Source organism: Cimex lectularius, unplaced genomic scaffold (assembly GCF_000648675.2).
Source record: "Cimex lectularius strain Harlan isolate CLEC.00 unplaced genomic scaffold, Clec_2.1 scaffold193, whole genome shotgun sequence".
Lineage (NCBI taxonomy): Eukaryota > Metazoa > Arthropoda > Insecta > Hemiptera > Cimicidae > Cimex > Cimex lectularius.
The window spans coordinates 506,068-578,156 of record NW_019392759.1 but is presented as its reverse complement, the minus strand read 5'-3'; the positions used below and the strand labels follow the sequence as shown (position 1 = coordinate 578,156).

The window sequence follows — 72,089 nt, the reverse complement described above, 5'->3', positions numbered from 1 at the left end:
TAAAATTCGGTTCGAGGTTGAATTAATAAACTATTTATTACAGTCGGGGAGAATTAGTTTATAATGGAAACAGTTGTCCATGAATATTAAGAAGTGGAGCACCACTCAGTGCAAAACGATGTGGATTCTCCTTTTAACGCCCTTTTAATAACATTAATAAATAAACATTCAAAGTCTTGCGGGTTCCCATATTAATTTTTTATAATAAACTGCACAAAAATGAATAGGGGCATTGCCAATTTTGTAGTATTTACTTTCCCTAGTATTATAAATTGCATTAAAATTTATTAGTAATTAATATTACTACTTTTTAATTTTTTACTGAAAGAAAATTTAATTAAGAGATTTCGAAAAATAACAAAATAAAAGGTTTTAATTCCATAATTTTGTTTGTTGGGCACAATAAATTTTAAAAAATATACCATATTTAAAAAAATACCGTGTATAATGTCCTCTGTTAGCTAAAACCTCTGTGCACCTGTTACGGATACTGTTAATAAGGTTGTCTCTAATTTCATTAGGAATTTCACTCCATAGATGCTGCAACGCTACACTCAATTGTTGCAGATCAACTGGCTGCGGATGGTGATCGAAAAGCGTTCTCTGCAGCGTATCCCACATGTGTTCAATGGGATTGAGGTCTGAAGACAATGGGAGAAAGGGCAGATGGGAAATTCCCACGTCTTCTACACATTGATGTACAACTCTGCCATTATGAGGTCTGGCGTTGTATGTATATATCGGTTAATTTAATAAACTTAATCGAATAAGAATAAAGTACAAATATCCCTACTCATTTTTGAGCAGATTAAATTGAATATCACTACGAGCAGCCGACAGTGTTTTGTCGTCGTAAATATTTTTATGTTTCAATTTCCCGTGAGATGTCAAAACGTTAGATGGTGATCCTTCATGTCGAATTGGACTAAATAAACCCTAGTGTCCAATTATAAATTGTTAATTGTTGTTTGTCAATTGTAATCGAGTTATGTAACTTTTCAGGTTATTTGAACCTTTCACAATATTATTCCATAGTCGCTCGTATCTCATAAATTATTAATCCTACATTTACTCATTAATCTTACGTTTACACCAATGGAGCGGTGAAAATCCTACGATTAATTCTTTTTATTCAACCTTAAGCAAGCAAAATACAAAATAACTGAAAATATAAACTTTTCGGAGTTGCTAAAGTTCGTGTCTAAAGTTTAGGAAAGATTTCTCAATTCTGTAAATACTGACAGATATGACGCTTATAGAAAAGTTGCCCGTCCTAATGAGCTGTAAACACATGTACCTTATTCCCCAAAGGTTAGTTGCAACCAACGTCAAATTCACGTTTGTTTGCTAAAATTTGTTTTTTGATTAAAAACGGTTTAAAAAAAACTTTTAATGAAAAATATTAAAATTACTACAAAATAAAAAAAGAATCTTTGTCACGAAACTAAATATAAGAAAAACAAAAAGCTTTAAAAAATTCAAATAAATGCTCAAAATGTCCACCCTTTTTGGTTGCATTTGCAACGAGGATTACTTCAACCTTACCAAGAAAGAGCATTAGAGACCTTAGAAATTAATTGTTGATTGTGCATAAGCACACCGAATACAAAATGCTGCAGTAAAATATGACGGGATACGATGCCAGACTTTTTTTTAAGAAGGTGGAATTTTGAATTTAATTTAAGTTTTTTTAAATTTTTTTCTCATGTTCACTTTTGCACCGTTTAGTCTTTTTTATTTTAATTTCTATTATTTTCATTAGAAGTTCCAAAATCGTAATGACTGTTTTATTTAAACAGTTTGTAACCTAAAAATTAATTTCTTAGATACTAAACGTTGATTTTACGTTAGAGAAAACGTGACCAATGAGAAATTAATTATACGTTTTCGCAGCTTATTAGTAGAAGCAACTTTTCTGTAAGCGCCATATTTTTCAATACTTACAGGACCAAGAAAATCTTACTTAAATTTTAGACAAGAACTTTGGAAACGCGTAAAACTTTATCTTCTAGGTGGTTTTGTATTTTGTTTGCTTAAGGTTACAAGAAAACAAGTGATTATCATAGCATTTCTAAAGTTCTGTCCAGTGATGTAATCCCATTTACACTACGATTAATATTTGACGAGATATGGGATTTATTTGCGTACGATTGAAGTAACGCGAAAAGTGAAGTATCTGGAATAAAAGTACGATTCAGACTTTAGATAATAGGTACTTTTTAATCCAATTTCCATGTAGGATTATTTATGGAGTATTGATCTCTGTTCACGGGGCACCTGTATATAAAAGATCAGCGATAAAGTTAATGTGAAAGAAAGAAAAAACATACAGTTCCTTGCTGAAGTTATTTTGTATGAAGTTATGGTGAGGAATAGGATATATTCTTTTATCAGGACTTCGAAATTATTTCTATTAATTTAAACAGTTAGCAAATAAAGAACGCTGTTTACAACCGTAGGACTTTTAAAAGGTATTTTACATTAATTTTTTGCATGATTAGTCGCAAGAAAATGAAAGTTTATTGTAGCAATAGAATCGTGAGGAAGTTGGGACCTTAAAAGCATGTAAAAGGGCGGAATTCACCCGGCTGTGATCATGCTATGCATTTAATAGGATTTGAGGCGAATCCTTTCCTATTAACTGCTTCTTGAGAACAAAGCATCGAATACCGTCAATTTACTTGATCAATTTTAATCCCATCTTGTTTCCAACCCAAACTAAATCAGTTTACATTTATTGGAAATAAATGTAATAATCGTGGTTGAAATATTATTTATTTGATATATTAAATAAAGATCAATTGGCACATAAAAACGTTTTATAAGCAATGTTCCAATATTTAGTATTTGTACCATAGAAGTATGTTAAACTGCGTCCAGTACCACCGCTCCCGTACCTGATGGCCTTCCTTAACTCCATCCATCGCCTTGCTTACTCCATAATCTTACCTTTCATTCTCATAACAACCTTCCCCAACACTAACCTTTTCCGTTGTCCCATGGTCTAGGGGTGGCGTCCTAGGGAGTGGAAGTTGACCCGGTTCACCTCTAGTGGCAGCCCCACAAATCGGCTAGCATCAGGGTGGATAGCTTCTCCCTGGCATAAAATTAACAAGTCCCAAAAAATTCAATAACAAACGATGTCCGGTAGGGGAAATGCCGATGACGTCAAGGGCACAGATCACCCTCGGCTTATCGTTATTCCCGCAGGCCACATTGGAGTTGATGGTGATAGCAGCACCACCCAGCGTATGGATACTGCTAGGAATGGAAATGGAAATACGGAATTAGTAAGGACACTGCAGCCATTTGAGCCGGAGTCAAAAAAATAAATAAGAAGAAGAATACAAAAAATCGGAAGCGACAGCGAAAGTCAGATGACAAAGAACAAGAATTTCACGTGATATTGGACCATGGAGAAAAAAGATGTTGATTTCAAAAACGATTCCCCAATCCAGATCTGTCATTTAGTCAACAAACAGATGAGCAAAGTAAAGAATCGAAAGAAATTTTCATCTTGAATTCAGAGTAGCAAGCTAATGGTCATGGAGACTAAACACCTCTTAAACCCCTGTTAAAACAAAATACGCGCGAAAGAAGAGAAAAATAAGGAACACGCGCAGAGGGCCGGCGATGACCTCAGCTGTTTGTCGGGCCATAAACTTCCCACTTTATTATTATTATTAAGAAATGTTACACAAGAGAAAAACTCATTTCTTCATCTCATTTTTCAGTAGTCAATACTTTGTTTTTGTTAAATTTAATACATTGATTTGGAAGAAGGCTATTCATTAGAATTCAACTTAATAGTCCTTGAGTATTACTTTAATTAATATTTACAATTGTATAAAATTGTGTCAATTTCATTCTTTGACCAAGCTATAACAAAATTGCATCAGCTTGCTTATTAAGTCCGTAAGGGAATTTTAACATGACAAATCAGTCTTGTTGCCCCTGAATTTATCGTCAGTTGGTTTTGTGAGAAGTGTGTAGTCGTTAATGAAATTGTTTCATATTGAGCGGACGAAGCTGTCTATGTTGCCCCAGTATTTCGCTTTGATCCAATTACAAATGTTATCTTAATAACCTCCATTTATCACGTCAAGCTTTTCAATGATCAATTTTATTTCCCTGGCTTTGTTACACCTCCGTTTTTATCCAAAATGAAATGACGAAACGTGCAGTGTATCCGACCCGTCAGAGTTTTTAGTACGACAAGGCACAACACGATCCCAAAAGCACGACTAGGGTTTTAACCGGCAAGTTAAATTTACAAAACTGAGACAGGAAAGTGGAAAACGGCATTCAAGCACCTATTAAGCCGCCCCCCTCATCCCATGGGAGAGAACGGCACTTTTCATTGCATTAAGGCGGAGGCACGGCCCAGAAATGGATAGCGGCAAGGGAGGATCGTGCCTACGTGAGTACTTCGGGCTTTAGTCTGACCACTCCCTCACTAATGGCCTTTTAACGTCTCAATATCATTAGCCGACCGGAAGGAGTAGTAATGGACCCATACGGGACATTTACTGCATTTGAAAAAATCGATTGAACCAAAGGAGCCCACAAATTCATTTTTTCGATTTATGTTTTCTTGTTGTTGCTTACAAGAAATAATGGACTTAGCTTGTATAAATGCAACTAACTAAGCCCGAATGTACACACACGCGGTTTAGACATCACTCAAACGTGTTTTAGCTTACACCATCTTCAGTGAAGGGTCTATGAGCAAGTTCCTCACTGAACATGGCACAAATCTTAAATAAACATTCTTAAATAAACGTTGTTCATTAACTTGTTAGATGTCCAACAAGAAAATTGAGACTTGTTTAAAATAATATTTTCTTTTGTTTTGTTTATTAATCTTGGTAAAAGTTAGTCTTTCATTTTCTGTTGTGTAAATTTATTAAAATAAATACTTATAAAAATAAAATTTAAATTTCTTTGGTTTTTTAATTGCGTCTTGTTCTTTAAATTTGAATCTGGTCCAAAATGCCCATTTTATTGTTCTTGATTAATTAAAGATAATATTTAAAAAAAAGTATCTGACAAATTTAAAAAACATTATATTCAGAACGATCAAGGGATATCTATTCGGACCTGGATATTAAAAATCTAGGTTGGTATCCCTTCTCTTGGAGCAATTACAATTTAATTGTGACACAGTAATACAACACACCTAAAACTGAAAATTGCGAAAATCCGAAATGCGTCTGACATACCAAAATAAATCGTTAACGACAAAATTACAGGTTATCACCTTGCTGACCACACGAAGAGATCTCACAGTTTCACATGTGTTCACCCACACGTAGACCAAAAACCGCCACCAAAGGACTAACATTTTTTTTTAATAAAGAAACATTTCTATGAAATGTTCAAAATTAAATAATATAATGATGTGTTTCATTGATAGAACGAAATCCCCACTCCGTACACGAGAAAACAGAAGAAATTGCCCGAGAAAAACGTTCCGCCCCGTTAATAAACTTTTCTTGGTTTATCTTTTCCTCATTTTTATGCGTCGAGGGAAAAAGGGAATAATCTGAAGGAGTTCCTCTTGTGATTGCTCCCACAAAACCCCTTGAGAGATGACTTGTATTTTCTTTTCGAAATGAAATCAAAATGGATTTGACTCGAATGGTTTTCCCTTTTTAAAAATTTCAATACTCCTCCGCCTTCGTATTAGTTGGTAAATAATACATGATGCGGTGGAACCTTCTAAATAAAACCAGGCATAAAGAAGAGATAAAGAGGACAATGGGGAAAAAATTTTCTTCTCAAAGAGCAGAAGTACGTGGGATGTTGGTGTTCGTATTATATTACTGTCTCGCCAAACGTAAAATTTATTTTGGAATGGAAGTTGTATGTGGTTTCAATTAAAATTATTTTAAATGGGACCGAAAATTCTATTGTTTAAATAATTTTTCATTGAATGGAGATGATGAACGAAACGTACTCATTACCGGCGGAGAAATGTTTGCTACATTACCTAAGAAATATGTCTTGTTATGTCACAAAAATAATAAGTCTATTTCAGCCCTTGTCCCTCGTAGTTTATTATCCTTTCTCAGGTACTGTACAAAAATATATTTTTGTACGGAATACGTTTTCATCCTTAGAAACGTCTATCTGAGATTGTAAAAGAAAAGTGCATTATTAGTGATTATAATAATTCAATGCTTAACTCTTTACTACATTTAACAAAAATATTTCATTGAACAGATAAAGCATTTCTGAAGGTCTAAAAAATAACAAACAATTGATTCCTTTATTTATATATATACTTTGGTCGTTAACGATCTTGGTCTGCTTATCCTCGCTAGATTGGTCTAGCAAATTAGTTTCGGCATTTTGTCATCATCAGTGTCTCACAACCTTATAAAAGAGAATCGACGGGTTCATCACATAGTTTTACATTTGTTCAACGACTTACAGAACAACAGCCATCACCAAAAGGCTATCCTAACTTTTTATATATTAATATTTTATCTTTAACAGATTATATAAAAAATATAAGAAAAAAGAACCGACGATCTCAAAGGCCGACTGGAACAATAAATAAACCAGACATTATATACCAAATGCTCAGACAAACAAAGATAATGCTAACACATCACCTCTCATGAACCTATGAGCGAGGCTTGACTTCACAGAAATCACACAGACCCAACACTAAAGATGGTGAAATGTCGAAAAGCGTCTGTCAGACAATCTCCATGAGGATGGGCAGACCAAAATGATCAGTAAGACTAAATTACATGTTCATCACCCCCAAGCTATGATTGTATGTGTTCAACTATTTGGTAAGGATTTTAGACGAAAGAACCATTAGCTAGTCTGTGAAATCTGAAGCGGACGAATGAGCTATGAAAAACGTTGGCATTTTAGACAAATTTAGTTAGCTCTGTTGCCACCTCTTCTATCACTATCCCTATCCCAAGTAAGCTATATGTTTTTTAACTGTTCACCGTGTAATTATTGTTTAAAGTCACCTTATATGACACTAAATCGAAAGAAAATTAACATTAACGAATTAAAACCTGTGACACTTCTTCGCCTAGAGAATGCGACCCTTCCTAAAATATTCCTTGTAATTACTTATATACAATTTTTTTCTTTACGTTTAATATTTTTACGATGAAAAAGAATTATTTATTCAATTAAAACGATTTTGCTAAGTAGTTCTAATGTGACGACACCATATGATGTTTTATGAGTATCTGTTTGCGACGTGATTTTTAATAGTTAATTTTTTTCTTTGGTAAAACTCGATTCTTTTATCATGCTGTTAATCGAATAGTGTCTGAATCTAGAAGAGAGAAATTTTTTGTAAAATTTCCCTACGCCGTTCCATATAGGGACAAGGGGCCATTGAAAAGAGTCCATTAGGAGATAGCTGGAGATACAAGGAAAGTAATTGCTACCCTGTTTTTTCCCCTGGTTTTGTGTGATTAAGTAAGAGTACCTAGGCGAGGGGGGTCTGATCTGGCTGTTCACTTAGGAGTATCGTATGCATTAGCGATCCAACTTGTGGAATAATTCGTTCATCCCTCTTGTTTCTCTCCAATGCTTTCTAAATTGCTCAGCCAACATTACCATTCATTCGAAATGTTAATTGATTACCAAAGAGCCAGTTATAAAATCCACGTTTTCTAACTTTGAGACTAATTTAATCACCGAGTTTGCAAATAAACGAAAGAAAACTATTTGTCGAAGTCGATTTTTTGATTATCATCTGTCTAAACAAGAGTTTTTTTAATTTCAAACTTTCTCCAATTCCAAGTGTTTTCCTTACCGATAATGAACCTCTGATTTAAATCTGCTTCCACTGAATTTGAATGAAATAATTATTAGGGATGACGAACGTAGATTTTCAACTCGGGGAATTACGAAAATTATGGCCGTTGGGTATATTCCAAATTATACTTCCATTGATTCAACTTACCGGGAGTATTTCAATTATTATATTTCCGTTTTTGCTTTTCCAATTTTTTTTATTCCTATGCAGCCTTCCATGAAAGGTCGACATGTGACATAAATTGTGAAAAGCCGTCATCATTGTGCACCAGTCGAAATTTGATATAAAAATTCAGACGCAGATATGTTGTTGGTATTTCTTTGAAGCTGTTTAACGATTGGTGAAGCACAATTCCATTCCGTTTGACTTGAATGACATTTGTACCAAATAAGGAATGATTGCCTACCTACTTGATACTGACATTAACTTTTGTTAGCGTAATTATTTTGATTATGGTTTAAACGATTTTAAGCAGACCCTTTGTGAAAATAGAAAACAGCCTGAACGAAACATGTCGGTGAATATTACTAATTACTATAATTTGTGCTATTTTCCTACTGTTTTTATATTAATACAGTAAGTATTAATTATAGTAGAGAGAGAGAGAGAGAGAGAGAGAGAGAGAGTGAGAGAGAGAGAGAGAGAGAGACAGACAGACAGACAGACAGAGAGACAGAGAGAGAGAGTAACATAAAGGGAAATATAGAAGAGAATAATATTACACGAAAGACGGACAGAAAAATAGATTTAATTAGGTAAAGAAAGACAGGAAGAGTGAGAAAAAAACGAAGATGGTAGATATATAAAAATACAGCGAGAAAGAGAGATATTAGACAGGCAGATCGATATATGTACAGGTATATTGAAAAAAAAAAAAAACCGATGCAGTGAATGAAGAGAGAGAGAGAATGAAAGTCTGTATGCGAGAAAGAATTACCTTTCTTTTTAATATTAGTTACGTATTAAAATGTAACAGGTTTTCGTGACTTGTTTTCCATGAGAGAAAAAAGTTTTTAAAACTTATACTCACTGATGTGCTCTTATTTTTCCAACAGAAAAATGATATACGATAATATTCTCCCCCACAACCGTTCCAAATAAAAGGCTACTGTATTTATTTGTATTTTTCCCCCAAATGCAAATTTTTTATAAATTGTACAATACAAATATAGTTATTCAGATATCGTGAGATGCGGTCGGGGGGCTGCCTTTGTCACGATATCTGAATAACTATCGATTAACGGTCACTAATCTCTACACAATACAAATATATATTTTCATGTTGAAGATTTAGATATAAAACCTCAGCATATAGATTTTTTTCCGGATCACCAACAAAATCTTCAGTAATGTCCTTTCAGAATAAATCCAATCTATATGTTATTATTGTCTGAAGTACTCTGGTCGCCTTAGTGGCCAAGTGATTAGGGTGCCCGACTCGTATTTGCCACGCTAGCCTCGGTTCGAATCCGAGCATAGCCCATGGTTTTTAATTAAACATCACATATGAAATATATATAGAAAAATGGGGTGGCCATCCACCTACACCTGTGCGTATGACATTTGTTATCACCCCCGGCCTCCCGGGATACGAAGGATCGAATCATTGAAGCGTATAGCTTTCGAGGACGCTGAGTCTACGCTGTCGGAGTCCCTCGAATATGTACGGGGTGGTGGATAGGAACGGTGAAATGCAACTTATACCTATCCCATTCCAGCTGCCTTTTGCCTACTCGTGGCGCCAACGTTAGGGTCTCTTAGGAGACTGAACAAAAAGAGGACCGCAGCCTTCTCGTTCGATGAAGGAGAGATGTAGAATATTCGATTGGGGCGGTAGTTTCTGGGTGGATCAAGCGAATCCTGAAAAGAAGAGCTTGTGAAATCTGGGACGCCTGTGCCCGCAGTTCGGAGGGGTGGTTGTCCCTTGGAGGATCTCGTCGTAGAGATGCCGTAGAAGAGGGGTAGATCATTCTTTCGAAGTTAACTCGGAATAGTGAAAGGGGCGGTTGGCTTTCGGGGTGGAACGAGCGTAACCTGAAAAGGTGAGCCTGCGAAGCTCTGGGGAAAAAATTGCAGCAGGCCGCAGAAAAGGGATATGTTTAGTGTCGTTCGTAGCAACTACGAGGTGCCCTTACTAGGATGCTTGTTCGAAGAAACGGCAAGAGGCCTAGAGGGCGGAGATAGAACCTAGAATGAGTGGTTGGCCTCCGGGGCGGAGCGGTCGTATCCTGAAAAGTGAGCTTGCTAGGCTTTGCGGACTACAGTCACCGCAGCTTGGCGAGATGGTTGCCTCTTGGAGGATCTCGATGATATGCCTCAGAAAAGGGGGGGATCATTCTCGCTGAATTAAAATGTGGAGAAGAGTAACATTGAACAAGGAGGTGGGATGCCTGTGAGGGCAAGCGCATCTCGCAAAATTCCCTTTTTTCTCAATCCAATTCCTGGGATTGTGCAGCGGGTGCTCCTAGGAGACTCCAGCAGACCCTTCCCAACCCTTGGTTGCAAAGGGGATTTCCAGACACAAAATAATGGTGCAGCCTTGAGAACGTGATGCACTCTTTTAGTACAAACTGCATGAGTTTCCTGGCGCGCATGATCGCCTTAAGCATCATCTGCATGCATTAGAACGATAGGACCAAGGAAGCGTACAGCGTGCGAGGATGCCAAGACTACGCCTAGTCCCTCGAGAAGCGTTAAGGGAGTTGTTGGCTTAAGAGCTGACCTCGGACGGCGGGTGCTGCATCAGAGGCACACCCGGATTAGGGTACCACATCCTATATACTTATATATACGGACGGGGAAGGGTGCATAACCATTTGAACTGCGGAGCAGCGAATTTCGTTCCAAGTTCAAGCCCAGCTGCATGGGTAAGGCCTCGCAGTGGCCTAGTGGTGAGACCCCTAGCGGGTACCTAGAGAAGAGGGTGTGTTTCATTCGAGGCCGTGGTCCGGAGCCGTTGCGAATGACGTCCGAATAACCCCTAACCTCAAGGGAATAGGAATGATCGGACTGCCGAAGCGTAGGAGGAGGCTAAGGCTTGGATATCCCTTTACGCGCGGCACACGGTTGAGTGTACAATGAAAGAAAGAAGCTCGGAAGAGGCAAGCGGGAGAAGTCGACATGTCGGCAGCATGCTGTAGGATGATGTGGTTTCTACACGGAAGAAGCAGATTTTCCGTGCGCGGAGGTGAGTCGCTCCTAACTTGAGAATCTAAACATGTGATAACGCCTATGTGCCAGGTGCACACGCTAAAGAACCTCAATGTTAACAGACTTTGCGACCTCAGTGGGGAACATATCGTAAATGGTTTGACCCCTCGTGCGCGACCCCCAACGAGTTGTTGGACGTTAAACCCTCCTGTATCGCAGCAATTACTTACTTTACTTGGGTTACTTACTGTACTTCATTCAATTGAATGAAGATGAAGAAAATATAATAAAAATATCATCGGATAAATTTATTAACAGAAAATTGCTGTTTTACAGGAATAATTAAAATAATTCGAAAAAATAACATGAACCTGTGAACTCTATTATTCTTGATCATGTATCTTAGAAATCGATCATAAGATCGTTGTTGACATAGGTTCTAATATGAATAATCCCGTTTTCCAGCAGTTGTCTCATCCTTGAATTTTCTAAAATCCTAATGAGTTATGTACTATTCTAAGTTTAACGTTTAACGTTTTGACTGACTAACTACTTTTAAGTTATTCTGCAGACAGACAAGACTAAAAAAATGGTACTTATGTATACAAAAATATATCACATAAATGGAAAATATGTTAAAAGATAACAACATTTATAAAAAAAGTTAAACAGGATCCTACAATAAAACTACAGGCAAGGTGCAACAATATGGCGAAAGCACTGCTTAATTTGACAGATCAATTTTGGGGAAAAAACACAGGGAGATTACCAAGATATGTGCTATATATAAGGTTAAAAACTCAAAAGAATTGAAGGATTTTTAAAACATAAAAATTCAAAAAAGATCATATTTTAATTAGTGTAGACATAGAATCGATGTTCACTTCAATTCTACTTAACGAACCCATATAAACTATAAAAGAAAACATGGAACAATTAAAACATTACACAAGACTACAAAATAATAACTTTTTTGAAATCATACAACTATATATTCGAGGCATATTTCATTTTGAAGAAGGTAATATAGAAACAATAAATGGCTTACCGATGGGAGGTAGCTACTCCCCAGAATATATATGTATACATAAGAAATTATTGCCTTGTACACGGTTTCTTAGACCCAACTCTCATAAAAACACCCCTAAAACCCGATTTTTTTTTCGAACTATTAATTTTTTCGAGCTATTCGAGAAATGTCAAAATTTGTTAGGCTCCATTTTGGAAAAGTACGTAATAGCTCTTTTGCTTTCTTTGACAATGGGTATAATTTACAACCACCGTTTTTCTTTGGAGGCTGAATTATCCGTTTAGTTTTGCTTCTTCGGACCATGTTCATTTCTTAGACGGTCCACTCAAACTGATTAAAATATTCAAAAATGATAGTTTTATATGTTTACATTTTTCATCTCGACCCAACTATTGCGTGTGAAATCGAACCCGAGCCATTTTTTTGGGGGGCTTTTCCTTTATTTTTTCTTAATGCCTTTTTCCACCAGGTAAGTATCTGGATATTTTATTAACTGCAATTCTTCTTGATAAAACCCTCCTGCTATTCCCTGGCCTATCGAATCCATCAAGATAAAGTCACAGGATTTGTTCTTTAAACTTCACATATCTTGAAGATCTCTGCGGACCAACAGGGGGTATAACCTTTACTAAATTCTGCTTTGTATTTCGATATCCTAACATGATCCCCAATTTTGAATTTTATCTTTTAAAAAGAAAATATTTTCTAATAAATTGGTTTCCATTTTACCGGATTTTACAGCTGCCGGTGCCATCCCTATAGTACGGTGTTTCTTATTGTTGTATTCATTGAGCAGCGATTTCAGCAATGGTAACCATTCGTAAGATCCTTGGAGGCTAAATCTTTTCCAAATATTGTTTTTAAGGTTCTAATCGTTCGTTCTACTATGGATGCTTTCACATTACTGTAGGTAGAATAATGATTTATACGGAATTTCTTAAACAGAGAATTTGTTTTTTTATTGTAAAATTCTTTACCTCGATCGGTTTGCAAATTTTGTGGTACACGACTGCAAGATTTTTCTGAACGCGTCGTTTATTGATTTGCCAGAGTTCCTTTGTACTTCCACCGACCAAACATATTTTCAAAAACAATCAATCAGGACCTATATACATTTATTTTGTTTACTGTAAAGTAAACCATTCCTTTCAATATTACTTTACGCATTTGAAATATTTTCTGGCGGGTCGGTGAATTTCTCCTGCGATTTGTCGTTTTACCTCTGACATGTTTGTTATATGGATACTAATGAGGAAATGCGTATATCACCATGATGTAGGTGTTTTATACTATTATTCGAGCATCTCGACGTTTATTTTCAATAAATTCCATTTCCGATTTAATATTCTGGTCTCGAGAGGTCAATAAAAAATTTAACCTTTCTCTTACGTGAATAATAATCGACCACCCCGAAACGACGTTTGGTTTTGGAATATTAGGCAGTACTGGTTTTGGCATCTGAGGGTGGTATTTGAACATAGAGGAAATCACAGCCCATTTCGGATACGAACGGATGACATTTATATCTCCGCTGCTACTATAACGTTTTCTGTGAGCGTTTGTATGTTGCAGTATATTTGTATATTGTTTTCTATCGTTGTCATCCACAAGCGTCAAATTCGGATTTTGCATGAATATCAAATCCAAGATACCCGGTGTAGCAATGTACCTTTCTTCAAGGCAGAATATCTAATTTATTATTTTCAGTCGTGACTATAATGTCACCCGTTGTAAATTGTTTTCCATCGTAACGTACCCCGTAAGTTTGATCCAAGCTTCCTAGGTTATTATTTAAAAATTTCATAATGTACTTCGATGTAATCTCCCAACTTTGTCCAGAACTCGAAAGCCATGTTTATTCTTTCAAGAGTTCTAACTTTTTCGCTTACTTGCTAGAGTATAGGCTTAGACGGAGGAAACTCAAACAGGTCTGGTTCAGAAAACATCGGTTGCCGTTGCTCATCGTCGTCATCGTTTACAACGTTTCCGGATGAAATGCTTTTGTGTTCAGTTTGTTGTTCTTCCTTACACGATTGGAACAAATCTTTGTCTTGTAACTGAGATCTAAATACGTCCAACACACTTTGAGCTGATACAGGTCTCTGTTCGAGAGGAATCGGTATGTACAATCGTTTCGGTCTCTTCGGGCGATGGGAGTCTTCTGCTTCTTGCTTTACTTGGTGGGGTTGTTCGGTCCAAGCTTCTTTTATGGCGTTAACACTAGGTTTATATTTACCTTTGTGATATTCATCATTTTCCTCCTTCAACCGATTAAGAGCGTTATATTTTTGCGTAATATTCTCTCTTATTACTGCTATTTTACGAGTCTAACATCGGGATGTTGCTTCTTCCATTGTTGAAAAATGAATGATTTCGACTATTAATTTCAAAGCAATGTATAAATATCCAAACCTTTCCGGTAACGCCCATCTTTCAAGGGGGAATCTTTGTTAATCACAACAAACTCGTAATTGTTATCGTCAGATTACTTTAAAGAAATATTGGAAAATCTTTTAAATGAGAAGTCTGAGTTTACATGATCTTCATATAGCCTTCTTATATTTGATAAATAAGTAAATTTACATTACCTCTTATCAAATGTTTTGGGCCCTCGATTAACTTTGACATAGGTAGAAAGAATCTGTACCACTATGCAGCCCCATGCAAAATTAAGACCTAACGCGATCCTGTATATCATAAGCTATATATACAGGGTGAATTGCTACTCGTGCTACAAACTTCTCCAGTAGATTCTTCACCCTAAAATGAACAAAAAAGTTCATATTGTCCATGGTCCGATTCTCAACCATTTCAGAGTAATTTCGCTTTTTATCGATTTTGAAAGATATCACGTCCTGGCGTCGGAAAATCGTGATATCTTTTAATCTAAACATTTCTCTTAAAATCTATAAGCACCGTTGAAATCCCCGTTAATTTTTAGAGAGAATCAAAATCATAATTCCATTGAAATTTTTTAATTTAATTTAATGCCCATTTAGTATGTAATGCTTAAGAAGTTTACAAACAGCTAGAAGGTCAAGGAAGAAAGACCCAAACGTTTTGCCACCTTCATCTTCTTATTGAAAAATTAACGGGGATTTCAACGGTGCTTATAGATTTTAAGAGAAATGTTTAGATTAAAAGATATCACGATTTTCCGACGCCAGGACGTGATATCTTTCAAAATCGATAAAAAGCGAAATTACTCTGAAATGGTTGAGAATCGGACCATGGTCAATATGAACTTTTTTGTTCATTTTAGGGTCAAGAATCTACTGGTGAAGTTTGTAGCACGAGTAGCAAGTCACTCTCAAACATTAGCAATCCTTGAACCACCATTTTTTCTCTTTTTGTCATCAACATCTTGGTCTCACAACCACTAAATAAGAAAATGACGAGTGCGTTGGAAGCGTTATTAAATCAGGTAGTTTTCCTCAAATTTGCTGCCTTCTGAGACTAAAATTAGAAACTCTGGATTACTTTATACACTTTCCGATTTACACAATTTTCCACTCTTTTTGTAGTTCTGGCTGAAATAAAACACAAAAAATTAGCCCAAACATTTTGCCACCGTCATCTTCTTATTGAAAAATTAACGGGAATTTCAACGGTGCTATTAGATTTTCAGAGAAATGTTTAGATTAAAAGATATCACGATTTTCCGACGCCAGGACGTGATATCTTTCAAAATCGATAAAAAGCGAAATTACTCTGAAATGGTTGAGAATCGGACCATGGACAATATGAACTTTTTTGTTCATTTTAGGGTGAAGAATCTACTGGAGAAGTTTGTAGCACGAGTAGCAATTCACCCTGTATAATCGAATATGAAAATGGAATTTGAAGGTACATCTCAAGGTTCGGGGACAACTTCAATATTTTTGAACAGATAAAAACTAATTTAATTTAATTTCGAAAATACTTCTTTAATTTGAGAGTATTTTGCCTGATGCAGCGATTTACTAAATATAAAAACATTCTGAAATTTTAAACCGTTTGAATGATATAATAAATTAAGCATTCAATTTATTTCCCGCAATTTTATGCTCCACATATTAAACATGTTACTATCAGGGAAAAGTACTCCATGCTTCCGCACTCTTCAGAAAAGCAGGATTTCTTCTACATCTTCTAATCCCAGAGTTACGTGTTGCTTTACTAAAGGCATCTTTTAGACTTGTCAAAACTCATACCATCAATCCATTTTATACTTTTCTGATGCTATGATTTTTAAGAGTCATTTCAACATGAATTATAGAGTATTTCCCCCGAATGGGCTCATTAGAGAGGTTCGAACAGAAAGAACAAAAGCATTATTTTGAACAAATTTATATTAACAAAATCCGATAAATTCAGATCGTCGACACAATAAAAGAAGAACATAAAAGTTTTTTTTTCAATTCCCTAATTAAAATGCCCCATTTAATTTAATTTCTGTGCCCACATATAATGCCCACATGAATAGATATTCCGCCATCCCTAATTATTCGCTTGTCATCATACAAGTATATTTTATTGACCTCTACACTGTATACACCATTTAACTTTGATCCGATCATGTTTACTTTTGTCCTTGTTATTTCACAGGATTGCAAACACTCAACAAAATTATTATATTTTAAATCGTGATGGATAACGTTTTGGCGAAAACCTTTCATTTTCTTCGTCTCTGGTAGACTCTGATTCGGATGATATATTTTTAATGCATACAGTTTTGCTCCTAATCCAGCAAATCCCAAATTGTCCGCCTACTTCGTCTTTAAATTTCCCCATGACTTTTTTATTTAGTAAACAAAAACATTCATCGGTATAAGGGTAATTGGATGTATCTATATGTTCATGTAACGCTCGAAGATCTTGATAAAAGTCATTAGTTTTGATAAAATATATAAAAGAGTCAGTGTCCATATACATGAGCCGAAGCGTTTCAGGGCCATATTTCGGTAGCATAATATTATAATGAAAGGAGTACATAAACGTTTTGGAAATATCTAAAATTTTCAACCCAATGTAAATTGGTTTATTAAATTTGATTTCTTTTTTTCTTCTGTGAATTGCTACGAAATTTTCCGTAAAAATTGTTCTGTCTAAAAATAATTTTCGCCATTAATTTTTCACACTGTTTATAACATGATACCAACTGTATTTTGATACGTTTTCCAATTAATATTTTCCATCGTTTTCCCATAAACTGCATTATTGTACATTTTATACTGATAGATTAAACCCTCATCGACAGCACCCCTCCTAAGACGTGCATTGAATTGAATGTAGCTCTCAAGCCAACGCGATTGTTTAAAGCGAAGAGCCCTATTTATTTTAATTAATTGTATTCCATGTTTTAACGCTTGTTTTAGAGCAACAAAATGGACAATGTAATTTTGTTTATCATTTAAATTTATAATTAATTTTTTATTTCCGTTGGTCATTTTTTGCGATTGAGGAAGAAAAGGTAAATCGTTGTGAAGGTCATGTAAAAGTATAGGATATTTGATATCAACATCTAAAATTTAGCTATATTCGCCCTCATCTTCCGTTTCTTAAATTAATAATTTTTCTGGATACCCGTATGGATTGTTCCAATCTAAGAACGTAAGGAACGATTGGCCACGATTTGGTTCAACATTTGGGAGGTATTTATTGTTAGATACAGCATATCGATGACTTGCTTGATAAATTTCCCCTCGAATTCCATTTTTGATCATGAATAATTGGTCATGAAATAAGTTCTAATTTAACCCCTGTAAACTTTAACATTGCATCCCATGGGCCGGAGTGGTAAAATGGATCCGATTTATGCGTATTTAATATTGTGTCTCTAAATGTTTCCAATGCATCCTCTAATAAATCAATGTCGGTTTTTAACTAAATATTACTATATCTGCCTATATTTTTACATTGAAAATGATTCCAAATTTTCTAAGCCCGTTGATTCTCTTCATGATTAATCTTGGTTGCCGTGTATTCACTATCGAACTTATCAATGGGCGATAACTTGGTTTCATTTAATTTTTCCAAACTCATGATATATTCGTAGAGAAAAATTCCTTTCTTCCTTACTAATCCAAGCGCAGAACACTTAGGAAAAAGTCATAGGCTTTTACTCTTGTAAACGTTTTACCAAATTAGATAACGACAAAGGTAAAATACGATTAGAGTCTAAGAACCTAATTTTTATATGCTTATTTATTGTCTTCGCGAATGAAATATATTTTTCCTCGCTATGGGGTATAACGTCAATCCGCTTTTCAACATAAGTTTATTTTTTTTATTATAAAATGACTATCATAACCGCTAAGATTGTGAATGATCCCCGGATTTGGGATTGAATTTGGTATAACTGCTCTGAAATTACAAATTTTTAGCGCAATACCCTTGAAAAGTCCCGTTATGTGATTGTGATTATTGACTGATACGTCAGTTGTTTTAATTTGTTTTCCGCAAACGCAACAAACTTTGTAATTTTGAGCGGCGAGCAGTTCCACATAAGTAGGGAATATCTCAGAGTTCTGATTTTTGTAAATGTTTCCTACTTTAACCGCCAAATCAACGTATGTGATAAAAATTTCATCGGCAATTAGACCTCTGTGTAAATATGGATTATATGGTAAATCATTACTGCCATTTTTTACTTCTTCCGAAGTTTTCAAATATACACAAAAGTTCATTAGTTGACTCCACAAACGCGTATATACATAATTCGGATTCGGTTGACAATCAGATATTGGCTTGAGAATACATCCGAAATCGGCGTATACAACATATGGAAGTCTGTAAAACGTTTCTACATTTTTTAATTCAACAAATTCTGTGTTTTGTTGAAGTATGACTCTAGCGGAAGCGTGAAGAAAACAAAGTTTTTTATGGTTATTGAATTTTTCCTTACTTGGGCAGCGATGAAAACAGCGTTTACAAATAAATATTTTCGATTTATGGTTGGAAATTTGAGCGGAAACCAACCTTTCGAAAGCGGTTATAATTACATAATGATTTGTTCCTTCATTATTAGAAATTTCTAACAGATCTATGATCTTCCCATTCTTTGTCAGCAATTTTTATTGGATATACTCCAGATTTCTCATTGATTCCTAATATATTTATGTTAATATGATTGATTTCCTCAAGGAATGATACATCATTGATGTCGATAGGTTTTTCTAGTTACTAACTCTTTGAGGGTTTTCACGAACTAATTTCGCTAAGATGGCATATTTAAAACAGCGAATCCGACTTTTCTCGTTTATGCATGCGTTTCTGTTATTTAATTTTTTCGGCAAAGGCTATTGCAACGGAAGGGGTTGAATTTATTAATTTTAAGTCTCAAGCCGTCTATCGCTTCCAAAAACCACCCACTTTTTCATTTCGGCATCACCCATTCCTTTATTTAGTTTTTTTGAATGCTGCTGTGAGGAAAGAATCTAAATCACTCGTCCGACGAATACATTGCTTACCCCTCTCCACGCCCACCTTTACATCAACTATTACAGAATTTTTTTGAATTTCATTTTCTATCTACATATTTTGACCATTAAAATTAAAGAAAAAATAAATAAGCAAAATTTACCTTTGGCGAAATGTAATTTTGGAGAAGGAATGAGCAAAAAATGATTATAGGAACGATATACCAATGTTGTAATGAAATCTGATGTTTAGATAGTTTCAGAAAACTCTCATAAAGAAGACGAAAAATAAAATACGCTTTATTTCAATATGATATATTCCCAAGCCCAAATATTTAAAAAATAAAAATAGTTCATTAAAACCGCTTTTGAACTATTCCGTATTTATTTTTTAATTTAAAACGTCTATAAAAAATACAATTATTATGTTAAAAAGAAACTCCTCCTTATTTCTCCTAAGGCCAAATCTTCCCATTCAAGCATATTCTCTTTCAACGAGAAAAGACATGACGTCTAAACTTTCCAAGCAGACGCCTGCCCTTGTCAAAATATTCTCCCCGCGAGATTGAGCGCGCTCCGAGTCAAAGGGAAGCGATTCCCCGCGAAATTATCCCGATTCCAATGGTGAAGTGAGAAAATTCGAGATTAATCACAGAGGGGGTTACTATTTTACCGTACCCTGTAAAACGGACACGGTTTTACCGTTCGCACTCAATTATCTAATGCGTTATCAAGCCTAGCTCGGCGATTTTAGCCTAAGTGAAATTTGATATCGGCCAGCAGCGGTGATCTACACTGGCTGCTTCGAGATCTTAATAAACGATTCTTGCCGTATCGGCTTTGCAACATAATTCCACTGGCAAATAACACCGTCGTAAACTTCCACGTTAAACTGCCTCTTAGTTTCGCTCCGACCATGCAAAATATAATGGACTTCACACCTCTAATCCTCTTGTTTTATGTGTCCAACATGTAACTGACACACAACCTGTGTAATCAGAAAACCATTATTGATCAATACATTACATGCACGTAGAATTTACGTTAAACGCATGAATGTAATAATATAACATTTAACTTGTGGGTTGTTGCTTAGTTCAACTTAAACTAACAATTAAGTTTAATTGTAAGTGTGTTTCAGTTGTAAAAATGAAAAACAAATTATAATGTTCAATTTAAAAATTAAAGTTTTATTTTGGAATTCTATCATTAAGAGACAGAAATGGGTAAAAAAATAAAGAGAGAGATTGACAGAGCTAGAGAAAGAAGGAGAGAGAGGAAAGAGAGAGCAGAGTGAAATGGCGAGAGTGCGAGTAGAGAGAATGAGAGGGGGCGTCGCGTCGGTGGCTGTAACGATTTAGGCGTTGACACAGCGCTCATCACTGTTAGCTAAAGGTCCCGGGTTCGAATCCATCGGCCCTGCGTTCCAACCCTACATACTAGTTGAAATACCATCGAAAAAAATATTCAGAGAGAATGAGAGAGAGAGAGAGAGGGGGAGAGCAGAAATAGATAGATAGATAGATAGATAGAGGTAGAGATAGAGATAGATAGAGATAGAGAGAGAGAGAGAGAGAGAGAGAGAGAGAGAGCAGAGAGAAAGAGGGAAAGAGAGAAAGCGTGAGAGTGTTACTAAAAAAGGAAGATATAGAGACAGACAGAAAAAGGAAAAAAAGAGAAATATCAGTTAAATAAAAATATAGTTATTGAGGGAAATAAAGAAAGAAAGAGAGATATAGTGTGATTGATGGAGGGGTATAAAAAAAATATTGGGAAAGAGTGGTACATGCAATATAAAAAAAGAAAGACTGATAGAAAAATGTAGTTATTACGTAAAGTTACGTAAAGCAAATAGACAGGGAGGGTAACAAAAGGTAGATATAAAGTGTGGAAAATAAGAGAGACAAATAGAGAGAGGAAGTAAATAGTAAGGATAAATAAAAATATAATTATTACAAGAAAAGAAATATAAAAAGAAAGAGATAGATGTAATATATGAGTTTGTATTGAATTTCTATATACAAAATTGGTAAGTAAGTGCATTAATATTAATAATAATAATAATAATATTAATATGGCATTGCTTCTAATTAGGCTTATAGCAGGAATCAGAGAAATGCGCTGTTTATGGCGGCATTTAGATTACAGTTGAGAGTTTAATTTATATTAAATCCGTCTTTGATAGACGTAGATTTGTCCAATTTATCAAATTTATCCATTAGAATCTACAACGTGAACAATTGAATTTTACTTTAAACCCTGTTTTTGCCGACAATATAAATCGAGAGGGCTTTCTCAATATATTGTTAACTAACTCTTTTACGATTAATTAAACACCAATATTCAACCAATTATCTATTATTTACACCAGCTATTAAAATATAGTTCAACAAGAGAGACCTTTTATTTTTACAAAAAACATACTTATTTTAATGTAAACCACATTAAACGAGATCTGAAGTTAATGAGTTTTAATGTTAAAAATTTAATTATGATGATTTTATATAAACAATTTACCAAAACACCGAAAAAGTATTTAGTGATAGATTAAAACGTAACTAATAATTTATTACTTGGTATTCTTAACTCCTTTAGTTATACACTCCTCTGGCCTCGCGGAGGGCCTTGTCTCCTAGCCATTGAGTAAAAAAGCAATCGGATTTCATCTTGAGAATCAGAAACCCATTCTTCAACAAGAGCGATTTGGTATGATGAGCGCCTCTCGCCAATGATTGGGGTACGAACCTGAATCCCATATATGGCTGTCCAACAAGTTCAACAGGCGACGCTTCGTGCCCTGGGGAGGGTGGCGAAGCATCTCATATGGGATAACGTCACACCCGCAGCTTGAATCCCGGGTACACGCCAACTCTCTTCCATGGTGAGCCGCATTTTTTACGCTTTACTGTGCCGCCACTGAAATCAATCTCGGTTCGTTTCACCTCGGTTTTCGTTTGACGAAGGAACACATAGTGAGTTGCATTGGCACTTCTATCCTCTCGGCAATCGCCTGGATGTTCGTATTTATTACCTCTTGTACCGGCATGTTTTCTGTTATTAAAATGACTACCCTCCGTCAACTCGACCTGCGGATCCAGTTACACCACTCTAGAGAATGTCTTGAATCCCCTCAGTTCAAGGCGCGCCCCCAGGCGGATTCTGGTCTCCTGGAGGAGTATTGGGTCCGCACATCTTCCCAACCAAGAGCTGTAGCATATTTATTTTATTGCTTATACTATTGCAGTTCTATTGAGAATGGACTCCATTTCTAATTAGCCTTTAGCTTCTGCTTTCGCAAGTTCGGTTTGGGTCGACCTTCCTGACACTGATTTTTCCTCCGAACGTGAGGATACGGGACAACCGATGGGGTTTCGGACCCACACATAGTTTCTATGTCCGTTACCTAGTTAAGGCGTGACGAACTCGTCGGCGTTGTAGTTACCGCTCTTTCGAGAGGACTGGACAGTTGGCATCGAGTCGTATGACTGCCACCGCAGTTCACACAAGAGGACGGGTAGTAAGAGCAACCCGATTCGTTTTTCCCCCTTTCCTTTTTTCTTCTTTTTCCCCTCTTGTTTTCCCTTCTTCTCTGCCAGTAACACAGGAAACGCAGGCGCGCAGTTATCTCATTTCTCATTTATGTTATGCCTTTCAGCGAATTGGAGAACCTCTCTTCCGTTTCCCAGGCACAGGATGAATCCGTCATCTTCCACCATTTTTTATCTTCGGGTTCTGAGGCCCTAAGCTCCTTCCCTGTGTATTGGTGGTGGTGTTCCAACAGAAGGCCTGGCCATCCCTCGACCTGTAATTGTGTATAAAAGCCTGATCAACCTCATCAGCCAGGGGGGAGGGGGGCACCATGTCCCTCCTCTTGCAACCACCTAGTGTGAAGTATGCCGCATTTGTGTCCGTACTGGGGCGCCATTTCGATTACGTAAGACTTTGAGTTCGCCTCGAGAACCTCCCTAGGACTACTGTTGTATAAAGTTTGTGTGTTACGTACGTAGATGCAGTTTATTCTCGTGCCCAGGAAGGGATAAATTGTTCTTTATTAGATGTTGAACGTTGTATAATCAGAAGTTTTATAATTTTTAGGTACATATTTTAAAATAGTTATGGCTTAAAAATTAATGTACAGATTGTGAGAAAAAACTATTCAAAAACCAAAATTTTCCCCTACACTTCAGATCAAATTAAAACTACTGAATTTAGATTCTGTTAGCCATAAATGTTTGACAGACGATTCCAAAAACAAATCTTAAATTTTATTTAAATTGGTTAAATGTGTTAAATCCTTGGAAAATAAACAGTTTTGGAGGCTTTTTCCTCCACGAGGGGAGGTCTTGCCTAACCTTAAACCTGAAGAAGAATCGTGGCTCGAGTGGAAACGTTCTGATAAATAAAATAGACTCTTGTATAGTGAAATAAATAATACTACCTCCAGTATTAATTTGTAAATGTCTCCTTTATTTTGCACAGTAACAAATAATTAACCAGTGAGATGAAAGTAGTGAAATATCAAAATATGGAAGGTTTTGTATTAGACAGTAATAAATTCTCAACACAAATGGTTTTTACAATGAAAATTATATAAACTCATAACGTTAAATTATTACAGTTCAATATTTCTCAAATTAATTTAACTTTATGTTTAGCCAATAATAGACTAATAAACTGTCTAATTTTTAAAAGTACAAAATTGACAATAAATTAGTCAAAACGTTATGAAAATTGTTATTAGGATCTTACGTTTGCCATGGTTTATTTTAGACAATTAATATTTAATTAACAACATGTGAGACTCCAGCAGCCTGCGAAGATAAGCTTCATACAGTTCTTTTATTTACACGCAATTTGGATTAACTTGAGACTAAATCGCTAATTCGATTCCAAAGAAAGACTAAATTATTTAATAAAATAAGTAATTTTGGTAGTCATTGATGCTTTTCAATTGCAGACAGCCTAGCAAGGGAAAATATTCAGAAAAACAACACGACCTAGTTTGATTTTTAAAAAATGCAAACCAACTAACTTCGGCCTGCGTTTTCTGTTCATTAACATCTGAAGGTAAAGTTATTGTTTTCTTAGGCCTAGGCAATCACAGTAGAGTCCTTTCTAAATCAAATTCTCCAGGAGGAAGAGTCGGAATAACATTCATCGTAATGAGCCTGTAGCAATTGCTGGGAAATGGAAATCCGCTCGTCGCCTTTGCAAGTAGAATCTGTAATATTATTCTTTTTATTTATCCCCATTGCTTTTACAATAAATAAGACTCTAAAATTTAAATCAATAATGACGCGAATAAAATTAATACAACATTTAAATTGTTTATTACGCCAAAAATACCAAAGCCTCTTACTTTAGCTCAATAAATAAATAAAGAAAAAAATAAACAAAACCAAATTAATCTATTGTTAGAATTTCAAAAAATACAGACATACTAAATAAAGACGATTTTAATGCACTAAAAGTGGGTTTAATAATATAATTGAAACATTACAAACGCAATTTAACAAGAAAAACCCTCTTTAGCGCAGGCAAGAACCAAGCACCAAATAACAGGTTCTACCATGCAAGATCAAAAACGTACAATTTCACTCACTCTTAATAAAACATCTAAGAATCTAGATTTCCTAAATTTTAAAATAGCTTTAAGAGACGCAAGTTTACAGGAGGATGATTTAAATGAATCTTATAGAATATTGTGTAGTTTAAAAGCGTATACGGCAATTGAAAAATCCAAGATATTTGCAGATAAACAGGTTAAAAAATGTCATTTAGATTTTAGCAATACATCGCAAATTATAAATAATAGGGAACATGCGGTCATCCACAGATGACACAGAAGATGATAGCCAATTATATCGATGATGCTTCACCACCTTTTTCAAAAAATCGTTGCATCCCACTATAGCAGATAAAGTCAATAGTCTACCTTTCTTTAAACTATACCAGTCTAAACTATACTAGTGACAGAGTTGGCCCCTATTGAGCAAAAGGACTTTTTAAAAAACTAAATTTTTTAAATAAATTTTGCAAAGGGAGAATCGGACGCAAATACAGCAAATTTTATCTATAACGCCTTAGCTTTTCAAAATATTAACTTCCAGTCTTTTGCAGATGCAATAATGCTATATGGCATGCCTAACGGACAGTTTGCAAGACTGCGAATTGAAACACTATTCCTCAGAGAGAATACGAAAATGTAACGTAGATAATCAAATTTTACTATGCAAATTATATAATGAGAATGACGAATTAAACAATGTAAAATCAGTAATAGGAGCTCTACATCGTAAATACTTAGTTTACCTTAGCCAGAATAATCTAACGTCTTACAAACAGCTATTCTGCATAAAGCGGAACCTAGGATGTGTTTCCAAATCAACTCCCGATAAGATATCCAATGTGTCATTTTGAGTATATTTTCCAAATATGTTCGTCTGTGTTTTAATTAAATAGATATATTTTTGAAACAATTCGTTTCTGTAATGTGACCGCAATAATTTTTTGAAATTAAATAAGTTTCAGTCCGTAGGTCGACGAGTTGTTTAATTAGTTCGCCACGACTGATGAAATGTCCTGTATGTGATTGGTCAGTAATGCAGTCAGTACCCGATTCCCTTGTTTAATTGCCGTTCGCAATTCGCACAATGTCATCAAACAGCTCTGGACTGCATAAATTGACGTCGTATAATCCCCCCATGAAAAACTTAATTCCAATTATTAACCACGGATTCTCGGTTTTGAGAATTGGAATTTCCTTGCCCAAGTCGTTTAGGTAGTGTATTTTTGGTTGTTTGGTACCGAATTCGAATGGCGTGTCTGCGTTTTCGACCAGTCCCGTGCGTGATAATTTAGTTTCCCTCAGAAAATCCAGTAGAATGATTGGCTCCTCTTCAGGAGTAAATTTTGATTATGTACCTGTAAGTTGTCAATAATCTGTGATGTGTATGAATGTAAAATTCATAAAGATTGTTCTCTGTAGACCCTGAACAAGACGAAATATATCGTAGAAAGCTCGGCGTTGGCACAATAGCACTATTTGTTTTTTTGACCACAACCCTAATCCACGAGTCTATTATTGAGTAAAGACTGGTCAATCGCATAGATGATACAATTCTCTTCAGGAGATCTTTTTATTTGCTTTTAGCAATTCTTAGTATACTAAATCTCAATTTGAGGCTCTATTTCATGTAACGGAACATATTTTGACACAAGTTGCCTAGTAAGGTCGTTTATGTTTTGTAGCTAACTTCAAGCATCTGTTCACTTTGTCCACTCATAGCAACGTCCTACTAATTGTAGGTATTTTGATTTTAAATATGTTCAACAGAAACATGGGGTTGTTATTAAAAATGAAAGGTGAACTTATGAGGTTTAAATGCTGTAAAATTAAAATTAATTTGCGATACGCGGTTAAATGGTCGTATACACTGAGAGGCAAAAAAGTGGCCACCCTTAATGTTTTTAATTATATCTTAGACAATCCTACACTGAATACGTTACACAATATTTGTTCCGATGTAAAGGCTTAGAGAAACGTTTTATTCTAAGCAAATTAGAATAAAACACAGATAATATCTCCCCTTGTACACATTTTGTAAATAAATCATTCAATAGTCAATCTCTTCTTTGTTGGTTTTTCTGTAAAGTTTCTTTCTAACGATCCGGTGGTTTCTACCATTTTTCAGTTTCACATTTGTTTGAGTGGTGGTTTTAAGTAATACGTATTCGGCGAGAATCATAGCGTTGTTGTAAGATGGAAGAAGTAAAACATATGTGGCCAGGGAGCTTAACATTCCAAGAACAACTGTCCAAAGGGTCTTCCATCGCTACCAAGATTGGAGTTACTCAAGAAGGCATGGATCAGGTCGCCATCGTGGCAGATCAGAGAGAGATGATCGTGTTATTGTGTCGAATGTAGTCCGTAATCGACATTCTACCGCTGTTGAGATCAAGCAACGACTTCAAGCAGTTAGAAATGTTAACGCCAATTTATGCAATGTAAGGGGAAGACTTTCAGAAGCAGGATTGTGCGAGAAGGCCTGCTACAGGTCCTGGACTTCCGACATTGCATGGAACAGCTCGGTTAAGCTTTGCGAAAAATCACATTGATTGGTCTGAGCAAAATTGGATGACAGTCTTGTTTTCGGATAAGTCAAGGTTTTATATGAAGTCTTCTTACGGCCAAGAGAGGTGCGGAGAAGAACAGGAGAGCGACTTATCCCCTCAGCATTTTCACTCCGGGGACGGTATGGTTGAGCTGGCATTTCTATAGAAGGTCGCACAAACTTGATCTTCATCGGTTATATTTTAACTCATGACAATGCAAGGTCTACACAGCTTGGATCGTTTGTGACCACTTGGAATGGGCTTCAATTCAATGTTTATAGCGGCCAGCATGTAGTCCCGACTTAAACCCTATCTTACACTTTTGGGACGAGTAGTAATAAAGGGTAAAAGTCGCCCAGTGATGCAGGAGAATTTGTAGGAATTAAGAATGGCGCTGTTGGAGGAGTATGAAAATATTCCACAGCACTTCATTAAAAACCTCATAAAATCGATGCCACGTATAATCCAAGCGGTGATCAACGCAAGAGGAGGAAATAATCCCTACTGAATTGAATATTATCTTCTTTGTTTCCGAAGCAACATTTTTGGGAAAATTATTTTAGGCAGTTTAATATTTTATTTAGCTATATTTTTCTTTAAAAATATCCAGTAAACAACGAAAAATAAAAAAATTATTATGTGCAAGTATTTACTAAAACAAACCAAAGTTTGCCACTTTTTGCCTCTCAGTGTACATTTTATTGAATTCCAATTATTATATACAATATTCTCTATATAGACAACACGATGACATCATTTGTTTTTTCAAATTTTGAACTCCCGGCAATGTAATCAATATGGAAAATATGATTAGCCTTGGTTGTTCACACCCCTTCATAAACAAACATAAAACGATTGGATCTAAGTTACGATAGCACAAGTGGTTAGAAAAGCGGCGTATTTAGCCGAAGATCGTGGGTTCCCATCGCGCTCGTGGCATTAACTTTTTCACCTCAAACAAGACCATAAATAAACAGTATATTTAATTGAAATAAAACAGTTTATTCAAATCGTTATAATGATTTTTGAGAAAAATGCGCAAATATAGAGGTTTATCATGTTTGCTCTTGATAATTTGCCTGTATTATTTTTTCTAATAAGAAATTCCTCTAAATAATTTTTTATCAAAATTGTATTCATTCCTTGTAGAAATCTATTTGATAATTACAATATTTGAAAATTTTAATTATTAAGATATTTATATAACTACTGTGAATTCCGTTATTTTGCCTCTCCTGAAAGATCTCGTATTCACGCTTAAATGTACACTTATTCTTAACAATGTCAAACCGTTTTGATGATAAACTGTAGGTATTATTAATCAATCAATGCAAAAGAAATTATGAACATAATGTACAGTTACTGAGAAAAAATTATGTTCTTTAGAAACGTTTTGTCAGTCGTAACTGTTTGCACAAATTCGAACATATGTGATATTTTATTTATTTATTTTTATTTTGAAAAAAGTTGTAAGACATTCTGCCCTGAGGAGATTCTATCAAATTTGCATTTAGCTTTTTTACCTTCAAAATGTTTATTTAACAATGCCCTTGAAGAAATTGTCGAGCCTAGATGTTTATAACTTTCCACTAGTTCTATCATTTTGTTGTCACCATGTCACCACCATTTCTCATTATTTGCCAAGTTACCTCCTTCTTAATGGCCAGCATGCATTTAATTATATTGGGAGGAGTAATGGTTAGTAAGTTTAATATATTAGTTTGTCTTTATTTTTACATTCCTTGACCGTATGAGCTACACTACATTTTAGTAACGGGTGATTTCATTATATCAATAATTTTTTTTTTAAATACTGTAATTAGCATAATTTAGTTATAGCTGAAATATTTTGATAAAATGTTTCCTCTGCCCATAAAAAGTTATTATTGAAAAACCATTAGGTGTCTTCCTAGATTATTTTGGTATTATTAGAAATTATTGCATTAAGAAATAATCTGTAAGTGATAGAAGATTGTAAATATTTTCAATGTAGACATTCTAGGTCATATTCCATAAAATGGAGATTTTATATTTAACCACAGTCTGCACAATTCGAAAATATTCCCGATGTTCGGTGCCATTTATGACCCTCCAGGCATTTGGACGAAACACATTTAAGCGGATGGAACGTTGGGAAATTGCGGTGAAATATTAAAGAGAATGTGCGCATTTTTTTCATCCTCCGATGAGATGGACTAACTCAAAATCTGCATTATTGATTAGCAGAACGTTTCTCAGTCTGTCAAACCCGGATCACCTGTTTTTTAACTGCTAGTATTCATTAGAACTTTTAATGAATATAAAAATTATATAATGAAATGTCTTATTGAAGAATCTGTAAACTCACAAAATAAGTTTTTATATATAAATACCTTTTATCATCCCGTGAAACCGAAGAGCGTTGAAGGTTTAGCGTAATGGTCGCCGTGATCAGTTATCCTAAACGATTACTAAAATTATAAGACCTGTTAATCAATATTAATTAATCCGTACTACATATGAAATTAGTCGTATTGAATAAATCACCAAACAAGTAACAAGAGCCCGTGATGCAAACAGCCCTACTTGGATAGTAGCCAATTTTGTATTCCCCCTTCATTTTTTGTCACTTTATTCTTGGAGATTCCACGTCAATCTGTTCTCTAGGTATAGACCTAAATATTTGACTGAAGGTACCAGCTTTTTGATGATAAACAGTGGGAAGACTGTTTTTTTAGTGTGGACGGAGTACACTAACTGTACTTTTTCTTTCATTCAGTCTTGCCCTCCATTTTGTAGAGCAGTATTTGAAATCTCAAGGTGTCTTTGGATATTGGAAATCCTCAGAAGTATCATCCGCGTAGATGGTAATGATGGTGTAGGATGTATATGAAAATCAGCAGTATAAAAGTTATACATGATGAGACCTAGAATGTTCCCTGGTGGGACGCCGGCTATTATTGGTCGAATATCCAAGTACTCGCTCTGAAGCAGCGGTCAGTTAAATAGGATTTTAGGATAAGGTAGTAAGGAGTGGGTGCGTACCGTTTAATTTTAAGCATTATGCTTCGGTACCAGACATTACATTATTAAATAATTGAATAGATGATATCCACGTTTAAAACCTGTCCATGTAGAAGGTTTGGTGTGATGTTCGCCTTGATCAGTTCAACTAATATAATTTACATACACTTGTTAAGAAATAAACAGGTGAAATCAATTAATAATTTTATAATCTCATGGAATGCATATTGTGCTTATAAATAAGAACGAGCCGGGTGTTGAATGATTAGTGTGTCGATCGTGTTTTGGAACAACTTTATCAACCTCAGCCCAGCCAGCCAGCAATAATAGCGTCATTATAGCATGCTTCTGGATTTTACTTTAATATATCTTATTATAAAATAACATAGAGTAGTGAAATATTCCTTTTGTGTTCCATCTTCTGATTAAGGAATTGAAATTATATAATCTTTCAGTGATTGTGCTTATTACTAATTTGGCAATAAGTAAACAACGTCATAAATGTGATGGTCACAAAAGTTCGTTTAAAATAATTACGTTTTAACATTGACATGCATTTGTGCCGGAAACACGACTGTTTTTTGCATTACTATTTTAAAAGATGAGCATGGATTGCGTTAGAGTTAGAGTCCGGATTAGGATCGGGTTAGGGACGGTAGGTACAAATCCATGATGCAAGGTTTCACCGTAAAACGCAAAAAATATGGGAGTGCTAAGTGCGAGTATTATTTATGGGGATGCATATTTTTTTGACGTTTGCTGTGTAGTACCTTAATTTTTGTAGTATTAACTCACTTTAGGAGTTTCTCTTATTCTACGTTCGCTTTTCCTATCGGTCTCCCTCTCTCTCTTTCCGTCGGTTTCTGTTTCTATTTCTCACACGCACTGTCGCTCGCCCCTCCATCTCTCTATATCTTATTCCTCTTTCTCTCTCTTTCCCTCACACCCTCTCTCTCTCCCCTCTCCTTCTAACCCCTCCCTCCCCCTCTCTCACACTCTCTCGCTCTCTCTCTCTCTCGCNTTTTTATGCGCTTAAATTTATTAGAACTACTACCGAAATTCTCCTTTGATTCGTCCAAATGTTAAAAACCTATATTTTAGCTTAAAAAAATTAAAGGTATTGCAAATACTCATTAGAGAGAGAGAGAGAGAGAGAGAGAGAGAGAGAGAGAGAGAAAGAGAGAGAGTCATTACAAGTCTTTTACGATTGACTATTTTGTCCTCACAAATAAGTTAATTAATAATTAAAATTTAAAATATTTTCTTTGGAGGTACGACAACGTCCTGCATTTTATTATGTGATCAAACAATTTTATAATTACAAAAGTAGCCAATTATTGGTAAACATCTTGAAAAATTCCTTCGTTAGCAAATACTACCAATTCTCGAATCTTCCAGTATCATCCCCGAAAATCAGTTTGAATTTAGCCGTCGCCATACCACTATTAAACTGTAGTATCTTGTTAGGCAGCATCCTCCCTTTTGTAGCAGGAATGCTGCTGGGGGGATTTTCTCGATGTCTAACAGGCTTTCGAAAGAGTCTGCATCCTCAAGAGCATACTACCCTCCACACGCTTCCTCATCCTTAAATCCTGCCTGATCATCATGCAGTTTAGATTATCCGATCCTCTCACTTTGCACCAAGCACGTCCCTCAGTACTGCGTACTCTGTTATCGTAAGTGCAGTACGAATTGCTGATATCCATTGCCAATCCGTCATTATTATCACGTATTATTATCATAACAGGCATCTAAAACGTAGTGAAACAAACCACAAAGTACATATATAAAGGACTACTAGGCAATAGATCTAAACTTCTCCCTCGACAACAAATTACTCACATACAACTCACTGTTGAAATAAATATGGACAAGTGGCCCAGAACTATGGGGTTCAACCAACCCTTCCTACACCCGCAGAAGTACATAGCTTGTGATCTATTGTAACGCCTCTGGCTATATTTAACTATTGTTATTGAAACGTAACCGAAGGTGGGTTGTCGCTATGCTAAAAATACTATGAGATTGATATCGTTTAACGATCTTTTACAATCGTATATCATTCAAAATACATCTAATAATGTATTAATCTCAACGTAAGGAATTTGGATAGGAAAACTATTTTATATTATATCGAAGTGAAAAATTCAAAAAGAAAGGATGTTAAACTTTATGAAGATATAGAGTGCAAACCACACTAAAGTGCCCTAGGGGAGACAGCTTTCCTCGGCAGCTTCGTGTTTGGATGTTGGCGAAGTTTGGTTTGACAGGATGCTCGAGTTTCCTAAATCCCCAGATTCTTTTTTAATTCAAAACGTGTGCAATTGCCGAAATCAAAAACTGATTTTATTTATTATTTTTTATTTCGCCGACAAACTGTTAACTGCTGGGTAAATTAATTATACAAGTTGTGCAAGTTAAATTTTTGATAAGAATAAATAACCATTTCTAATAGCATAATTTATATTTTTATAAGCAAGCTGTCATTCAGGTGTTTATAGGTAGATTTAATTCAGTTTTATTTTTAAATTCAGATAGATTTAGGATATTTTTATAATGAATGTATTACGTATTATTATTTTAGATAATGCATTATGTACTATGTTACATGCAAATTTTACAACTTTGAATACAAAGGTTTTATATTTTATCTGGCCTGTCCATTCATAGACAGGTAATTTATATCTTATTTTTAATATCAAATCGATTTATTGTACTATATTTTAATCACGATAAAGTCTTGGTTGAGATAAAAACGATAATGTCACGAACGGGATTCGAATCTACTACGTTGGAAGTCACGATAGCTCAAGTAGTTAGATCAGCAGCTAATTGAGCCGAAGATCGTGGGTTCTAATCCTTACTCGTGACCCTAACTTTTTCATCTCCACCGAGACTTTAGATAAAAAGCATAATTAATTGAAAGAATTACATTTAATTTTACTTAGCAATGAGAGGGAACCAATATGATTGTTTAAAGGGGTCTTTTTTTAATTGTTTTTATTAAATTGGATTTGTTCTCCATCGTTTGGGGTAAAGGATTTGCAATTTTCAGCGTCAGGAGGGCTTAAAACGTCTTTTAAAAGCTTTGGACAAACATTTAATTTGTTTCTAGCTTTTTTCTGCATCGTTTTATTTAAAAGGTTTACTACAATTTTGATCTGCTTCGGCAAACAGGTGTTGCGCAACTTCATAATTCTTTTGGCGGTCGTTTAATTTATGAGTAACTTTCGAGCTTTTTCACAATTCCAATTGGCATAAGGTGATCAGCGACCGTCGATTTGCTAACTGAAAAATTCTCAGCAAGTTCTCGAACAGTTGTTCTGGAATGTTCTTCGACCAAAGCTCGCAAACCGTCATCATCAAGGGAAGAAATCCTTCCACAACGTTCTTTGTCTTCAAGGCTAAAGTCTTTCTCTCAAAATTTGTTAAACCATCTCTGAACGGGGTTCTCACTCACACTGCCATCGCCCCAGGCTCATTAATGTTTCTGGTCGTTTGGACACCGTTACGACTGAGTTTAAACTCTTAAAAAAGAAATACCCGAACATCACGCGTTGACTGAATTATTCCCAAGAAACGAATTGCTACTGAGGTAAAGAAACATGTTTGTTTGGAATAGGATTAAAACGTGTTGTCATTCGTACAAAAGAATAATCCTTGAACCGTAAACAGTTATATTATGTATATTACTATTAGATAAAGGGGTTATTGAAAGACATGAAAACGTGCATTATTTTCTGGATACACCAATAGTTCTGTTTTTCGGGACCAGTGGTCGCGTTTGCCACGCTAGCGGTTCTGGATTCGAATCCCGGCGGAGCCCGTGGCTTTTTAATTCATTATAGTATGAATAGTGTATTGCAAAGTATTTTGACTCATCGTCCGCAACACACAACGAGTAGTTGGAAGTTAAGTCCTGACAGGATTTACTTTACTTTTTACTAGTTCTCTTTTTCAAAAATGTCCATTCATTAAATAGTGATATTTGAGAAATGTTTTGCCCACAAAACATCTCATTACATAACAGTTAATGTGATGTTCGTATCTCTTCATGAATAATCGATTTCTAAAAGAAAAATATCATTATACGCATTTTGAGAGATCAAAAATTAATGCCTTTTTACAGTTGCTTGTAATTAAAATGGTTCATTTCATCAAATGCTCTTTCCAACTCGATTAACGGCATGGGCATGGGTCAATGAAAGAAGAAGGAAAAACATCATTGCGCGCGCTTTTCTATCAAAGCCGTAAATCTTTTGAAGAATGTCATAATGAAATTTCTTATACGACGGTATGAATTTATCAATAAAACAGACATTAATTACAAACCATACAATAAACAATGATGATGAGGTTTTAGTATGTTGAAAGTATTGACATTTTGATTAACCATAAAAGATTATACTTTATATCAATGTCTAACCTTTGCCTATATACTGTTGTTTTTTATTTGGGGGGGGGGGATTTCAACAAGCTTTTCTGACATTCATTATTTGTTCTAACCATCCGCTTCGTAAATATTTACTGACGATTGAAATTTAACCGTGTTACATTCGTAGATGCTTTAGATAAATCCCATTCAGAGAATCCAGATACAAAACTTGCAATACTTGAAAAAAGAGGCAGTGTTTTTTTAATAGCCCATAATTTCACCGAGTTAATAGTCTGCGGTGTTACGTGGAGCAGGTGACCAAAAATCTTTTCTTAATTGTTCTTTTTCTACAAACGATTCATAAGAACGTATTAAGGGTTAGGATGTGCTTTTCAGGGCTTGGATTACGTCACGACAAAATAGGATATATTTGGGAAAACAATACAATGGAGAAGAGAAAAAAGGAAAAATACATGTCCTCTCTTCAATGGTGTAGAACTTATTGTGAGATTTCCTCTTAGGGTCTGTTGAGTGGTTGGTCGTTTCTGATCATTTTGACCGCCCTATCCTCTCTGTTATTGCCAGCAAGACACGTTTAAGCTTTCCGAACAGATCAACAAGCACAACTAAATATAACATGTTAAGTAAACTGACTTTTTTCAAGTTTATGCCATAAAATACACAGACGCTTGACTTAAGCTGCGATGCGATATCGTCCGAGTAGAAGCTGAATTCGCAATGAAATCTAGGAAAGAGTTATCATTGACATTGCACCGATTTGTTACACTGTCCTGAGCAGTGCGATTTCAAGCGATGAAGTTCCTGTAATCGTAAATCATTTTATGTTGAATGCGATCTGGACGAACCAGAGTTCGCCGTTCAAAAAAATCGGTAGAAAATCAACACGTCAATATACCATGTACCTCAAATTTGTAAATCAGACACCTTTCCCTGAAGAATTCAGTCACGTCTCCAGCAAAGTTAAACGATAACTGCGTTATATATACTAAAAAGACGTGTTAAAAATTCAAAATTCATCAACAATCTTGGATTTTTTACAGAATCATGAAAGTATGTTCAGACCTGAAAACTTTAAAGAATTCACTAACAGACTTTGTGGAATAAGCATTGAAATGTGTGGCAAGGAGCAAGAAATTTTCGAAAATTCTTCAAATACTACAATATATAATAGGTGATTTAGGCTTCAAAAATAAAACAAAATACCTTTGTTAGTCGTTTATTAAAGTTTGTTTTGTTACAGGTAAAATTAAAGAAATGTCTTTCAGGTCAAAGATTTTGAATTGCCAATAAATGTTCCATACGTACAAATAGTAGCTTTTGATGGCCAAAATTATAGATGATTATCTTAATAATTTTTATAACAAAGAACATTTGTTAACAACGAAAAAAATGTTGCAGCTACAACTAACTGAATACGGTTCACTTTGGGTTTAATGCTAACTGTAAACGTTCAGGTTTCATTCACTTAATATCTACAATTTTGTGTTAATACAATAAAATACGTTCAAAAACAAAAAACCGGACAAGCGTATTTTATTGTTTATTTAAAACTACATGTATTTTTATCGTTACATTAATTACAATTTACTTATGTTAATGCAAACCAAATTAATGAGGATCAGAAATTCATGAGTTTTAATAAAAATTATTTAATTATGATGGTTTGAAAGAAAATTCACTAAAAGACCGGAAAATTATTTAGTAATAGGTTAAAATTTAACTAACAATTTATTACCATGTTTTGCTCTTATGAACATGTATTACCTGCCTTAAATCTCCTAGGCATCGAGTAAATGAGTGATCGGATTTCGTCATGTGAGACAGAATCCCATTCTTTAACAAAAGTGGTTTGATGCTGTTCAACGCTTGCTGGAGGCAGCGAACGATTTCTAACCTGTCTCTTTATCATGTCGAGAAGGTGCTGGCCAATTTTCATTGTGGTAATTCCTGCATTCTCCAAGAAATGGTGACAACTCGAGCTACATGCGGTTGAGCATTATCGCGCATTTACACGAAGTCGTCCCCATTAAATTGAGCGAATAGGACCAGAACTTCCAGAATAGGTTTATCAATGTACATTAGTCCAGTCAAAGATCCCTCTGTACGGCAATAAGTTCGGTAGGGGCATGGACGATGATTCCACTCCATACCATAACTGACTGCCTTTGAAAAGGCTGTGATTCACGCATGGCACATGAAGCAAAGTGTTCTCCATTCACGGTTCTGGTCAAGAATACAACCCCCTCCCATTTTTCAACTGTCCAAGCGAGATGTAGGCGAAACAGTCGCCTCTCTTCTCGATGCCTCTCCAGAAGTAGAGAACCTGAAACGGGACACCTAAAGACTAGGGTATTCACGAAGCAGCTTTCGGATGGCTGTTTTATAGAGCTCGTCCTTACATTTCGGACCATTTGGAGTTGACTGCCTATCAATGAAACCGTTAAACGATGGTTCCGAAGTGGAATAAAACGATTGTGCTTCGCGGTTGCCCACTACCGTCTCTAAACTGCATCGGACGCTACATTCGGCGTTGGCCCACAGCATCTGCCGGAGCGAAAACTTCTCCCCTTAAAACCATGCTTTTAAGAAAAAAAAGATTTGTTTAAGGTTTTACTTAAATTTATTGTTTCATCAAAGAAGGCATTTAAAAAAAAACCTATTAACTCCCTCGAAAAGTACCTCTGGAAAGGATAAAGTAAAATTGTTTTTCTTTATTTTTATTTAAAGAGTGTAAAAGGATTAGTAACTTTCTATAAAGGTTTAACGCCATTTTAAGTCAACTATTAATTTTTATTATGTAAAATACAAGTGTTTTTGTCTTTGCGTGTGTAACATGAACAAGTTTTAACTTTAATTTCATTTACCCATTTAATCCATTACGGAATTTTGATCTGCTCTTTATTAAATTAAACTGAACCAATAAAACGACTCCTTTTTTTTAAATACGCTTATTTTACTGATTGAATATTGATGTCTAAAGGATGGAAATAATCTTACTCTCTGTCTATTTATCCCTCTATTTCTTTCTCTTTCTCCCTCACTCTCTTTCCCTCAAGACATCTGTTTTATTATTTATATGGAATATCTTTATTTCACACAAGTAAAGTGTGACTGGAGAGAGGTTATGTTTGTTCTAACCAAGATTACATTATTAACACTGCGTGTAGGTCTTCTCTCTCGCTTTCTTTCACTCTCTCCATTACCCACACTATCTCTCTCTCTCCCCTCTCTCAATCCCTCACATTTTCTCCCTCCCTCACTCTCTCTCTCTCTCTCTCTCTCTCTCTCTCTCTCTCTCTCCGTTGCTATCTATCTATTTTTCAAGCTGAAAGTGCAATAATCGAAATTATGGTTGTGGGCAATGTCTAGAATTCGTACAAAAACATTTATGGAATAATGTCTATATATAACCATAACATCGGTGTTATTATAAAGGTTACCGTGATATACATAGTTACTCCCTCTAAATCCATAAATTAAAACGCTTAGTTGACTTGAAATAAATTATGATGTCCAAATAACTAACCGAATCATGTATGTTAGGAAATAGAATACAAAACTAGCAAGATTTTATAATCAACCAAACATCGCGCAAAAATCGCGCCACAACAACGAGAAATCTCCATACTTCTTCCATACTGCAGCAGGGCAACGCAAAAACAATTGCAAAGGAAAAGACAAATAAATGATAAAAGAGTGAGGTTATGTGTTTGTACATAAAAGTGTAACTCTACTTGAAATAATTTCCAAAGATCTGTTACAACTTAAATTGTTAATCATGTGGATGGAAAAATTTATCGAGCCAATAAAAAATAATAATAATAAACAGAAAAAATCAGCGGCGTCGCTTCGATACTTAGGACGTATCACGTACGCTTTATATTATTCGTTTTTACTGAAAAGCCGTCAGGCAGGGAATCTTATGATACAAGCTTCTTGTCGGATTCGTACCGAGCGTTTCGATCATTTTTTCCATCATACATCAATGTTATCAACAATTTTACATTAATGAAATACGTGTTAAACTAAATGTGCAGTGTTGGACTCGACCGAGCCCTAGTTCAATAATTTTATCTCCCGTCACAAAAGAAATATGGGGTCATTCATTGTCATGGGGGACATGCCACTAATGAAGGCCGTTGTACCTTGATTGCCCTACATATTTGGCTTATGTTCAAACCGTATTTTATTTCATTTTTATTTTTTATTTAATCCGTAAAGAGTGATCGGCCAATAAGATACTTAATTCACTTATTACAAAACATGCAAGAAAATGATCGTGTCTCTGTGTATACTGATTTATTTAATATTCTACCTCATTTATCATAAATTCACACAATTGCAATTGAATAAAATGCAGTGATTCAGTACATTATTCATTATAGAAATTTAAATACGATAATGGTAATCTCATTTATCGAAGCTGTTTTAAGTTAAGCCAATATAAAGATACAATTGTAAGAATCTAAAGGAACAATACAAATTTTCTTAGATAAGTTTTCAGCATTAACGATATCTTCAGAATTCGCGATAACGGGCTTACGCAATCTTAAAAAAAGCAAAATGCAATTTGTTCCGCCGCTTTTATCACCTGTCAAAAACTATTTAAGTCAGCAACCCCCCATTAAGAAGTTAATTTGCATCTCAGAACCATTCGACTCGAAATCATCGAAAGAAGAAAGCGACATGTTGTTTGTGAGTTTATTTTCCATTTGATAAGTAGTTAGTGTGTGATTGAAGGAATCATAAGAGAAATTCTGCCAATAATATATGTATAAGTTAAGCATGAATGATGATTCTTCTATTTGTCGTGTTTTTCTGTTCATTGTCTAAGAATGTTTAAAATTGTTGGCACATATAAAAAATTATCAAACGACTAATTTTTAAAATATATTTTCAATGTAATCGCTAGGATCTTTTGAAATCCCACAGCTTGTAATAATTTGCCCTTAATACCTAAATTGACCACCCATCATGTTAAAGCGGAGGAAATAGGCTAATTGGAGGGTCTTATTTCGAGTGGGCACCTTTTAACCTTCCCATTAGTCCCACCCCAGCCCCTTAAGAATGTCCTTAATTTTTATATATAAGATTGAGCATTTGTGTATTCAGTTGCACATACATATATATATATTCAATTTTTATAAAAGCAACACTATTATCGGCGAAACGGCAAACATCCTTAAAGATGGGAAACTTCAATAATATTACAATTTAGCTTAATAACGCAAATATAGTATAATAAAATAAAACATGTGCATACTTGTTCCAAAAGTTTATTTTTTCATATATTTTTTTTTTCTTGGGTATCTTCTTCCTTGTGTAACCTATTCCAAAAAATAAACAAATCAACATTTTCAATTATTTCGATAGCAAACCAGCGTGATGAATTTTCTCCCATAATATCACGATTGTCAACTATCAATCTTGTTTAGACCTTACTCGCAAAAGAAGGGTAATGTTCACCGGATTAAATGTAGGTAATGCGAGGTTGACACGCTGACACTTACTTTTGGGCCAAAGTCCACGTATGTGTCCGACATGTAGAGAAATTTTGCTCGATGTGTCCCACCGAATTTAAGGGTGCAATTCCTTGGCTCCATATAGAGAACGCTTAGGAATGCCACCTGACATGAGAATTGTGCTTGTGCGCAGCAGAGTATCTGGGTCCTCTGACGATTCTTGGAGGAAACAGTGTTGTTTTTTCTATATACACTGCCCGTCAAAAAAAACCGACACCCGGTTTTGGAACGAAAAAATGGCCAACTTTCGAAATGTATGTTTTCTCAGCCTTTGACTTGAACTCGGTCCCATTTCTTAGAAGATTTTACGCTGAAGAAGATGCCTTGTAGATGTTTTCATAGCTTCAGTGATTCATCAGTAAATTGAAAAATTCGGTAACATGTTAATTTTTGCACTTTTTACGAAAACTTCAAATTGAGCTGTGGAGTCAGGAAATCGTTCTTGAACCGGCGGCCTACAGCAATCGATAGGAAATTTTAATAACCTTTCTATCGGTGACCTTCCCCGATTTCTCTAGCGTTTTCGAGTTATTCGCGATTTAAAAAAAATGAAAAAGCATATAAATTAAAGATTATAGCCTTCAAACTGTGTACGGAAGGGCAAATCGCACGTTTATACGCCAAAAAGCTTAATTCGCAACTTTCAACAAATCATTATTAGCACTTAAAACGTGGAATACCATGGAACTAATTACATTCTGTGCAAAAAGGGTATTAGTAAAAAGAGGGTATGTTCATGAAAAAACCCATCACCCTCTCCCGATCGGGCCATTTGTTCGTGCAAAAACAGGGTGCTCGGTTTTTTGATGGGCATTTGATATACAATAAAACAACTCTATTAATTTCATATCCTAGATGAAATAAACAAACAAACCGCATAATATATAATAACCTTCAAATGCCTGTATAAGGATAGAAATCCATATTAAAAAGAATTTTGTAAATTTTATTAACATATTTTTTTCTCAGTTCCTACGGTTAGGGCCACGTTTTTAAATCTTTCTACTTAGTATCACCAAATACGTTTTATTGAAATGGGTGATCCCAAGTACTTACCCTCCCGTCATAAAAACGGGAATAATTAATACACATATATGGTATTATTAACGGTATGACTGTGACGTCATGATCGTATTATCACTTTTAACTAGGGTCAGGTGCAGATATTCACTTTTTTATTTATTTACACCGCACGATAAAGAATAAAAACAAAGGGTATTGAAGCTATAATTTCAATAAATATTGGGTTAAAAATATCTTCCATACAAAATCATATCTGACCTGACTCATATATCTACGTTTTATTTAAAACAATTTGTTTATCAAAAACGAGAAATGTCAAAGATTAGCATTCATTTTGATAGAAGACTTTTTTCAACATTTATTTTTATTTTATAAAATTATTTTTATCTTATTGTGATTGAAATCAATAACGTAATATCACAACATTTTGGTAAAAGATTTTTTTCAATATTTATTTTTGTAATCTGAAATTATTTTTATCTTATCGTGATTTAAATCAGTCGTGTAATACCAATTGATTATACTTTTTATCTAACGGGATACGAAATCGACTAAGTCGAAGGTCGTGGGTTCGATCCCATTCGTGACACTAAGGTTTTCATTTCATCGAATCGTTCGTCACATCCAACAAGTAGTTTGATGTTTTCCTCCCGTGTGACAGAAATTCCTGATATCCTCTTTTGATTTTTAAAACTTCTTATATACCTAATCTCATTAAATACAATCCTGATAACTATTTTTAACTTCTTATAAACCTAATCTCATTAAATACAATCCTGATAACTATTTTTTTATCCTAGGTAACAAAAGAAAACATATCGACTGATATTACCTGATAGAACCTTAAAACCAATGCAAAACAACGGCTGAAATACACTTTTTTAAATATTTTTAATTTTTGCCTCTTCGAGCCCATAAAAGTATTGTGCGAAGGATTTTGGATTGTAGGGATTGGATTGTTCTTTCACTGGAACGCTTGGCTGTCCCGTACAATTCAAGTCCGTAGTTCCAAATTGGGGCAATTAGGGCAGAGTAAGGTCGGCTTAGATCTTTTGTCACTTAGTCTCTTCAGCACCCTTATAAATAAGGTCAATTCGTTTTAGTCGTGTGGGTGTGTGTACGTAATATGTATTCGTTTTTGTCTAAGTAAAGTCCAAGATATCGTATAGTATTCCCTGGAGGAATTGGGACGCCGTATATACACTGTCACATAAATAGACAGTGGGAGAGTTTTACAATTAAGAGTGAAAACTATGTATTTAGATTTTTGATCGTTTACCGTGATGTTCCACTGCCGAAGCCGAAGAGTATGAAATGGGATTGGAGGATGCGGAGAGAAGTTACACTATATTTGTTTGGAGAGAAGATTTTCATGTCATCACCGTATGTGAAGGCTAAGGTGTCGGAATGTAATGGGAGATCAGCTGTAAACAAGGCGCAATGTAATGGAGGAAGTGTGCTTCCTAGGGGAAGTTGGCTAAAATGGGAAAAATAGAAGAGGAAGAGGTGTTACTTGGAACACTTATGGAAGGTTACTTGGAAATATCGGATTGTTAGGAAGGATTAAGGTAGCATGTAAATGGAAGGCTGCCCTTCAGCTTCCGCAACAAGCACACGTGCCATACGCGATCAAAGGCCTGGGATATGCCAAGGAAAAACCGAGGCAGTTTAACATCGAAGGAGTTGGCTATGGTGTCGACAACACGATGGGTTTGCTCTCGACTATTAGTAGATAGCCGCAGAATCTGAATTCGTGATTGGCGATAATATTTAAAGGTTCGAAGTGTGACGACGAAGAAGAAGAAGCTTGAAAGAACTTTGCCGTGGATAGGAAGAAGGCTGATGATTTTAAGGTTTAGCTATCATACATACAGAGGAAAACTTCCAAAGGAGAGGAAAGCGATTAAATGTGATGTGGAAATTCGATTTACAAAAAATTAATGTTTTTATATCGTTTAACACAAAATCTAAATATTTCTGTATTATATGTTTTAAAGCATTTTACAAGTAGATTAAATTAATCTTGTTGTTAAGACTTTTATGTACATTTAGTTTTTCGAGTATGAACACTATTTATTCCAAGATAAAATGTAATTTGTAGTTGTCCTAATGAAATGTTGTCAACGTGGATATTAATCGTTGGTGAAATCGAGAAAGCGAGGCTTGGCATGACCAACAGGTGACTACGGGCTTTTCTTAAGACTTGACTTGTATTATTGATATTAATGACGTTTGTGCGATGGTTAAATTGACTGAGTGTAAGTGTTTTATGTGCTATCAGGAGAATAACAACCATTTGTCTCTATTTACTTATTTTTAAATTTGGTTATACGTTGATTAAGTCCCCGTAGCCTTCGTACTTGTCTAATTGTAGGTCTTTTGTTAGATATTTGTATTTTTAGTCATATGTTAGGATTCCACACTAGTTAGCAGAGATGTTGTACACATCCGTGTGTGCATTATATTGTATATTTATACGGTTTTTGACTTATTATTTTTTATAGTCTTTAAAAAAAGAAGATATGAAATGTAACTACATTAGCTTTGCAGTTGGCAAGTTTTATTATTAATATATTTTTCAAAAGTGTGTTGTTTCTGTTTGCTAAATAATTTACTAAATTTCACACGATTTCTATATAAATAGAGACGAATTTAAAATTAAAAAAGAAGAAAAGAAGTTTTAATGACTTGTACAAAACAATTAATTAAGGTTTTTTTTAGTTGAGATGAAAAAAAGTTAAGGGGACTAGAGGGATTCGAACCCACGACCTTCGGCTAGATACGACAAAACTCATAAGGCAAAACTCATAAGGTGGGGTTGAGATGGGGAGTTGATGTCCGAGTGGATCGAGGTCACGATAGCTCAGGTGGTAGAGCAGCGGCGTATCTAGCCGAAGGTCGTGGGTTCGAATCCCTCTAGTGCCATTAACTTTTTTTCATCTCAACTAAAAAAAAACCTTAATTAATTGTCTTGTATTAATTGGTCAAGCGGACCACGAAAATAGTGAATTAATGACTTGTACAAAGTTGCGCAATGTATTTGGGCCTGGTGAAACCGTTTTTCGTGTTAGTTTCAATTATTCAATTAATTCAATTTTTTCGATAGTCACTTCCCTCTCGCGAGCTTTATTTGCTGGGTGCCCGACAATCCGGGGCAGTTAGTATTTCCCAATTTGACTCTGTAATCGACAATCGATTACAGCGATGAATTATTCAATACGTTTCTCGTTATAGGAAGAATGGAAATTTTTTTATACATGTATTAATTTGAAATGAAATAATAACACCCTTTGTGCGGCGGTCGAATGGCAAATTAAAAAATCTTTCCTTTCCTCCTTACTAAAGTTTAAAATAGTTTTTATTCAGGGCCAACAAGGGTTGGAACAGATCATCAAACGTACTTTCTCGTCTTTAAAAAAATACTGAAAGCATCTTAATCTTTTCACTTAATCTTTGCATCAGCAGTATAATAAAAAATATATGTAAATCATTTGAAGAAATATTAGAAAATATGATTAAAAGGAAATGGTAGCGTCAGTAGGAGCTGATCGGCAGCTAAGCTCGGAATTGTAGAAGAAGTATCATCATCACCCTGTTAAGAATAGGCCATGTGAGGTGACACACAGACACTTACTTTTGGTCCAAAGCCGTAATACGTGTTCAGCATGTGGATGGGGGTCTCTCAAAGTGTCCCAAGTTAATCGAAAGTACTCATTCTTCGTCTTGTTATAGAGAGCGTTTAGGATTGCTAGCTTGTCCTTGGCAATGAGTGTCTTGGCCTCCTATTCCGATTTTTTGAAGAACCATGGTTATTTTATTGTACATATTACGTAAAGGTCCCTTGTTTTGTATTTCCTTTTGCGTATATTGCGAATGAATGAATTTAATAGCTACTATACAGGGATTTTTGTTAGCCTCATTGGTTCAAGACAAAATTCAGCCGGGCCATCTAAAAAAGGACACCTTTAGAGTGTGAGAGGGCCGATGGAATATTCTATACTCCATTGACTCTCAGTGTATAATGGAGGGTAGAACACTGACCAAAACGAATGAGACTATACCTAGCCTTAAAAACATGCATTAGGGGATAAAAATACCTATCTGTTTACAGCCCCTGAAGTAAAAACTTCGGCGAAAGAGTGGATAAGACCTAGGCCTGACGGTTTACTGCGAGAAGTCAGAAGTTCCCTTACTATTATAATACAAATATATTAGTCTGCAGAGTTGAGCCTATATACCCCAAATCATTAATTTTAATATACAAACTTGTTTGCGTGACAATGAAAACCGAAATAAATTCCCAGAAATACTTGTAAACTGAGATAGTTACATAAAATTCAGTAAATTATATTAAAAATTCATTAAATTATATGATAAGCTAATTTATGAGCTCGAAAGACAGAGAGAGAAAGAGAGAAAAGAGGAGACAGAGAGGGAGAGAGAGAGAGAGAGAGAGAGAAAGAAAGAGAAAGAGAGAAAGAGAGAGGGTGAGTGAGTAAGTTAGTTGATATACCGACAGACACGTATAGGTTGTCTCGTGAACGGTCGTCTTTTCTCAATTTTATTCGAGATTCCCCCGTAAAACCCACGTCCTTCATAAAATATTAATCCTACAGTACATCTGATTGCACCAACGGAACAAGCATTGAAAAACCTATGATGTGCATTTGATTGTTTATTGTAAACTTAAACGAGGAAAATACAAAATTACGTAGAAGAAAAACTTTTACGAATTTGCAAAGTTCACGTATAAATGGATGTTGCTGAGAGACCAGTTGTGTTTACAATTTGTTGAAGTCGTGAGGAGCACAGAGGCTTATACGGAGATGGAGAGGCTAATATAATTATTATAATATAAATGAGAGAGAAAGTGAGTGATATTGATAGACATAGAGAGGGAGATTAAGGCGGTATTAAATTTGTTACATCCATCAAGGACATATCCTTAATTGATCCTTTTGACAATATACATTGCCGACTTTCCTACTTCCCCCATGACATTAGAGTCGAGACTACTCGACCAGCAATCTCCCCTATACCAAATAACAAAACTCCCATTCGTCAATGGACCCACACAAATTAAACATGTTTTTCGCCTTTTGCGTGTACTTCGGAATAGAGACTCAATCAAACATTCTAATTCATCCTAGATACTGTTCAAACCAAAACCCCAAGTAAAAATTAAAATGCCACTGTTTAAGTCTCTAATAAAACCATCCACAGTGATCTCCGTGTTCAAATCGTTAAGGAACTTCTCTGCCAAAAGTTTTGTCATAACTGACAAGGAACTAGAGTTGAAGGTGTAAATATAGGAATAAATCTATTTTTTAATGTAACATGTTTTATGTTTGGATTGTATTATTGTTTTAATAAGTGTCTGCTTCAGAAACACTTGACAACGTTCTTCACCCTTCTCGCGCAGGGGTATCAACAGGCCGTGGGTGCGTTTGCCGAATTATTATTTTACAATTGTAGACGAGAACTAATTAAAGAAATATTTCAGTTCACAAATTTAACGGTTTAACTGAAAAACCGAGTACGAGCGACCGCCGGCCTGTTTTCCATACAGATATAAATAACGCACCCGGCCGTAATCTATCATGTCACTGCCTTTCGAAAATGACTCTGGAGAATGGTTCCAAAATAGTCGTAAATGCATTTCAGCCGTGCAGAAATAAGGTAAGCAAAAATGTACAATTACAGTTTTTGATAACAGTACATAACAGTATCTTAGTAGGTGTCAGATAAATAATGTTGAATAACAATTCGTTTTCATTTAAGCATGCGTTGATAATCCAAAGACAATTAGATATAAAATTTACTTATACATTTTTAACCCTGGATATCATAATATTCTTGATTAACCTCTTGTTTTAATTGTTTCTCATCTTCCAAAAAATTTTAACCCTTTATAGGACGGTCTCAGCACATTTCCCTGCAAAAAAATATCTTTATGGGAGGACAGGATATCATTTGTAAAATGTGAATTAATATGTCAGGTTGTGTAGGGAAGTCAGCCTTATAAGATGAATACAGGATGAGACCAAGGATACTACCCAGTGAGACTCCAGCCTTAGCATGATAGTAGTCGGAGAATGATGTTCCCTGGCTGACCTGAAAGAGCGGCCAGTCAGGTATTTTTGCGGTCCGAATTCGGCCAGAACAAAATGTGCCCCCCCCCATAAAGGAGAAAGGTAGGGAGTGGGAAGAAATAGTTGAGCGCCATGGTATTTTTGGGTAACGGTAAATACAAAAATTAGGAAAAGAAGAATAGAGGGAAAGAAAGGGGAAGAGCAGAAAGTGAAAAAAATGAAAAATTGAAAGAGGAAAAAAATAATAAGGAACGGAGGATGGACATGTGTCGCCAACTTTCGAGTTCCAAGGCGAAGAACGTATCCACGCGCCCACAAGGGCGTCGTTCCGACCAATGGAGTATGTCTGGTTACTGAAGATGAACAGTCCGGCTCAGCTTGTATCTTGCTTTTCCCTTCGGCCTCTCGTCCCTCGCAGCATGCTTACCAGTAATACAGATTTGTTAATTATCAATATGGAATTGTTCAATGGTGAGGAAATGAAGTATTTACAGACAACTCCGAAATTGGACACCCCCCCCCCAAACTGACAGGTTTACACACTTCGCCGGAATGGACTATGAGACATACATCCTTGGAAATTTTCCGAATATTAGTAGACACCAATGAAAAAATTCAAATTCAAAAACGAGAATTGTAATGGTATATAAGTGCCTGTCATGTTTAATTAACTGCTCAAAAATGAATAAGGATCTTAACTATTTTGTAGCATTTTTATTTTATTTTTATTATAAATTACATTAAAATTTATTAGTAATTATTATGTTTTTTACTGAAGGAAAATTTAATTAAGGGATTTTTAAAAATAACAAAATAAAAGTTTTTAATTATATAATTTTGTTTATTGGACACAATAATTTTTTAAAACAATTAATACCGTGTATAATGTCCTCTGTTAGCTAAAACCTCCGTGCACCTGGTAGGCATACTCTTAAGGAATACTGTTGTCCCTAATTTCATAAGGAATTTCACTCCATAGATGTTGCAACGCTGCACTCAGTTATTGCAAGTCAACTGGCTGCGGATGGTGATCGAAAAGCCTTCTCTGCAACGCATCCCATATGTGATCAATGGGATTGACGTCTGGAAACAATGGGGGAAAGGGGAACAAAGGAAATAGGTTTTCTAAACATTGATGAACAACTCTGCCTCTATGAGGTCTGGCATTGTCATCCGAACATCGAAATTCCTTGCCAGTGAGATCCCTGGTTTGAGGGATGTATTCCTCGATAATTTCTTGGACATAACGGACTGCGGTGAGGTTGCCTCCAACAATTCGGAGTCCAGTTCGTCCTCCAGTGTAAATTCCAGCCCAGACCATTCCACGGCCTTCTCCAACTTCACTGAAGGGAGGACGAACTCTGGCATTGTACGCATCCCCTGTTCTAGATAGGCACTTCGGCGCCTGCTATCACTATACAGACAGAAAGGCGATTCATCAGTAAACGTAACAGTATTCCGTTTGTGTTCTCTTCTAGGCGCTCGCTCCACCATATTCTCATGTGTTGCTGGTGGCGGGCAGTTCCTGCAGGTGTCTCAAAGGGGCATCCGATTACGAATCGTTTGTGTTGATAAAGGCCTTGACAAAACATCTTGTACTTCATTTACGATCTGGCGGGCAATGGAAATGATTCGTCTTGCTGCAATGACAATATTTCTGTCCTCCCGTAGCGTCGTGATGCGCTGCGATCCACTACCAGGCCTCCTATTGGCACTTTATCCAATTAACAGGAATATATCGTTCCATTTAACTAAAATTAATAGAATAAGAATAAGTTACAAATATCCCTATTCATTATTGGGCAGTTTAGGCTGTCTTTTTAAAAGTAGTTAGGGCGTGAATCCTGGCAGTGTCTATGAGTTATGAATTTATATTAATACGATAAAAGATTGGAATGTGGTTCTGATCCCTCGTGTATGACAAGAATGCTTTTCTGTAACTCTGCAAACATTATACCAACTTGGAAAAGAAAAATTGAATTTTTTTCTTTATTACGAACTAATTTGAATATAATATAAAATTTTAATAAATTATTCCATGAGATTGGAATGACTGAACACTTCCACTGCGATTCACCACCATGCATTTTAAGTGTATTCGTTTCTTTTTTTCTTTTCTCCTTGTATAAAAGAAGGTTGTTGCGATATTTCAATGCAAACTGAGCGTTCTTTTATGATCTTGCGTAGTGTGATTTCATGTTCTATTTCAAACGTCAACGTGTGATGTTTCAGACTGTTTTTTTTTAATGTACAGCCCCGCGGCGGCTGGACTTTTTACACCCACATCCACTTTACAACCTCTCACGTTAACTCAAGAAAAGAGAAACGATAATAACACAGCATAAAATCGTAATGGAGAGAGCACAAATAAGATAATAGGCTGCATGTTATTTTTTATATTTATTCGTGTGTTAATTGTGTACTTCCAATGTGTTTGTGTACGTTAAATACAATTATATATATATATATATATATATATATATATTATTTTTTTTAGAATCACGAACTTTTCTATAGTGGGAAAGCAAGGGCCAGAGTGCAATCGTACCGTCTTAAAAGATCTCTGACTAACATTTTACTAGTCAGGGCTAAGGAGAAATCATTGTTTAATTCGAAGAACAATGTGAATGTTTCGACTTCGGACTTGCAGAAAATGAAAAACGCCAGCCATGCCAGAAGAAGTAACGTTAACACTTTTGTAAGTGTCTTATCGCTTCGTTCGCGGAAATCCAATATAAAAGGTCGTAGCAATATTTTCAGATAAAACCGCTCAGGTTCAACACTGAATTGAGGAGTTGGACTGGGATCAGCGGTGGAAACCGGATTGACAACATATCGGACCTTTTGGGGAAGGACAGCATAACGCAAAAAATAAATCTATCACTGCACAGCCCGTCGATGTATCGACGCCGGTAAATAAAAAAATATTATTAAATACAATAATAAAAATTTGTTTATAATATCCACAAGTACACGAATAATCAAAAAAATCAGGCCTTTAGCATCCTATTTGGCTTTTAGCTATAACTCATGAACAGTCCCTCCCCCCCCCCAAGAATTAGCAGATAAATATATCTTATTTTTTTAATCATTTTAACCTACTTTGGTGACAAAAACATTTTAAAACCAACATTCTAGATATCAATATCATGCATGTGGGATACGTACGTAGTATCGCCAATGATAACGAAACTTTGTTAGCCATTCTAAGTCGGAAAATATTCCTCACTTTCTTGCCAGTGGGCCCTAAGAACCGAGTTAAAAATATTTTAAGTAGTGAACACAATTTTTTCAAAATATGATTTCCTCCCTTTGTTGTGCATGTATTTCTAGGTAGGGACGTGCGATACCACAAAATATTCGATACCAGTACTCGATATAATAATAATACTACTCAAGTATCGACAGAATAATTTCTTCGTTCGATGCTAATTAGTACCTTATCATATGAGTACTTTGTCGTTTATTCATAAAAAGAAACTCACTATCGACTTGTGGGTAAAATACGCTCATGCGTTAAAATAAACAAAAATTTGCAATTTTATTCATATTTTTAAGTATTTTTTCATATAGTAGGAGTAGTGAAAGTGGGTTGCCACAGTCAACACGACACACTAGAATGGCACAATTACGCAGAAAACAAACACTTTGAGCCCTGAAGATGATCTCATTAAGATCGAAACGTTCGCACGATAAAGAAAATGTTTTTCTAAAACCTACCTCACACCAGACCGCATCTCACGATCTCCGAATAATCATAATATACAGGATTGCTCTAAAGAGATTAGATAAACGAAAGGTAAAAAAAGATCCTTTCAGTAGAGCACGTCTTAAAAAATTGTATTTGAAAACACCATTCAGATTCCTTTTAAGCACCTTGTAAAGCCCTTGAATGCGAATTTTTATGTAAAACGAAAAAAACAAACAAATTTCGGCTGGTTAGTAGCCCGGGGCAACAATCTTTTCCAGTGTCCTGCTGTTCTAATTAAAATTTATGATTCTTCGACTCTTCTGTATTTTGTCCAAATTCTACGCTATGACAATCGTTGAAAAGATGGATTGACATCCTCAGCCTCCAAGAATCGGAACGAAGAGCCCAAATAATCGCTGTGAATAGAAACGTTGAATAACGGTATTAAAACAATAACAAATGAAAACCATACGAACTTTTCTGTTTTTTACTATTTCTGCTATGGTTTAATATTTTTCTTTCGTCTGTGGATTGCACTTTTTTCGGTGTTCTAGTTGGTTTAGTTATTCGGATAGCATTTTAGTGGCGACTCTTTAGCTGATATGCGTAGGTCTTTTTCCTAAATTCTTATTGAATTGCAAAGTAGTAATACTCTTATAAATATGTATTGTGATTGATTAATGTAATAGATTACGTATTAATGCTGTTTTTGGTGAAGAAGTAAAACGAAAATTCTACAGTTGATTTGAAAACTTTCAGTCTGGGGATTTTGATCTCAGCAACAAAGAAGTTGGACAAGGAAAAGTTAGGGAATTTGGCTGTCTTCCCTTCCCAAGTTACTCGGGAATTAGTTGTCGATGCTGAAACAAATACGATGCCAGTTTCCAGACGTCTTAAGAAGCTTGGAAATGTGGTGTCGCTTGAATTACCAAAGGCCCAGTTATTCACTCGATTTTAATGCTCTTCTCTCCTGTTGAACGACGAAAATTCGTCTTTTTTACCATTGATAAAAAATATAGAACAGTGAATGAATGAATTTGATTCATGGTTATTGTTTGGTGGGTTTTCGGTCGTTAATTCCCTATTCTTTCGTTGCTGGCGGGAAAAAAAACTAATAGTTAACATCTAACAATTACATACTTTCGATGTAAATAATGTATTTTTTTTTTTAACCTGCTCTGGTAAACCGAATGGACTGTGCAGAGAAGTTATATATATATATANTATATATATAAATAATTATACATACATATATATAATAATTGCGCTATTATAAGACCATGCGCAAATTAAAAATGAAGTTATATAACATTAAATACAAAAACAAATGATTATTCTAATATTAATTCGAGATTTTTTTAATATGAAATTATTGGTCTCTTAAAAACCACGTTAAAATTAATTACAATTATAATTAAAAGTCATGTACAATTAAATATAAAAACAAATGATTCTTCCATTATCGATACTTTTTCAAATATAAAATAACTGGTTTATTACAACCATCTGAAAATTAATTACAATTGAAAGTTATATAACGTTATATATAAAAACAAAAAATATTAACTCCGATTGAAATTAAATGATATAAACAAAATGTTATAATAAATAATACTTTTTACATAATGGTACACCTGTTAATATACCCGATGGATCCAAAAATATTTCTCTAACGAATGGAATCTCTTCTTTAACTGTTGAAAAAAAATTAAAACCCTTGTTTCATTCCTGCGGTAAGCGTGGTAACAAAACCAGAAATTATTTAATTATACAGTTTATTTAAAACTGAAAGGACAACTTCACTGGTAAAAAACAAATAAATGCTTTCTCTGCACACAATGGTAATTTTGTTGCAATAATAATTCAATAATAATGTTGTAATTAATATCTAATCATGGTGATTTGAGGTATTTTTCATAGTTTGACCGTGGAATTGTGAACTGTTAACATAACTGAAATGAGATTTAATATACGTTTTGAAATAGCTGTGATAACCAACAAAGACGGAGTAAGTTTATGCAAAGTCAACGGACAAAGAAACGTTATGAATGAAGTAACTCCTCCCTTTATACAAAAAGGACCGGAAAAGACGTAAAATTCCCTTCGAATGCCCCTCTCGGTTGGCATAGCCACCTAACCCATTGCTAGTTGGGCCAAGGGTCGAGGGAGGACATATCTCAAAAACAAATACAGTGGAAAAGGAAAATGATTGAACGAATACGAATAAAAATTTAAATTTAATATCAAAATAATTAATAATTTTAAATAAAACTTTAAGTTTAACGAGATTTGTATGACAATAGAAATGTCCGATGTATGCCAACGAAGAGGCGCATGCACCACCCGGATGCAAATAAAATTCACCTTTTGCAAATCAACTGCACCTTTTTGCGAATGAAATTATCATTTTTACAATTAAATTCATTCTTTTGCTAATCAAATTCACTCCGCTCGATCCAACGAATAGGCAGAGAAGCTCTCACCTATCAAAGAGTACTGTCGATAGTCGGCCCGCAGAGGTCTGACTAGTGGAAGAGGGGTCATCCTCACCCGATTAAGGATAGGCCATGCGAGGTTGACTCACGGAAATTTACTTTTGCGTCAAAACCCGCGTACGTGTCTTGTAGGTAGAAAAAGGTTGTTCGAAGTGTACCACCTAGTTGAAAGGTGCAATTTGTTCACTCCATTCGCCGAGCGCGCAGGAATGCACCCGATTTAAGAATTTTGCTTGAGCACGGTTATATGGGTCAGATTCATGGAAGAAACGGAGTTGTTCTATTTTATGGAGAAATAATAGTTGTGTACACCTAGCTTGTCTCGAGAGTGAATGTACTAATTAGCGTGAGTGTGTGATATGAAAAGGTCAGTGGCGGAATATCGAGTACCCCATCGACCATAAATTAGACCAGTTGTATAATATGTATAAGAAGGATGGAGGAATATCGAGTACTCCACCAACAATTGACCTAACAGTTAACAGCACCCCCCGCGCGGAACACAACCCCGGTGCCTGGATTGCCAATACCCGGGGTGGGTGATTTTCGAAACTTGCTGGCAATTTACTGCATATAGCAAAAATCGGGAATTGACGAGGACTACGAGAAGCGAATAGGCTCAACTCGGCACATGTTTGTATGTATGTAGATGTGCGGATTTGCGCCTATGTAAATCCAAAATTAAATTTACCCTTCCGAAAATCAAATTTACCCTTTTTCAAATCAAATTACCCTCCCGTAAATTAAGTAGCACATTATCACAACTAAACAATAAAATCATATACATATGGTACTTGTATTTGATTGTTTTAACTACATATTTCAGTTTGGAGAAAGAAAAAATCATCAAATTCAGCGCATTCTAGAAGCAATGAGGCAGTGAAGAATAGGACCACTTAAAGTGTCTGCAAAACAAGCGTCAATAAATATGATATAACTAATCCATGTTTACCTTTATAAAGACGTTAACGTTAGAATTTAAAACACTAACATTATAGTAAATTTTTCTGCAGTAATTATTGGCAAAAATAATATTTTAAAGACGTAGTAAAATAAATATAGTAATACAATAATTAATAGAATTTGAGGGCGCCGGTGGACGCAATGATTAAAGCGGGGAACACAATTATCCGATGCAACGCTATGCGACGTGACCGACGCTACCCGACCACTCGTCTCGTTTTGGTAGTGTGTGCACATCTATTCGACGTCAAACGCAGTCACACAGCGTGTATCGCAATCGCAACGCCTCTTTTGTTCTTAATGCACTATTTTGAACAAAATTTTTATGAGCAAATCCATGAAATAAATTGATTCTATCAATAAATTGTATTCCGGTGTTTTGATCAATTTTCTGCCAAATCATTAAAATTAATTTTTTTAGATAAAAACTAATGAATTTTTGATCTCGCTTAATTTGTTTTATATTAAAATAAGTATGTTGAATTTATATAACGACAATAATACATATAGTTTGACATAAAAATATGAGTGTCCGGTTCTTTTGTCTTCGACTGTACTCGATGCTACTCGACGAAAAATCTGGACGGTGGGGATCGAGTAGCGTAGAGTGGCGTCGGGCAGATGTGCACGGGTAATACGATCTTATGAAAAATTGGGATTTGGATATGCAATTGATCGGGTAGCATCGGGTAAGTGTGTACCCAGTTTAAGTCGTTGATACGGCGCCACATCATTGTAAGGTAATATTCCGGGTTCGAATCCAGCGGCCCTGAATTCAAACTCGACATACTTACCAATGTTTTTTTTGTTTTTTCAAAAACACCGGCACCCCAAGGGTTGATAGGACCTCTGCTGTTGCGAACGCTTGTAAAAAAATCGAATTTAATAAGTATACAATGAAACATTATTGCTTATTATTAAATTGAACAAACCATGTAATAATAAAAACAAAATTATCCATTAGCGTCTTTAAAAACTAACCCTAAATGTATAAGATAATTATTTGTAGCATTGCTAAGTACTATTAAATTAATAAAATAAATATTTCAAAAATATGTTTGGTATATCTCGCATGTTCTATATCAAATTATTGAATGAGGAAAAATTATGTTGTTTTTTTTAGAATTGAAACTTTGTATTAGACGCGATACACATTGCTACAAGTTCAAATCTCTAGCAATTTGCATCAACATGAATGTTTTTTAATGCAGGATTGTCACCCCTTCAATGTATCTAAGATGTACCATTACACTTTTGTAAACTTATAAATCTCAATACCACCTTAAATAGAAGTCAAAACTATCTATACCAAATATAAAAATTTGTCGTTTTAGCAAATCGCTGATTTTTTATTTCACTAGTAAACGCGTGTTTGTATTTTTGTTTTGTTCGCTCTTTCTTCTAGAACGTACTAATTTTCACATTCAATAATTTGACATGGAAAAAAGTATTAACAATAAAAGTCATTGCATTTAAAAAAAATTAATTCTTTAAGGCATACTAAAGAAACCCATTGTAACTAATAATCAGTTTTAATTTAAAAAATATTCAGTAAAATATTACATTCAATTTTATAACTAAACAATAATTTATCGATTAGTTTTAAATAAATAACATTAAGTAAATAAAAAATAATGATTGTAGAACTGCTTCAAAAATATTATGAATTAAATAAAATATATATTTTATGAGTGTATTTTGTATTCCGAGTACGAAGGAGACTTTGGAGAGAGAAAAAAAGCAGGAAAGACATTGCGTTAAAGGAAATCCTCTTTGCTTCCGGACAATCAACAGAAAACAAAAATATTTGGTTGACGTTCAAATCGTCGCAAACCATTGTAATTTCCGTTAAACAGTTCGTGGATTATTGATATAAAATATTTAGACAACATTATACATTGTTGTAATCATAAATTAACTCAGAAAGGAGAGTGTACAGACGTGGCACGATCACGGATTTTGGTGAAACCATGTGGCTGGTCATACTAATTTGAAAATATTAGATCATTCAAAAATTAATTTTACAGCCTTTCATGTGCCATATTTGAAGGTCATTTACTATCATTCTATTTTTACCGCTTCTTTTCTTTGTTTTTGTTTTTCTTCTTTTTTGTTTATAATTTTTTATATATCTACACTCATTTAGTACAATCCTACATATTATTTTCTTAGCTTATAATTAAAAAATAGCATCTCTTTTTGCTAATCCTTATAATTTGAAGGCGTTTTTAACAACAACGTTAAGCGGGGTGACTTCAGCAAGTATATGAACACATTCACGGTAAGGCCCTTCGTAACCATGGATTTATTAATAGGATGACGGGGGAGTTTAGAAATGTTGAATCAGGCATTACAAGTATTCGTGAGAAGTCATGTTTAGTCTTCTTTTCATACATGAATAATTCCATCTATAGAAAGAGTCCAAAGGAAAGCTATTAAAATTATGGCCTATAGGTTTGTGTATGCTGGTCGTAGTTACAGAGATATATTGGATTGGTTGAATCGACCCTTTGGGGACCTATCGGAACTGGTTGGACGATCTGCAATGGAGTTGAGGATGCCCTGACCATAATATCTCTTCTGGTGCCTCGGAGGCTCTTGAGGAGTCAAGATCTATTCTGTGGTAGGAGAACTAGAACCGATTATGTACATAATTCGACGATGCCTAGGATTATGAGTTTGCTCAATCATTTTTCGGGAAAGGAAATCTCTCACTTGTGTTTACAATTGGATTTTATAAATAAATGTTTGAATAATCAATCTTACCTTTGTTGATTTTTTGTAAAGCTTTTTTCTAATGTTCCGGTGGTTTTATTTTTTTAAGTTGTACCATTTTTAAGTTTCAACTTTGTTTGAGTGATAATTTTAAGTAATACAGATTCGGCTAGAATCATAGCATTGTTGGAAGATAGAAGACGTAAATATGTGGCCAGGGTTTTATTCATTCCCAGAACAACTGCCCGAAGGAAAGGTCTTCCATCGCTACCGACATAGTGGAGTCTCAAGAAGACGTGGATCAGGTCGCCATCGGGTCACATCTTAGAGATTATAATTATATTGTTTCGAATGTACTCCGTAATCGACATTCTACCGTTGTCGAGATCAAGCTACGATTTCAACAAGTTAGAAATGTTAATGTCAGTTTATGTACCGTAAGGCGAAGGCTTTCAAAAGCTGAGAGGCCTGTCGCTGGTCGTCAGAACGTCTGCCAAGGCACGAAACATCCGGTCAAGTTTCGCAAGAAATCACATCAATTGGTCTGAGCAACATTGAACTAAAATCTTATTTTCCGACTTTATTGCGACCATTTTGAACATTTGGAGTAGAACTGTAGTGCATCCAGCTCGCCAGCTCGCCCAATTTTTCCAATCAAAAGTTCTCAGACAAGTAGTCAAAGCTCCTTCTTACGTCACTAACCTCACTTCGAAAAGTTTCACACCAACCTCTTGATCCCCCTAATCCACTTTGTATTTTCTACCTACTTTGCTAAGTCGCTAGGTCACTTGTATTTGGCAGTTAGCCAAAGATATCTCGATTATCGTGGATATTGAAATACATAATTCCTGACCGAGCGACGTAGCAAAGTAAGCTAAAATATTATTTTTTAAATAAATTTAAATCTGTAAGATTCTAGAATATTTTATAAATAATATTTTGTACTGTCTAGCAACATAATGTAATCAACTGTTGTTTTGATAATGAAGTAGATAAATCTTTCCCTTAGCAAATTGCCTACCCCCGTTAAAACGTCTTCTTAAACATTTGCTGACCCAGATGTTAATCGATCAACAGAGAGGCACACGACGATATTGACAATTCGTATTGCCTCGTGTGGACATGTTTGTCATCCGTTGGAACAAAGTTGTCGACAATAATGATAGCAAATTGGCCCCGAGAACTCAACAACAAGTTCGACAATGTACTTATATTGGATTACACCTCCTTACCGAGTTCAAGTTGGACGTCTTGCCTGGGTTGATAACGCAGAATGAATGGAACATTTTCATTTCATAACTAATAAACATTTACCCACGGTGAAGTCTGAAAGAGATAAACTACGGATTAAACAAAATACCAAATTGTCTCGTGTTTTTGTTAACATTAAGAACTTTGGAAATTAAAAATTTAAAACATGATTTTTTCCATTGTTGAAAATTAATAGAGTACTGAATATAACTTCGACACATTTGCTGTTTGGGTTTACTGTGAACTTAATTATAATAATTGTATTTGCACAACAGCAATTTTTATTCAATTTATAAAAAAAAGGTGAACTTTAAAATGAAGAACTCTGGGACCGTAATTGCAAATAAACGTTACATCATTCAAGGGCCATTAGGCCCCATTCGACAGAAATGTTTTAAGGCGAAATGTAAAGTAGGGAATACTGCCTATTTCTATTTTCTGCAATAAATTAAATGTTTTAAAGCCAATTTTCTCTTCGGTCATCTACTGTTAAAATATGCTGTTGTTGTGAAAATAACTATATTTGACTAATAGATTTTTTCATTACTCGCAATTAACTGTGTACTGTGTAATATATGATTGATGGAAATGCAAATGGTTATTTTTCGTTTCAACGTAGTTTATTTGTTAGTCCACCAGAATCCTGGTCAACAACATATCTGCTTTACATTTCGGCCTCAAATTACCCCCTAGACGTTTTAATTTGATTGTAAGAAAAAATAAGACATACCCGCATTTATTGGTGTTAGGAAAAAGTCCAACCTCTCTTGTCGTACATACGTGGGGTAGTCAATATTGCGAACAAATTTCCAACAAATCTAACGTCCAATAAAACTTGAATAACATATGTTTAAAATTTTCTTCTGTTGACGTATGTGATGATTGAACAATGATTTGAACAACATACTGACATAAATGATAAGTTTATTAATATGATTTTGACTAAAATTTTGAAATGGAAGTAATGGCTAACCTGAATGGATAGAAAACGAATTGGAGATTATTTCATGGTATAGGAAGGTTCGTATGAAACAATTTTAAGCTTATAGTTTATCCTAATCCTGGATTATATTATGTATTAAATACAAATATTGTTTTGTTTAAAAATACCTGGTTACAAGTATTCAAAGGGGCGGCAATGCAAGCCGACTGGTTCTGACTCTCGGGTCGTAGACGGTTTGATTACCACCCTTACCACTGGAATTTCTGACCTCTTCCCCTACCATAACATATCCGACCGAAACACAAGAAAAAACGGTGGCTATGCTATTCACCAGATCTGGGGACTATGCTGATAAAATAATTTTAAGTACGGAAGTGATTGCATTTGAAAAAAAAAATTATTTTGGTGTCCCGTTTTCTCTAGATAATTCTCACAAGCTAGTAATATTTTTTTAGGAAAAATTTTTGAGGACACTCGTCGTTTAGAGATAGAAAGTCACTACAATAAATCCTGCAAGGATTCGATTGGAAAGATTCAAGATTTACGAATATATACTATTATTAAGCACAAATCTATTACTATTACTATAATTTGATATTTAAAATGAATTACAGCGCTTAAAAAATTAATTAAAACTTGATTAAACTTGAATTTGGAATTAACATACAAACATCCAAAATTGTACAATTAATATTATGAAACTAAAATTTAATAAGTATATATTTCATTTAAATATTATACTATTTATGAGTGTAAAACGAAAACAATGAAACAGAATAATAAGACAAAAATGAACAAACAGTCTTGTGATGTAAAACATGAAGGGCTCGTTTTCGTATTGTCTCCTTCGTTGACAATATGGTCAACTGAAGTATTTTTAAAGAAACGATCGTTCTTATTGCTTATAACAGCAGTGTTTTAAGCATGGGCGTAAAAATATTTTTACGTTGAAATGCACGGGAATCCACTTTTTTACGTTAGCAAAATATTTATTTCTTACTTTATTTTATATTAATTCATTACTTTCGTGGTCCGCTTGACCAATTAATACATGACAATTAATTAAGGATTTTTTTAGTTGAGATGAAAAAAAGTTAATGGCACTAGAGGGATTCGAACCCACGACCTTCGGCTAGATACGCCGCTGCTCTACCAGCTGAGCTATCGTGACCTCGATCCATTCGGACATCAACTCCCCATCTCAACCCCACCTTATGAGTTTTTCCCTCCTTTTGCCATTTTTCAAATGTTGTGTAATCGGTTTGGATTCTCGACGACAATTGAAATGGCGACGGAGAGCTTTAATGAAGTGTATTTCATTTTTAAATCCTTAATTCACTACTTTCATTTCAATTAATTCACTTCAATACACTACTTTATTTTATATTTCTAATTTTTTTCCTTCCTTTTTATTTAAATTTTTCTTTAAATCTATTATATAAAATAATTATTTTTAAATAGATCAAGGCTATACTATCCGTTATATTTCATTGTATAAAAAATATGTCTTTTAAAAAATTTACAGTGTGTGTGTGTGTGTGTGTGTGTGTGTGTGTGTGTGTGTGTGTGTGTGTGTAAATCTGTAACAATTATAAAAAGTCCAGTCCATGTATATTTTTGATTTTGAGCATTTATTAATTATTATTCTCTGACAACTTCCTACAAGTGGAGTTGAATGGCTTGGTCTTGCATTTTTTTTATTTATTAGAGTAAAAAAAAATCCTCTGTAATAAAGGATAGCGCGGCTACCGTATCCAAAAGTGCATGGCAATGTATAATATTTATTGTTAATTCGATATTACTCGAAAATTCATATTCATTTAGTATATTGGACGTCATACTATAAAACCAGGTGTCTAGTTTTTATTTCAGGTAAGGCTGTTGATTTTTTTAATCTCTTGATTTTTGTTTTTTATTGTTTCGATTTGCATCTTCGATCGTCCTCTGCTTAATTAAATGTTGTTCCTGGTCATCGTTATTATATTTGGGCTTTCTATATAGGAAGTAATATTTATGAGGACGTGTTTTGTGAGGAGAACTCGAAAACGTCTATCCAAATTGGAGTTATTTGCTTTGAAATTATTCCGTTTCGTTTTTTAATTTGATTGTTGTTTGATTTGATTGTCCTTGATTGTTTGCATTATAGTTTGGAGTCGCCTGTGAGGCAGGCTTTGTCGAGTGTAGACGTGTTCCTACAAGTTTGGAATTTTTTTTGCGTGAGATAGTTGAAGTTTCGGCATTAAGAACTGTAGTCCGTGGATTATGTCAGGTCGAAGGGTCATCTCATCAAGGAATTTGACGTCTGTCGATAAACGTTTCGCTCGGCTCTGATGCCCTTGACCTTCATGACTCATCGCTCCAGCTGATCACTGATATCAAATAGTGAGCCCTTTTGATTTGTCTTTTTGTCTGTTTATTTGTTAAGTTAATTTTCCGAGCCCTTTTTTGTTTTTTCTAATTCTTTCTGCCTTTGCTTTATGTATGCCGAAAATCACGAAGTACTTCTCTACAAAATCTGATGACTACGGCCAAAATCAGATCTCTTATTCGAAGCGAAGAAGAGATTCTAAGGAGCAGAATACTGGTATAGTTAAAAGAATCTCTTCCGTTTCTAACATGTCTGCCGCTCAGCAAAATCTGGAACCTGTAATTGCCCAGCTCACTGTCACAATTAATGAGTTCATTGACACAAAACAGGACATTCTAGTTGCTCAAAGAAGAACAAAAAACTTATGAACGAGAATCGCATGTTACGTGAGAACTTTTGTTAAAAATAACTTACAGCGTCAAAATAAAATGATTGATCATCTGGGTTACAAATCAAGGCGCCTCAATTTGATCTTCAAAGGTATTAAGTTTGATCCGGTCGACAAACCAGAACTTGTAATAATGAATTTCTGTAAGGATGTTCTCTCGATAAATCTTGATCAGACAAACTTTAAGGTTTACCCAATTACAATCAAGGATCGACCTCCACTTCTGCTGGTTTCATTTACTTTCCTTCCTGACAAGTCAGATGTACTTAAAGCAGCTAATGTCCGTAAAGGCATTGACTTCTTAATTCAAAAGGATCTTCCTTACAACTCGAGACCCAGCAAAACAAAGCTTTTGGCAATTCGTAAAGAGGTACTCCGCAGACAAAGTGATGTTATGGCAGTTCTCAATACAATGAAGCTCTTCAACCATTCTTTTAGCTGGTGTCCTTCTACAGGTTTGATGTGGGGCGATCGCGATGGAGTTCAGAAGGTGAATGAACTTCAAGTGATTTTTCAGACTTCACGAAAAATTTATTGTCGGGCAATGTTCCTTTATTTAAAGATAAGAACGCAAATACATGAGATTTATCCGTCTGCCAAAAGGTTAATCATAAGACTCCGAATTGTTTTTTAAATGTATTATGTTAAATGTTTATTAATGGCCTCAGGACCAAAATACAAGATTTTATGTTTATTGAATTTTTATCTTGTTTTGATATTTTTATTTTGCTAGAGACATTTGTGATGGAAGATGATATTAATTTTTGTAATGATTTTAGTAAAATCTTAGGGGCCGTCCATCTTATGGCAAAGTGCTACCAAAGAATGTAAATTCGGACGTTCTAAGGGTTGAATTTTGTATGCATATAAAAGAAAGTTCACATACTGTTCTATTAGTGTGTTGAATGTATCGGGAGTCAGCCTATTTTCTGTCCATTTACCCTAGGACCTGATGTACATTTTGCCTTTTGAAAAAATGAGCGGTCGGTCTTATATCCGTCCACTATGATAATAATTCTTCAGTAATCGCCTCTTAACTTTGAATTTTGCTCCACCATCACTCAGTAACTTGGCAAGCGACATCACCCCGTTTGCCCATCTAGCCGATCTCACTGCTTTCCGCTTCAAACGCTCTTCGCTCCTGCCCCTCTCCACTCCAAGCGCTATGCGCTTGAGCCGCTCTCGGCTTTTTTTTTCTGATTCTGAATTGCCGCTCCTATATCTCACGGACACATGTGTGACAGACGTGTAAAGACGGTATTTAGTGCCATCGTTGGCTATTTGAAGAAATGCGTCTATATACGTTAAAAGCTTGAAAGAAAAATAGTTCCGTTTTCATTTTTTAAGTAAAGTCAATTTAAGCTAGCACTAAAGTGGAAAAAATTAAAACGAATGAACCCATTTCCATTTTGTTGTCCTAAAGGTGAGAAAAGATTACTTGTGCTTATCTAATGATTTTCTTAGTCAAGTTTCTCCAGGGAACTTCATAATTTAATTGTATTGTTTTGTAAATTTACTTATACTTCATACCGCGCAAATTGCTTTACCTTAATTGCCACTATCCCTATTTTATAATTACCCAATTCAATAGCAAAAATATAAATTAATTAAAACTATTCAGGCCAAAAATATTTATTTGAAATAAATATTACAAAGGTAAAAAGCGTGTATTTGTATTTTCTGTTGTTAATAGAACTGTATGTCCTTTGACGGCACTCTGATTTCAGCGCATCATGTAAGGGTCTTTACGCCATAAAAGAAAATGGGTAGAATCATATTTACAAAACGAAAAAAAAACTTCCTATAACAACATTTAGGAATTGTAAATATATTGAAATTTGACCTGTGTCGAGTAAGGGAATATTAGCCATACTGAAATTTTCTTGTGCGCTGTACATACGTCAAGGCTGGTTTTGAAATTAGCTTATGGCCAGGTGTTTAAATAACGACGAATTGGACTGAGGGAAAAAGTCAATTGAGCTACTTGAAGAACGGTGAAACTAGCGACAGCAGGCGCCTACGGCTTAACCGCCTGAAAATCTAATGTTGACGGAACAAAGTTTGACCTCCTTCATAGTCTGCCATTCAAGTTGAAGTGGTTACGTGCCCAACTTTTTCAATGTAACTTTCTTCCACAACAATGAGAGGTGAGGATTGCGCACTTTATGACATTTGGAAACTTTGATTTAATATAATCCAATAAAACTATTGCCAAATGTTCAAGTATTTCCGCGAATTTGTGTTTTTATAGTGACCGGTTGTTAAATAATTGTTGGATTCGTAAGGAGCAGTCAAGAAGTATTTCCATGAATCTTGGAACGCTTTATTTATAATTTATACACACTGTTAGTTAGGTGATGTTTATTGCTAGAGTTAAGGTTAAATAGGGGCCGCCGGTGGCCGCAATGGTTAAGGTGTTGACACGGATACTCATCACTGGGGTTCCGGATTCGAATCTCAGGTACCCTGAATTATTAAAAAACACCAGGCCACCTGGTATATATATGATCACTGCGGTTGCGATCCCCAAAACATTAATCTATCTCTCTCTCTCTCTCTCTCTCTCTCTCTCTCTCTCTGATTGATTTTAATGAACATTTATTTTTCATGAGAGTCTGTACTTGCAGTTTAAGTGTCAACCACTAAAATATTTCAAAAAAATTTCATTCTGTTTTTTATTCAAAGAGAGAACAAAACGTTAACAGTTTCTCAAAATCTATTTGGTCTATTAAAACCATTTTTTCGTTTAAATTTTATAAGTATACTACGAATCCACGGCGAGAGGTATTTGAAAATAGTAAATCGTTGATTTTTGGTAACACCCTAAAATAGTGACAAAATTATACACCATTTTTATACAAAAACATTTATTTTTTCTGACCGAGCTCGAATTTTTTCCGCTGCCGAGAAAGTTAAGTAATAAAAACCTTACTTAGACGCCTATTGGTATTACCTTAGGGTGCTGATAGACATTGTTTTAGTTGAGAAGGTATTATTCACACAGAATGTCCATAAAAAGCGAGATTCATGTTACATCGTAAAGGCTGAAGGGTAGTTCACCCTTCGGGGCTTTCAAAAAGGGCATTTGAAGCACTTGCAAAGTTGGGATCTCATGGGTCTAGTTTCATTCTGTGTAAACAAAGGGTTTAGTTTAATCAAATGAAATTAAATTGCATTATTTGTTCCGAAAACCTTCCGCTAACGGTCGTACGAAGAGTGTTAAAGTGCGCTGTTGCCTCAAAGTTGTAATAATTACAAAACTGTAAATATGTAAATATTCTATAAAGGGTTGTGGATTTATTGATATTTTATACGCTTAAATTCCATCTTTGCACGGGGAAAATGTAAGTAAGATGGTGTAAAAATCGGATCAGGAGAAGTGAAGTGCAGTGTAAATACATTCCTTTTCGGACCCTGAGAGCTCTCTGTGACAAGGAATAAGTTGGGAGGGGTGTTTTCAAATGGTCGGACGAGAGGCTGTGGAAAGGTAATAAATAAAAGGAGATAGGAAAGGAAGAAGAGCCGAAGGGCCCAAGAGAAAACAGTATTAACTGGATCCTCCCTTTTCAATGTGTGACGTGCAGCAGTGGTTAGATTTAATTAGGAACCGTAAATAAGGTTATTCGGAGGAGACGTACTAATTGGAGTACCGAAACTTCGCCTTGCCTCCGGCTCGGTCCCTATTAACCATTTAAATAATCCCATTTGCCATTATCACTCGGGTCGCTTCCAACTCTATTGCAGTTGTGATATTAGCTGGGCAAGCTTTATGTTTAATCATCATTCCGTTTACTTAGGACACGACGGTTGGGGTGGCAGCAAGGGCCTCTAAGCGGGTAAACAGATTTCCTTGGAGGAAGGCCGAAAACAGGATGACGTCCCCAAAACGAAAACGTCAAACAATCGTTTTGTCAAAAGCGCTCTGTTTGCCAAACAATTTTCCCTAATTTTATCAAGAACCGGCTTGTTGTTTGAAGGTACTCGATTAATGCCTAAAAGGGTATGTTAATATTTATGATTTCCTATAATTATAATGCATGTTCCTAAACTAAAATTCTTACTTTGGTACCTAAGTTACAAGAATGTATGTAACTTACGGGCACCTTGAAGGCTTTTAAAAACTGTATGTAATATTTTGGCATATCGTAAGACCCGTGCATATTCTTGAGGAACGGCAGCGGGCTGTAGGGATTTTTAAATATAGACAGTTTGTATTTATTTGTGTCTGTTGTGTATTTATGTTCATTTTCTGAAATGAATCTAATTTATTAGCGTGAAAGGTCAGTGTTGTTTAACCTCGCCCCGAGGAATATCGAGTACTATGTGTGAGTGTGTGACGTCTGGAGAGAAAAAGTAGCTTATTAGCGCGAATGGAGTGGATTCGACCCCGCCCCGAAGAATCGAATACTCTGAGGGAGTGATAAAAATATAATGTTAATGTTCCCACAATGTTCCTTCAAACAATTTTCCCTAATTTTATCAAGAACCGGCTTGTTGTTGGCTCTGACTGGGTGTCTGCACATTTCAAATTGGACTAAAAAGTTTTGCCTACGGTCTGATTCTCAATTGTGTTCTACATATTTCACTTTTCAGGTTCTTCAAACTTTTACAACTTTATTCCATAAAGTCCGCCGTATCTTTTAAAATGTTACTCCTACTGTAAATTGATAACACCAAAAGAAAGCCTATTAAAACCCATCTCAAATTAATTTTTAATTGTAACATTAAGAAAACAAGATACAAAATACTGCAGTAAATAATGTCAGGAAATAATCTCAGGCTTGTATTCTTCAAGAAAGTGGACATTTTGCACATTTAATTTAATTTTGAAAGCTTGTTGTTTTTCTTATGTTTAATTTTGTACCAAAGAGTCTTTTTTGTTTACTATATACTACTTTCATTCTATTCAATCGAAGTTTGAACATCCTAATAATTAATTTTTGCGCAGCATTTGTAGCCAAAAAAAATCAAATTTTTAGCAATTAAAAGTTAATTTTACATTAGCGCTAACTGGCGTTTGAGAAATTAAGTGCATGTGTTTGAAGTGAATTTGTAGGGTAACTTTCAGGAAGCGCCATATCTGTCACTATTTACATAGCCATAAAAATTTTACTTAAACTTTTGACAAAAATTTTTGTTGCAACTAATTTGGGCTTGTTGGTAAAAATTGTGAAATGTTAAAGTAACCCGAAAAGTGCAATACCTAGATTAAAACTGAGAATCAGGTTTTTTTGATAATGGGGACTTTTTGGTCCAAAATAACCTTCTGAAGTTTTAACATCTGTTCCCGGGACACCCCGGATTAGAGAGCCGATAATGTTAAGGTTTAATGACAACAGCAGAATATTTCCGACGACAGAACACAGTCGGCTGCTCTTACTTATATTCAATTTATTATAAATAGTTAATATAGGAAACTGTAAGACTTGGAAATCTTACTAAATTTTGGACAAAATTTTTGAAAACTCGTAAAAGATTATGTTCTAACTGATTTCGTTCTTTGATTGCTTGAAGTTACGTAAAAACACTTAAAAGATTTTTGATGCTCTTTCCATTAATGTAATCAAATTTACAGTAGGATTAATATTTTATGAAAAACGGGGATTTTATGAGAAAAAGTTGATGAAAAAATAGGGACCTTTTAATTCAATTTTACATGTAGGATAACGTCCGAAAGTATTGACGTAATTACACACTGTATACATTACCATACTGAATGATGAAAAAAATTAAAATTCTATTCACTTTGATCGTACAATTTCTAGGTCCCTGGACCCATCTGATCCGTGTGGTAACAGAAAAAGTGAAATGGTAACCATCCTTGAACTTCTTTTGCTGGGCTAATAATAAACTGTTTGTAAATTAAATGATAAATTATTCAGAAATCGTGAGATGCGGTCTGGTATGATGTAGGTTTCAGAAAATGTTTTTCTGAAACCTACAACACACAAGACCGCATCTCACGATTTCTGAATAATTATCGATTAACGGTCACTAATCACCACACATAAATGATAAATGTTTAAATTTTGGGCAAATTTGAAATCGTCCGTTAAAACCGTAAAAGGTTTTTTCTTTCAATTTAACGTGAACCTACTGGGTAAGAAATCAGGTTAAAAAAGACAAAATAAATGTATAATCCATATCTGGAATGATTAAAGTTACGAAAACTAACACGACCGTGAAAAAACGCAGACTGAAAATCTGTCATTTTTGAAACATTAAAAAAACGTCAATTTGACATCAGAGAGATAGACATGTCAAAACGATGGCCATCATTTGATCCGTAACCGAACAATCACGACAAAGGCTAATAATGAAATGGTCGTCCAAAAAAGAGGTAGACAAAAGGGAAGCCTGTTGTCCAGACAAACAAAAAATATCTACGTGGTGTGAACGCTCATTCATTTTCACTTATCCGAACTTCCATTGTTTGGATCTTCCATAGTGGTCCACAACTCTTTCATGCGTTGAGGAAATAGGGAATAACATTTGGCTCTTTGTTTTTTCGATGACAATATTCCGAGCAATATTCGATTTCCACTAACGAAAAAATCACTCCATTAATATTTAAACGAATACAAGAATAGCTTTAGAACTAAATAAAAATATATGTATAATTTACCTTTTTTAACAATAGTAATAACTAAAAATAATCTGCCATAAAATAATGGCAAACAGGTTTAAATTATGAAACTTTACCTCTAGCTAGGAGAACGATCGATTGTGGGTCCTGAGAGACTGCACAAGCTCAATTTTTACAGTAATGAAGATCCATCAAAGATAAAGAGTGGGGATTTTTTGAAGTGAGATGTCATCAGCTTGCGTTACCATCCAATACGTTCAGCGATCCACAGCCACTAGTCAATATAGGAAAAAAGAAACTTCCGGAGGAGATTAAACAGGATTAGATAAAAGGAGTGAGTAGTGGAGAAAGTTTTTCTCCCCCAAATCCAAACAGGGCCATTAGTCATTTCTCAGACGAGATTGGGTCCATGTGAAACGTCGAATATAAGTAATGATAGCATTAGTCTTCCTTTTCGGCGCCTATTATTAAGCTTGTTTGTTATAAAACATCGAATATGCACTTTTTAAGTCCGAAAATCATCAAGCTTCATAAACGTCACATGAATATTCTAAACGAAGCTGAGGCATCCATTAAGTCGTTTTAAATATTGGGTTGTCCGGAAAATAATGCAGGATTTTGGTATTAAACAAAAAAAAAGAAACTAGTTACTTTAAAGCAATGTTCTTTAATCAAAATAATTTCCCATACTCTCAATACATTTCTCCCAACGTGTTGGTAACTTATTAATTCCGTCTGAGTAGAATTCAGAATTTTTAGAATTGATAAAGTCAATAAATGCATTTTCCAGTTCCGTTTGATTTTTGAATATTATGTGTTGTAAGTAGTGGTCCAGGTGTCTAAAAAAATGGTAGTCAGTAGGCGAGAGGTCCGGAGAGTAGGGTGGGTGAGGCAAAGTTTCATAGCCAAGCTCCAATAATTTTTGTGACGTTACACGTGACACATGTGGTCGAGCGTTGTCATGCAACAAAATGGGCCCTTTCCGATTGACCAAAGAGGGCTTCATTACTGCCAATTTCTGATGCATGGTATTAATTTGGTTACAGTATGATTCAGCATTGATGGTTTCGCCAGGATTTAAGAAGCTGTAGTGTATTAAACCAAATGAAGCCCACCATACCGTAACCATTACCTTTTTTTGATGAGTTGGGGGCTTTGGAGCTTCTCCTTTGTCGAGCCACTGTCCAGAACGTCTAGTGTTATCGTAGAGAATCCACTTTTCGTCACATGTAACAATTCTGGCCAGAAATGGGTCATTTTTGTTTCGACAAAGAAGTGATGCACAAACATCAAAGCGCTGATTTTTTGGCGATCGTTTAATGAGTGTGGAACCCAATTTTCGAGTTTTTTCACTTTTCCAATCGCCTTGAGGTGGTCAGCGACGGTCGTTTTACTGACTTTGAGTTGCTCTGCAAGTTCTCGAACAGTTGTTTTGGGGTTTTCTTCCACCACTGATCGCAGAACATCATCATTAAGAGAGGAAGGCCTTCCACGACCTTCTTCATCTTCAAGGCTGAAATCTCCCTCCCGAAATTTTTTAAACCACCTTTACACAGTGCACTCATTAACACAACCCTCGCCCCAGACTTGGTTAATGTTTCTAGCCGTTTGGGCTCCGCTTCGGCCGAGTTTAAACTCGTAAAAGAAAATCGTACGAAATTCTCGCTTTGACATTATAAGGATGACTGAATTATTTCCAAGTAGCGGAATGCTACAGAGGTAAACAAACAATATCATTTGGAAGAGGATTAATAAGTGTTGACATTCATACAAATGAGTAATCCTGTAAACGTAAACAGAATATTTTATATAGATTTTTTTTAATGAAAACTTAAAATCCTGCATTATTTTCCGGACAACCCAATAATAACTAGCATCGCTTTAGATTTATCGTAATCGACGTTGATTAAGAGGGACGGTCCAAAAATTCGAATTCATAATCGAAAAGAAATTTTGACTAATATAAAATATATAAAAAAGGCTTTTTTTAGAAATGACGCCACAACCTATAGACATGGGAAAACTATTATTTTTAAGGATCGGATCAAAACTGCTCAGTCAGTGAAACGAATCCGCTCTTTTTCATGGCTCACCGTTCGCGCTCACCAAATTTACCTTATCCATAATTCCATGCGTAAACACTGGTGGCTTTTTCTAATTTCGGTTCAATTTCAGGATTAAAAAAAAGTTTAAGACAACAATGCTTTGATACAACCGTTCTCGGTGTTACAAATGAATTGAATCAAACAAATAAATTGTTAAGTCCGGTTAGTTTTTCTTTCAGTTGTCGAACCACCGAAGATGGCGAAGTGCCCAAAGTGCTCTGAACAAAACGAGTAGCGAAAATACCAAGACCAGATTGATAAGGACGTCCAGATGGAAGAAGTAAGCTTTCACATTATATACAACAAATGAATATTTTGTAGAGTAGAAGATATACATTTGAAAATCACCGTTTCCTTTGATGAAGACAATTTTGGCTTAAGAATAATACTACTAATAGGTTTGGTTCAACCAGATTTTCTGTAGTCAATATAACAAACGGTCATTTTATTCAGCAAATTTTCTATTTATCAACAATTCTAAGAAATTGTTTAACAAAAGTCAGTGTGCTTACAACAAAAATATCTTTTTACAATATCGTTTAATCAACATTGAGTTCCATGACGATGCAAATTTCACTTATCCGTAATTTTTAAAATTTGAGACGCCAACGGTTCCAAGAGCTGCTTTATTTCAGATCCGTAGCGTTATTCAATAATTCGATTTTATCCTATATTTTTTGCATGTTTTAAATTTTAAAACATAAGCATTTTTGTCATTTTATTTAGTAGTGGAAAACCGCAGCTCAGACTGCTAGTATAATTTGTGATGTACATGGTGATGATGTTTTCGGAGAAAGCAACATTCGTAAGTGGTTTGGTAGATCTTTTCGTCCTTCAACTGTTGACGGTGACCAAATTCAAGTCTGTCACAAATAACCTTAATGACAGGCGACATCTCTTAGACAATTAACATACATTATAGAAGCTTTTCGAAGAATCTGAGAGCAGCTGTTTGTATCCGTCGGTATGTTCCTCACATGTCGACTGAGAAGAATTTACTGGACATCTCTATCTGGGTTTCCCTCCTAAAACGCAATGTAAATCACCCTTTG

General features: G+C 35.1%; 1 protein-coding gene across 2 annotated transcripts; it reads left to right on the top strand.

Annotated features, from left to right (window-relative positions):
* Positions 1-39,443: 39,443 nt before the first annotated feature.
* LOC106672729 lies at positions 39,444-56,283 on the top strand. 2 transcript variants are annotated; one of them, XM_014404380.2, is made up of 6 exons: positions 39,444-39,590; positions 46,827-46,881; positions 46,944-47,119; positions 50,030-50,230; positions 50,281-50,444; positions 54,545-56,283. In XM_014404380.2, exons 1-6 carry the CDS (start codon positions 39,459-39,461, stop codon positions 54,582-54,584), a joined length of 768 nt encoding a protein of 255 aa, XP_014259866.2. In that variant the 5' UTR covers positions 39,444-39,458; the 3' UTR covers positions 54,585-56,283. The 2 variants fall into 2 exon arrangements, with proteins under 2 accessions (XP_014259866.2, XP_014259865.2); XM_014404379.2 differs by having other exon boundaries at positions 46,815-46,881.
* The last annotated feature ends 15,806 nt before the right edge of the window (positions 56,284-72,089 follow it).

Coding starts and splice junctions, on each gene's coding strand:
- LOC106672729 (XM_014404379.2), top strand. CDS start 39,459: ATGCAATTTGTTCCGCCGCTTTTATCACCTGTCAAAAACTATTTAAGT. Junction 39,591..46,814: donor AAGAAAGCGACATGTTGTTT/GTGAGTTTATTT, acceptor TGTTTTAATAAG/TGTCTGCTTCAGAAACACTT. Junction 46,882..46,943: donor GGGGTATCAACAGGCCGTGG/GTGCGTTTGCCG, acceptor GAAATATTTCAG/TTCACAAATTTAACGGTTTA.